The 72,089-nt window shown below is 42.1% G+C and overlaps 2 protein-coding genes and 1 long non-coding RNA gene across 3 annotated transcripts; 2 read left to right on the top strand and 1 right to left on the bottom strand.

The window, feature by feature from the left end:
* Positions 1 to 4,092: 4,092 nt before the first annotated feature.
* Positions 4,093 to 32,456, bottom strand: LOC120026394 (solute carrier family 41 member 1-like). The gene is made up of 10 exons (XM_038971252.1): positions 32,262 to 32,456; positions 22,514 to 22,621; positions 21,895 to 21,966; positions 21,298 to 21,442; positions 20,675 to 20,821; positions 17,232 to 17,376; positions 16,789 to 16,868; positions 14,524 to 14,658; positions 12,576 to 12,724; positions 4,093 to 4,275 (listed from the first exon to the last, which is right to left on the bottom strand). The coding sequence occupies exons 1-10, from the start codon at positions 32,454 to 32,456 to the stop codon at positions 4,093 to 4,095; spliced, it is 1,359 nt and encodes a 452-aa protein (XP_038827180.1).
* A 12,553-nt stretch (positions 32,457 to 45,009) lies between these two features.
* LOC120026401 (chorion transcription factor Cf2-like) lies at positions 45,010 to 48,261 on the top strand. Its single transcript, XM_038971264.1, has 2 exons — positions 45,010 to 45,284; positions 46,847 to 48,261. Exons 1-2 carry the CDS (start codon positions 45,092 to 45,094, stop codon positions 47,674 to 47,676), a joined length of 1,023 nt encoding a protein of 340 aa, XP_038827192.1. The 5' UTR covers positions 45,010 to 45,091; the 3' UTR covers positions 47,677 to 48,261.
* Positions 48,262 to 58,829: 10,568 nt separating this feature from the next.
* Positions 58,830 to 59,879, top strand: LOC120026411. The gene is made up of 3 exons (XR_005473086.1): positions 58,830 to 58,845; positions 58,936 to 59,019; positions 59,851 to 59,879. It is a non-coding gene; the product is annotated as an uncharacterized LOC120026411 (long non-coding RNA).
* Positions 59,880 to 72,089: the final 12,210 nt, after the last annotated feature.

Consider the following 72,089-nt stretch of genomic DNA (forward strand, 5'->3'; position numbering starts at 1 on the left):
TAGGGTCTTGACCTGACTGCAGTTCAACGTCGTAACTGACTTCAGTGTGCAAATGATCACCTTCGATGGCCACTGGCATGCTGGAGAAGTGTGCTCTTCACGGATGAATCCCGGTCGTCGTGTGGGCGAGCAGTTTGCTAATGTCAACGTTGTGAACATAGTGCCCCATGGTGGCGGTGGGGTTATGGTATGGGCAGGCATAAGCTACGGACAACGAACACAATTGCATTTGATCTATGGCAATTTGAATGCCCCAAAATACCGTGACGAGATCCTGAGGCCCACTGTCGTACCATTCAGCCGCCGCCATTACCTCATGTTTCAGCATGGTAATGCACGGCCCCATGTCACAAGAATCTACACACAATTCTTGGAAGCAGAAAATGTCCCAGTTCTTCCATGGCCTGCATACTCACCAGACATGTCACCCATTGAGCATGTTTGGGATGCTCTGGATTGACATGTACGACAGCGTGTTCCAGTTCCCGCCAATATCCAGCAACTTTGCACAGCCATTGAAGAGGAGTGGGACAACATTCCATAGGCCAGAATCAACAGCCTGATCAACTCTATGCGAAGGAGATGTGTCGCGCTGCCTGTGGCAAATGTTGGTCACACCAGATACTGACTGTTTTTCTGATCCACACCCCTACAAATGTATCTGTATTCCCAGTCATGTAAAATCCATAGATTAGGACCTAATGAATTTATTTCAAATGACTGATTTCTATTTATGTACCGAGCTAAAAACATGGAACCTAACATAAGCTATATAGCTGCTAGGAGGATGTCATGTAATCTAATTGGAGGAGTAGGTGAGTGACTGACCTTTTCCCCTCATGTCGTTTTTCGGTGGCTATATACAGCTAGGGATGCAGGTGTCATCTGGTTAGCTAGCAAGAAGTTGAATGACTGTTATCCAGTTTCTCATATGGGGACAGCTGAATAACTATTTTTTTTATAAGAGTGCTGTATGTGTATTCTTCTACAGTATGTGTACTATATGTGCTCCACACACAGCTGAGAGCCATGAACCTTGACCCCGACACGGTTCTATACCTACAGCATCAGCACAGGCATTGCTTTAGGAAATCTGCACAGTTGTAACTGGCATTTTACCGTATTGTGTGAAATAACTATTGGGATAACTGTGTTCAGCACAGGTATTTACAGTATATCCCCTGGGCACATTCTGGTCTGGAGGTGGAGACTGACGAGCTCCTCCCGTGTTGCGGAGGATGGGCCTGAGCAATGCTCTTTTTGCACCGATTTGCTCATCTACATCACTTAGGATGTAATTGTTTGGAACGCAAGGTGATTTGAAGATCAGTGATTCTGCACACCACTCAAACATGGAGATAGTTTAGTAGTTATTTCTCAACATGCAATGTGTGCCGAAGTGTTGAAATACAGGGCTGCCACAAAGACGCGCATTTGAGTGTTAGTGGTGAGGTCATGTTTTTTTTAATCTGTTTTGTAAAATCATTGTAAAATCACATGACGTATTGATTGTCCTGTAATATAAATGGGGTCATAAAATGAAAGACAGGCCTTGTATGTGAATGGTTTTATTCCAACAAAGGAACACATTGAAACAAAGTAATTGTGTTACTAAAATAACCTGCTCTAGGTATGATCTAGTCAGATGAGTCATTAGCATACATACTAAGTCAACATGGGTCCTGTACAATTTGAAGTACGATTCTATACAATTGATATCTTTTATGGAAGTCATATTGTCATGCTCAATGCAGAACAGCTAATATGATTTAAGCCTGTTTTTAAAAGTGCGTATTCATTTATTTAAAAGGGCCCATTTATTTGAAGAGAAATCATAACACTTATTTTATGCACAAAAAAATTATCATTGGGAAATGTGAGCAATGTCAAGCAGTGGTATGTCTTAGATACAAACATTAACTTTTAAACCAATTAAATGTGGCAGACTAACTGACGAATAAGCATCATTGCTGATGTCATAAAAAATGCATGACTCCTCTAGCTTGTACAGTAATGGGTTGAAGGCACAATTGAAAATAGCAGTGCTTGATCATTGAAATGGTGACACTGGATACAACCTATGTTATCTATTGATTAATATTGTGTACATCCAGAGAGTGCAGTTGTGACAATTTTTGAGCATGAATATAAATGTATAGACAGTCAACAAAACAAGTACAGACAACATTATTGCTTCAGTACAGTGCATTTGCCAGTTTACTATGAAGCATTTACAGACATCAGAGCACTTCTCAACAGTTAGCATCTATATGGTTATTGGGTGCTCAAAGCATATCGAGCTACAGTATACAGGTACTCCCTTAGCAGCATAAAAAAAAAATATCTTTTTTTACCCATTTTTCTCCCCAATTGGTAGTCTTTTCCCATCGCTGCAACTGCCGTACAGACTCGGGAGAGGTGAAGGTCGAGAGCTGTGCGTCCTCCGAAACACGACCCCGCCAAGCCGCACTGCTTCTTGACACAATGCTTGCTTAACCCAGAAGCCAAAACACACCAATGGGTCGGAAGAAACACCTGGAAACCGTGTCAGCATGCATTGCGCCAGAGCTAGAGCGCAATGGGACAAGGACACCTCGGCTGGCCAAACCCTCCCCTAACCCGGACGATGCTGGGCCAATTGTGCACTGCCTCATGGGTCTCCCGGTCGCGGCCGGCTGCGACACAGCCTGGGATCGAACCAGGATCTGTAGTGATGCAGTGCCTTAGATCGCTAGCCACTTGGGAGGCCCAGCAGCATTCATTCGTTATCGGAGACTAAAGACTATGTGAAGTCAAGCTTGGTGGTTGTCGGTAAGCTATGTTGTTGAATCTTTTCTCCCTCACTTCTTAAATCCAGCCACTTGCATACAGTAGTTTATACAACGGGTGGGTCTAATCCTGAATGCTGATTGGTTAAAACAGCATTCCAGCCGGTGTCTATTCCACAAGTTACCACCGGCTAAATCTATAAAGTTTACTCTGTACCTTCTGACTGCGCAATCCATTGTCTCATCAACCCAGCCAAGCAATTTATAAACTTGATCTCCACTATAAAAAGCATCTAGACATTATCTCACATTTCTTTTAGACTAACATTTTGTTTTCAACAGCGGAGATTTGTATAAACCTTGCTGTCTGTCTCTCCGACATTTTGCAATATTGTTTCAATATTCAAATTTGATCATCAGCTGTCCCATAGTAATGAACGAGACGAGACGGGCAGCGTTTCTTAGCCAGTCGAAATCATGAATCAGCTGGCATCATTTTTATGGTTATATACAAATAAATGTAAATTGAAACAAGGTCAAACGAAACCAAGTGCAGCTAGTTTTCAGGCTTTCCAGCTTCAGTTTGAAGTGATTGTGTTAGCTGTGTTGTTGGCTAGCTCCTCTGAACAACAGTGGCCTGACGAGTGAGCACATTTTCTATGCCAGGGGAAATCGTGCCTCATTAGCTCATTGTTATGGATGTATCCAAATAAATGTATTTTGAAAACAGCTTAAACAAATGCAAATGCAGCTACTTTGCTGTTGTTCTGGCAGCACTTTTTGACGTGACCGTAAGTTAGTACTAATTGGCTAGCTAGCAAGCAAGGGATAAGAACGTTGCCAGCCAGTATGGCAGTGGAACATTTAGAACAAACGACTGGGTCGCGTCTCTGGCAACTGAACCGATAGAACAGCTTGGGTAGCAACCCTAGATTTGTGTCGGGATTATATCTTGTGGAAGGATGAAATGGTATGAATAAATTCATAAAAATTACATTGTTAATGAATACATGTCAATCATTATATGAATATGTTGGTAACCTGTTGTATAAAAGTGATAATGTCCTCGAAGCCGGTGTTTGGAGGATGTAGTGGCATTTCGTCTCGAGCCTAACAACATCCCTGCCAATATATCCTCTGAACATTGGCTTCTCGGGCATTATCACTTAAATATGACTGGAACAGAGTTGCTTATGGATGAACAGAACAACATATAATATGTCAGCATAACTGACATATAACTACAATAGCTAAATGTCTCTATTTTAATGTTTTCAATAAGACCATGTTGGACAGAAATAGGCTGATGGATTAGCCCCTTCTCTCAAACCCCCTTCATCCCAGAGGAAATGCCCAATAGAACGGCTCTGAATGTCAGGGCCAGGAAGCCGGTCCCCAACAGGTCCCCCAGAGCCGTGAGGTACGGGATAGAGTAGTTGTCCGGGTCCAGCCCCCGCCGCCACATCCAGCGCACCATCAGGTCAGCCGTGTACAGCAGAATCACCACCTGTGAATAACAATAAACATATTACAGTGGCAAGAAAAAAGTATGTGAACTCTTTGGAAATACCTGGATTTCTGCATAAATCGGCCTTAAAATTTGATCTGAACTGCATCTAGGTCACAACAATAGACAAACACGGTCTGCTTAAACTGATAACACACAAACAATTATACGTTTTCATGTCTTTATTGAACACACCGTGTAAACATTCACAGTGCAGGGTGGAAAAATTATGTGAACCCTTGGATTTAATAACTAGTTGACCCTCCTTTGGCAGCAATAACCTCAACCAAACGTTTTCTGTAGTTGCGGATCAGACCTGCACAACGGGCAGGAGGAATTTTGGACCATTCCTCTTGACAAAACTGTTTCAGTTCAGCAATATTCTTGTGATGTCTGGTGTGAACTGCTCTCTTGAGGTCATGCCACAGCATCTCAAACGGGTTGAGGTCAGGACTGACTGGGCCACTCCAGAAGGCATATTATCTTCTGTTGAAGCCATTCTGTTGTTGATTTACTTCTGTGTTTTGGGTCATTGTCCTGTTGCATCACCCAACTTCTTGGCGGACAGATAGCCTAACATTCTCCTGCAAAATGTCTGGATAAACTTGGGAATTCATTTTTCCATCGATGACAGCAAGCTGTCCAGGCCCTGAGTAAGCAAAGCAGCCCCAAACCATGATGCTCCCTCCACCATACTTTACAGTTGGGATGAGCTTTTGATGTTGGTGTGCTGTGCCTTTTTTTTCTCCACACATATTCTTGTGTGTCCCTTCCAAACAACTCAACTGTAGTTTCATCTGTCCACAGAATATTTTGCCAGTAGCACTGTGGAACATCCAGGTGCACTTTTGAAAACTTTAGATGTGCAGCAATGTTTTTTTGGGACAGCAGTGGCTTCTTCCGTGGTGTCCTCCCATAAACACCATTCTTGTTTAGTGTTTTACATATTGTAGACTCGTCAACAGAGATGTTAGCATGTTCCAGAGATTTCTGTAAGTCTTTAGCTGACACTCTAGGATTCTTCTTAACTTCTACTTCATCACAATCCCGGATCCGGGAGCACCCCCATCAGTAAAAAAGCTGACTAGCATAGCGTCACAAGTAAATACTAGCATCTAAATATCATTAAATCACAAGTCCAAGACACCAGAGGAAAGATACACATCTTGTGAATCCAGCCATCATTTCTGATTTTTAAAATGTTTTACAGGGAAGACACAATATGTATTTCTATTAGCTAACCACGATAGCAAAAGACACAACTTTTTTTTCCCACCATTTTTTTCCTGCATAGGTAGCTATCACAATTTCGACCAAATAAAGATATAAATAGTCACTAACCAAGAAACAACTTCATCAGATGACAGTCTGATAACATATTTATTGTATAGCATATGTTTTGTTAGAAAAATGTGCATATTTCAGGTATAAATCATAGTTTTACATTGCAGCCACCATCACAACTCTCACCAAAGCAACTAGAATAACTACAGAGACCAACGTGAATTACCTAAATACTCATCATAAAACATTTATGAAAAATACACAGCGTACAGTAAATGAAAGACAAAGATCTTGTGAATCCAGCCAATATTTCAGATTTTTTAAGTGTTTTACAGCGAAAACACAATATAGCATTATATTAGCTTACTACAATAGCCAACCACACAACAGCATTGATTCAAGCCAACAATAGCGATAACGAATAAACCAGCAAAAGATATTAATTTTTTCACTAACCTTCTCAAACTTCTTCAGATGACAGTCCTATAACATCATATTACACAATACATATAGAGTTTGTTCGAAAATGTGCATATTTAGCGGCACAAATCGTGGTTATACAATGAGAATAGTAGCCAAACTGCAAACAAAATGTCGGGAGAAATCTTGGGAGAGGCACCTAATCTAATCAGTAACTAATCATAAACTTGACTAAAAAATACAGGTTGGACAGCAAATGAAAGATACATTAGTTCTTAATGCAACCGCTGTGTTAGATTTTTTAAATTAACGTTACTACGACATACAGCGTGCGTTAAAGCGAGACCGCACCGAAATTAATGGCGGAATAGTAGTTTGACATTTTTCAACAGAACAACAAATTAACATCATAAATACTTCTTACTTTTTGATGAGCTCCCATCAGAATCTTGGGCAAGTTGTCCTTTGTCCAGAGGAATTGTTGCTCGGTTGTAGATTGTCGCCTTCAACTTTGGAATTAGCAGTAAACATTAGCCATGTGGCGAAGACGTGCCCAACTCACTATAACGCAGCACAAAGAAATATCCGAAAATCGCAATATACTGATATAAACTGATATAACTCGGTTTAAAATAACAACATTATGATGTCTTTAACACCTATATCGAATAAAATCAGAGCCGGATATATCTAAGGCCTATAACGGGAGCTTTCCAGAACGCCATCCTGAGGTCTGTCTTGCGTCATGGCGAATGTTGAAAAGAGTGCACCCCACGTTCCCAGACCCTTTATATGGCCTCAGATCTGCCTAGCAACTCCATTCCAATTCTCACTATTTGCTGACATCTAGGGGAAGGCGTATGCAGTGCATCTCGACCAATAGAAGACATGCAAATTAATAAACTGACCCTAGAACAGCCTGCCTTATTTCAGATTTCTCACTTCCTCACAGGAAGTTTACTCCAACTCGAGTTCTGTTTTACTCACAGATATAATTCAAACGGTTTTAGAAACTAGAGAGTGTTTTCTATCCAATAGTAATAATAATATGCATATTGTACGAGCAAGAATTGAGTACGAGGCAGTTTAATTTGGGAACGAAATTTTTACAAAGTGAAAACAGCACCCCCTATTGAGAAAAGGTTAACCTCATTGAGCATTCTGCGCTGTGCTCTTGCAGTCATCTTTGCAGGACGGCCACTCCTAGGGAGAGTAGCAACAGTGCTGAACTTTCTCCATTTATAGACAATTTGTCTTATCGTGGACTGATGAACATCAAGGCTTTTAGAGATACTTTTGTAACACTTTTCCAGCTTTATGCAAGTCAACAATTCTTAATCTTAGGTCTTCTGAGATCTATTTTGTTAGAGGCATGGTTCACATCAGGCAATGCTTCTTGTGAATAGCAAACTCAAATTTTGTGAGTGTTTTTTATAGGGCAACCAACATCTCCAATTTTGTCTCATTGATTGGACTCCAGGTTAGCTGACTCCTGACTCCAATTATCTTTAGCCTAGGGGTTCACATACGTTTTCCAACCTACACTGTGAATGTTTAAATTATGTATTCAATATAGACAAAAAAAAATACAATAATTTGTGTGTTATTAGTTTAAGCGCACAAAATGCCTCAGGACTACCTGGCATGATGACTCCTTGCTGTCCCCAGTCCACCTGGCCATGGTGCTGCTCCAGTTTCAACTGTTCTGTCTGCGGCTATGGAACCCTGACCTGTTCACCGGACGTGCTACCTGTCCCAGACCTGCTGTTTTCAACTCTCTAGAGACAGCAGGAGCGGTAGAGATACTCTTAATGATCGGCTATGAAAAGCCAACTGACATTTACTCCTGAGGTGCTGACTTGTTGCACCCTCGACAACTACTGTGATTATTATTATTTGACCATGCTGGTCATTTATGAACATTTGAACATCTTGGCCATGTTCTGTTATAATCTCCACCCGGCACAGCCAGAAGAGGACTGGCCACCCCTCATAGCCTGGTTCCTCTCTAGATTTCTTCCTAGGTTTTGGCCTTTTTAGGGAGTTTTTCCTAGCCACCTGCATTGCTTGCTGTTAGGGGTTTTAGGCTGGGTTTATGTACAGCACTTTGAGATATCAGCTGATGTAAAAAGGGCTATATAAATACATTTGATTTGATTTGTCTATTGTTGTTATTTAGATGAAGATAAGATCAAATTTGACGACCAATTTATGCATAAATTCAGGAATTCCAAAGGGTTCACATACAAAAACATATGTATTCTTCACACTACTAGCATCAACTTATTTTTACTTGTGCAAGCATTCATCCCCATTTTCAAAGGGCACCTCTTGTCGGACATCTACAGTTGAAGTCGGAAGTTTACATACACTTAGGTTGGGGTCATTAAAACTTGTTTTTTCAACCACTCCACAAAGTTCTTGTTAACTTCTTATGCCTGCAGGGGCAGTATTGAGTAGCTTGGATGAAAGGTGCACAGAGGTGCCCATAGTAAACTGCCTGCTCCTCAGTCCCAGTTGCTAATATATGTATATTATTATTCATATTGGATAGAAAACACTCTGAAGTTTCTAAAACTGTTTGAATGATGTCTGTGAGTATAACAGAACTCATATGGCAGGCAAAAACCTGAGACAAAATCCAAACAGGAAGTGGGAATTCTGAGGTTGGTCGATTTTCAACCAAGACCCTATTGAATACACAGTGGGATATGGATGAGTTTGCACTTCCTACGGCTTCCACTAGATGTCAACAGTCTGTAGAACCTTGTCTGATGCCTCTACTGTGAAGTGGGGCTGAAGGAGACAGGAATGAGTCAGGTCTGCCATGACCTGACCATGCTCTGACCATGCGCGTTCACATGAGATGGAGCTCTGTTCCATCGCACATCTGAAGTCAATGTAATTCTCCGGTTGGAACGTTACTGAAGATTTATGTTAAACATTCTAAAGATTGATTCAATACATCGTTTGACATGTTTCTACTGACTGTTACGGAACCTTTTGACATTTCGTCAGCTTTTAGTGAACGCGCTTTCTGACTTTGGATTTATTTACCAAACACGCTAACAAAAATAGCTATTTGGACATAAATGATGGACATTACCGAACAAAACGAACATTTCTTGTGGGAGTCCTGGGAGTGCATTCCGACGAAGATCAGCAAAGTTAAGTGAAGATTTATAATGCTTTTTATGAATTTTGTTGACTGCACAATTTGGCGGGTAACTGTATGGCTTCCTTTTGTGGCTGAACGCTGTTCTCAGATTATTGAATATTGTGCTTTTGCCGTAAAGCTTTTTGAAATCTGACACAGCGGTTGCATAAGAACAAGGATATCTTTAATTCTATGTAAAACATGTATCTTTCATCAAAGTTTATGATGAGTATTTATGTTATTTGACGTGGCTCTCTGCAATTTCTCCGGATATTTTGGAGGCATTTCTGAACATGGAGCCAATGTAAACTGAGGTTTTTGGATATAAATATGAACTTTATCTAACAAAACATATATGTATTGTGTAACATGAAGTCCTATGAGTGTCATCTGATGAAGATCATCAAAGGTTAGTGATTAATTTTATCTCTTTCTGCTTTTTGTGACTCCTGTCTTTGGCTGGAAAAATGACTGTGTTTGTCTGTGATTTTGCGGTGACCTAACATAATCGTTTGTGGTGCTTTCGCTGTAAAGCCTATTTGAAATTAGACCCTTTGGTGGGATTAACAACAAGATTACCTTTAAAATGGTATAAGACACATGTATGTTTGAGGAATTTTAATTATGAGATTTCTGTTGTTTGAATTTGGCGCCCTGCACTTTCACTGGCTGTTGTCATATCATCCCATTAACGGGATTGCAGCCATAAGAAGTTTTAACAAAATATAGCTTTGGCAAGTCAGTTAGGACATCTAATTTGTGCATGACACAAGTAATTTTTCCAACAATTGTTTACAGACAGATTATTTCCCATATAATTCACTGTATCACAATTCCAATGGGTCAGAAGTTTACATACACTAAGTTGACTGTGCCCTTAAACAGCTTGGAAAATTATGTCATGGCTTTAGAAGCTTCTGATAGGCTAATTGACATCATTTGAGTCAATTGGAGGTGTATCTGTGGATGTATTTCAAGGCCTACCTTCAAACTCAGTGCCTCTTTGCTTGACATCATGGGGAAATCAGCCAAGACCTCAGAAAAGAATTGTAGACCTCCACAAGTCTGATTCATCCTTGGGAGCAATTTCCAAATGCCTGAAGGTACCACGTTCATCTGTACAAACAATAGTACGCAAGTATAAACACCATGGGACCACGCAGCTGTCATACCGCTCAGGAATGAGACACGTTCTGTCTCCTAGAGATGATTGTACTTTGGTGCGAAAAGTTCAAATCAATCCCAGAACAACAGCAAAGGACCTTGTGAAGATGCTGAAGGAAACAGGTACAAAAGTATCTATATCCACAGTAAAACGAGTCCTGTATCGACATAACCTGAAAGGCCGCTCAGCAAGGAAGAAGCCACTGCTTCAAAACTGCCATAAAAAAGCCAGACTACGGTTTGCAACTGCACATGGGGACAAAGACCGTACTTTTTGGAGAAATGTCCTCTGGTCTGATGAAACAAAAATAGAACTGTTTGGCCATAATGACCATCGTTATATTTGGAGGAAAAAGGGAGAGGCTTGCAAGCCGAAGAACACCATCCCAACCGTGAAGCACTGGGGTGGCAGCATCATGTTGTGGGGGTGCTTTGCTGCAGGAGGGACTGGTGCACCTCACAAAATAGATGGCATCATGAGGTAGGAAAATTATGTGGATATATTGAAGCAACATCTCAAGACATCAGTCAGGAAGTTAAAGCTTGGTCGCAAATGGATCTTCCAACTAGACGTTGACCCCAAGCATACTTCCAAAGTTGTGGCAAAATGGCTTAAGGACAACAAAGTAAAGGTAGTGGAGTGGCCATCACAAAGCCCTGACCTCAATCCTATAGAGAGTTTGTGGAAAGAACTGAAAGAGCATATGCAAGCAAGGAGGCCTACAAACCTGACTCAGTTACACCAGCTCTGTCAGGAGGAATGGGCCAAAATTCACCCAACTTATTGTGGAAAGCTTGTGGAAGGCTACCCAAAACGTTTGACCCAAGTTAAACTATTTAAAGGCAATACTACCAAATACTAATTGAGTGTATGTAAACTTCTGACCCACTGGGAATGTGATGAAAGAAATAAAAGCTGAAGTAAATCATTCTCTCTACTATTATTCTGACATTTCACATTCTTAAAATAAAGTGGTGATCCTAACTGACCTAAGACAGGGAATCTTTACTAGGATTAAATGTAATTAATTGTGAAAAACTGATTTTAAATGTATTTGGCTAAGGTGTATGTAAACTTCCGACTTCAACTGTATTACCAAACAAGCGCTCCTTTGTTCCATTTTATGCCGCTGTTATGTTCATACTGGTTTGAACTGAACGATTAAGCTTTGGTTATGTGCATGGAGCAATGCTGAGAAGAAGAACTGATACAGTAATTTGGCAACACTGGGCCTGACAACCCACTGTGTATGCTGGACTTTAGTCAAACCCAATCCTTGACTCTTTATTGAGCAGTAATCATTCCATTGCCTCTTGGTTTAGATCTTGTTTTTATACGGTCTAGGTTTAGATAGTTACTATTACACATATGCTCTTGTACAAGTCAGCACATTTATATCACATATGGTTTTTGTAAGCCACATCTGTCTGTTGCTGTATACTGTGTATAATTATATTTATACGTCCCCTACTGATAAGCGGCTATCAAGTTAACACTAAAAAGTTGCAAATGACAACACTGGTCATTTCAACTGTACTGAAAAAGACAGTTTGATGTGATAAACGGCAGGACTAAAACACTGTTGTGTTCTAAACAGACGTGTCAGTCTGTCGGTTGACCTGTTTCAGCAACATGTGGTTTGAATTGCAGCGCTGGAGTTTGGCCAAGCAAGAGGGCTGAAAAACTTTTTTTATGAAACATTTCTACTAAGGCCATTGTTTATCTTGACGTGATAAAGTCATCCAAATGATTTTCTTAGTGTACGCCTATGATTCCCTCGACTGAAACCCTCCTTAATGTGCGAGATCCAAACAAAAAAGAGGTGTAGAGAAAATAAGCACTCCTCCATGAAACTGACCTAACTTTTTCACAAAGTTCACAGGTTTATGGCATTAAAGGTGGCCTACTTTCTTTTTGCAGTGTGTCACTATGGAATAACTATGTTCAATGAAATGATATAGAATAAAATACTATAACTAACACAGGGGTGTGAAACTCATTTTGCCCCAAAGGCCGCACTGAAAAAGCACCATTATCATTTCTATACGATTCCTATTTGGTTTCTATCATTGAAGTTTAGTTATAGACCCAAAAACCAAAATAAATAATTGCACTCTAATGAATTATTATGTCCATATGTCAGCTATTCTTGTGATATTTGTTTATTTATACATTTTTCAATGTACAGTATGTCAGCTGTTACAGTAGGAGTTGTATACAGTCTATGGTTTAGCTAGTTTAATGTCTGTGGTACATATATATTTGACCTCTGACCTGTAGCAGGGCTGCACACAGGTAAAGGCAGACGAAGGCAGACGTGAGGGCACCATGGCCGCCCTTCAGTAAGTGGATGGTGTAGAGGAAGAGCAGGTGACCCGGAACCACCAGGAAGACCAGAACTCTGGCTGACTTGGAGTTGACCCCTGTGGATGTAAACAGGAAACTTAGAGGACTTAAAAACGTTTTGGATTAAATGACACATTAGGTAAATTAAAAAGAATCTAAAACTTTAAAAAGTTAACTATCTTTTTACTGTCTAGGTCGGAGGAAGTGTGCAAGACAACTGCTATGGGTAAGTAAGATTGTGTGTGGATGTGTGCAGTAGTCAAATTGGGATTTTGTACTGTAAGTGAATACATTTGTCCCATAACTGGTTGCCTTTCAATTCCAAAATCAATTCAACAAAAATGCTTTCACCTATCCTAAGGTGGTGGAGCACTGTTCCCTTGCCCCCCGGTGCTTGTTTGTGCTACTTTTGAAGTTTGTTTTGGCTGGTTAGCTGAGGAGCTGAAGGTCAGGCAAGGGTCAGGGCAGTGTTGTGTCACGTTGTGTGTTCGTGTGGGTATTTAACAATCTGTATTTACAGTTGAAGTCGGAAGTTTACATACACCTTAGCCAAATACATTTAAACTCAGTTTTTCACAATTCCTGACATTTAATCCTAGTAAGCATTACCGGTCTTAGGTCAGTTAGGATCACCACTTTATTTTAAGAATGTGAAATGTCAGAATAATAGTAGAGAGAATGATTTATTTCAGCTTTTATTTCTTTCATCACTTTCCCAGTGGGTCAGAAGTTTACATACACTCAATTAGTATTTGGTAGCATTGCCTTTAAATTGTTGAACTTGGGTCAAATGTTTTGGGTTGCCTTCCACAAGCTTCCCACAGTAAGTTGGGTGAATTTTGGCATATTCCTCCTGACAGATCTTGTGTAACTGAGTCAGGTTTGTAGGCCTCCTTGCTCGCACACGCTTTTTCAGTTCTGCCCACAAATTTTCCATAGGATTGAGGTCAGGGCTTTGCCTCCAAACATAATGATGGTCATTATGGCCAAACAGTTCTATTTTTGTTTCATCAGACCAGAGGACATTTCTCCAAAAAGTACGGTCTTTGTCCCCATGTGCCGTTGCAAACCGTAGTCTGGCTTTTTTATGGCGGTTTTGGAGCAGTGGCTTCTTCCTTGCTGAGCGGCCTTTCAGGTTATGTCAATATAGGACTCGTTTTACTGTGGATATAGATACTTTTGCACCAGTTTCCTCCAGCATCTTCACAAGGTCCTTTGCTGTTGTTCTGGGATTGATTTGCACTTTCGCACCAAAGTACATTCATCTCTAAGAGACAGAACGCGTCTCCTTCCTGAGCGGTATGACGACTGCGTGGTCCCATGGTGTTTATACTTGTGTACTATTGTTTGTACAGATGAGCGTGGTACCTTCAGGCGTTTGGAAATTGCTCCCAAGGATGAACCAGACTTGTGGAGGTCTTGGCTGATTTCTTTTGATTTTCCCATGATGTCAAGCAAAGAGCCACTGAGTTTGAAGGTAGGCCTTGAAATACATCCACAGATACACCTCCAATTGACTCAAATGATGTCAATTAGCCTATCAGAAGCTTCTAAAGCCATGCCATTGTTTTCTGGAATTTTTCAAGCTGTTTAGAGGCACAGTCAACTTAGTGTATGTAAACTTCTGACCCACTGGAATTGTGATACAGTGAGTTATAAGTGAAGTGATCAGTCTGTAAACAATTGTTGGAAAAATTACTTGTGTCATGCACAAAGTAGATGTCCTAACCGACTTGCCAAAACTGTAGTTTGTTTACAAGACATTTGTGGAGTGGTTGAAAAAATAAGTTTTAATGACTCCAACCTAAGTGTATGTAAACTTCCGACTTCAACTGTATGTGTGTGTTTGAAGTTGAAATGTGTTTTGACTGCTGACCTGAGGAGCAGAAGGTCAGGCAGGGGCCAGGCCAGTGTTGTGCCATCTTGGAGGGCAGGGTCCCAGGCATGCTCCAGTAGTGGAGGTAGGTGGAGATTCGGCTGGCCTGGATGGCCACCAAGTTACCTCCCACACCTGGGTGAAGGGATGGAACAGAACAATCATTGGAAATAGAGGTTAGTGTTTTTTTCTGGGATCATTTGTTGAAATTGTCTGTTACAGATTTAGGCTTTAGCTCTGGGTTTAATAAATTAGAGGTATTTTCAAGGTTATGAAGCATCTTTAAGGTAATTGTAGGTAGTTTTGGTTTTCTGCAACTTTTTATAGTTCATCAAGTAGGGCTTATTCGGCTGTAACTGTAATGGCATATCTTTAAAGTGAGTTTGTGCAAAGAGAGAGCATGATCTTGTATCCATGAGATTATACTGCTTCTCTTCAAATCAGAGAAGTATTAAAAGCGTGGTAGCAAGCACAACGCCACAGGTGTTGTTGAAGACTGCACGTCGGTGCAGACTTCAATAACAGTTCCTCTACTTAATCCTTTGTATCATCCAGTCGTGAGAAACTCAATATCGTCCTTATAATCCTAACAACATCCTCACTCAGAAACATGTGATGGGATGATGAATGCATATTTTAATGCCTTGAGCGCATCTCTCCGAGAGGAATACAAACATGCCTAATAGCCTTGAGCGTGTCTCGCTGTAGTTCCCTGCAATAGCTCTTAAAATTACATTCTCAACAGCCGTGCTTCCACAGCCTACAGCTAAGTCTTGCATATTATTGGATGGGGTTGAGAGGAACGGAGAGAGGTGGAGAGGGAGAGAGTGATTGGAGAGTCAGGAGAAAGAGAGGAAGAGAGATTGTGAGGGAGGCAGAGGGAGAGCGGTGAGAGAGACATAAACAGGGATGGAGGGAGAAAGAGAGTGAAAGAAACACTGAATGGCAATGCAAATGTACTTCCTGTCTTGAAATGCAGATAAAAGCGAAAACCTTTGGTATCGCTAGCTGAGGCTGGAAAATATGCAGTATAGAGGAAATCCGAAGCAGAGAGTGCATAGTTGTTATTCTAAACAGGCTTATGTAAACCCTATTGTTATTCCTCTCCAGCGATGGTGGCTTGCCATGGGTAACAAACATCGCCATACTAAGAGTCTTATTTACAGAAGATGTGGGAACAATACTTTCCTCCTTCCCCTCTGATGTTCTGACTAGACTGCTGAGTGGTTTAAATTGGTGTCCTTTTACTCCGTATAAGTAATGAACATCTCGGGAGGCCTCGTAGTCATGGCTTTCAAGACTCATAATGCATTTATAAGTGATATTCTTCACAATGAATGGGTATATATCACTAATTTAAATGATCAAAAATGGCTGTAAATATCACAGACTAGGCCTTTAGTGACATGGCACTCTGCAACTTGTGTGGAACCAACTTATGACTAATGAAATACATGTGGATGCCATTTAGATGCTTTGCATTAAGCCGTTGTGCTTTTGTAAACAATCACACAAATTATAGTAATTTACTGTCATACTTCAAAGACTGTTTAAATAGGACAAGATCCCACTCCCATCTATTTTGACATACGTCATATATCTCTCTACCAAGAAAACCAGATGTTGTCTTTGAGGGAAAAGAGTACCAGATTTTACATTTAAGCTTACATAATATGTTACAGTAGTGGACAGGCTAAGGATAACAGACATATAAGTAAAGTGATGCTCTGTTTATAACAATTTGAGACCAATTAAGCTATGGCTTCTTCACTCGAACCCATTTCCCAACATGGGCACAAATGAGATTTAATGGTGGTTTTACGAGAGACATATTTAGTAATGGTAAACAGCATTGCAAAAAGGTTAAACCTGTTTCTAGTTTTTCCCATACCTCACTGGGCACCGTGGGGTATGTAAGTTCAACTTCTAGTTTTGATTTACATTTGGTTGAGTTGTCAACAAACACGAATTCATCGTGAAATCAACAACAATGTCACCATATCATTGGATTTAGGTTCAAAGTTGGGTGAAAAAAAGAGTTTTCCATGTTGATTCAATGTCATCACATTGATTTTCTTGGTTGAAATGACGTGGAAACGACGTTGATTCAACCAGTATTTTCCCAGTGGGACAGCTCTTCATCGGGTGGTTTCTTGAGGATATTTGTTAGTTAGGAGGAAGTAGGAACTATTCAACATTCAACATTGAAATACACACAGGTCCCAGCCTTTCATTTGTTTGAGGAGTAAGGTTCGGTCCACTCACCGTTGATTACTGGGGTGAACACCGCCATGCCCTCAAAGTTCGGGTCGCTCACGGTCTTGTCCAGAATAAGGCCTCCGATACTGTGGTTTAAAAGGACACAATGGGACACAAACGTCACTTAACATGTCCAAAGCTGAAAGGTGTCATAATAAAGTTTTTTTTTTTAATTATCTGCACTGATCTGAAAGGAGAGGATAGATGAAAGCGATATGGTGCATGGAAGCCTACTGAGAAGTATATTTTACTTGTCCAGTTATATCAAATCAGTTGAGATAAAGGTGACGAAAGAGGAAGCGATTAAGTCCTTCAAGATGCACTTTAAGTGTGTATACTGCACAGTTGACTCCTTGAAGTCTTTTGTAGATCATTAATAGAACATTGATTGAATATTGATAGAATGTTGATTGAATAACATTAGATTGTTGGAAGCCCCAGGCCTTTACCTGCTGATGGACATGGCTACGATGACGGGCTGCCACCCAGACCTCAGGACCTCTCTAATTGGAGGAGAGCGCCGGGCAATGACCACCCACAGCGGGATGAGAACCAGGAAGAAGCCACACAACAGCACAGGCAGGTACCACATCTCTGGAAGACAGGACAGGTAGCGAGTGTGTGTGAGAAAGTGAGCACATTCAACATACACATTTTTTACACAGGTATAAAATAAGAAAATGTGTATCTGGAACACACCCAATGCACTGTGTTAGACATTTATCAAGCAGACCTTCAACAAACAGCAAACGTAATGTTATGACTATAACTACTGTTCCCTGAAGCAGGGAAACGAGGTACAACACAACTATGGGGAGTCGCACTTACGCCTGACAAGGGTAATGAAATCCGCGCCTGGCTGGAAGCCCAGCCTTCCACAGGTGATAAGCCGAGGCTCGGATTCGTTCCTTTAATTCATTTCCCCATAGTTGTGCTGTACCTCGTTTCTCTCCTTCAGGAAACAGTAGTTAGTCATAACTTTACATTCCTTTTCAGTCGGTACTCTTGGTACAACACAACTATGGGGAAAGGAAATCCCGCCCCAAGTGGGAGAAAGTGCAAAAAATATTTGGTGCAAAACTTCTTAATATTATTTTATTTTAGATTTTCCAGGGAGTGCTGCAGCACCCTCAGCACCCCTACTTCCGGCGGCTATGCCTCATAGGAACTAGTGAGCTACAGGCAGGAATCAGCAATGAATCCCAGAAATTAGCCACCTATGGGGAAGGGTGCCTCCTTGTGGACAGAGAGCAAACCTATTACTCTCACCCTGGGTACCTGGTAGCCTAGTGGTTAGAGCTTTGGGCCAGTAACCGAAAGGTTGCTAGATTAAATCCAGAGCTAACAAGATAAAAATCTGTCGTTCTGCCCCTGAACAAGGCAGTTAACCCACTGTTCCTAGGCCGTCATTGTGAATAAGAATTTGTTCTTAACTGACTTGCCTATTTAAAGAAAGGTAGAATAAAATAAATAAATAAATATGTTGTGCTTCCTTGAGTCTGTATAGCCTGCACAAAGCCCGGGCTCTGGCAATGGCTGATGTAGTACCCCGTTCTGGCCGTAACCAAATGTGGAGGTACTGTTGTCACAGTAATGTTTTTGTGGAGGGGCGCACTGGTCCCTCAGACCCGTGCTAAGGCCCCCTGCTCCGTGGGTTACCCAAGCCAAGTGCTCGGGGGCTTCTTCCTTATCGGAGGTGCACGCAAGCCCCGCTTCCTCCACTCCCTCCCACTCCAGGAATTGGAAATAGGAATGAGTTGCCATAATCCTGGGGGAAAGCTAGGAAGTTTCATTCACCAGAAGTTATGCATGCTAGCCGACTTTAGCCAGGAGATGTTTTAGTCTAAGCTAGGCTAGATAGCCTCTTTGACTGCAACAAGGTCTGTTTAGAATAACCAAGCGACGTAACGCTACATATATTAAACAAGAGAGCTACCCTAGCAACTCCACGTGGGGTGGCAGGAATAGCTTGGCGAGTTAGCTAACCTGGCTAGCACGCTATGCAGCACTTGTTTAGCTAGGCTGTTCTCGAAAGTCTGCATAGGACCGGATCACTGAGGTAGGACCGGACCCATTATTGACAAGTCTGGGAAGAGAGGCAAGCGGTGCTTGACCGAGGCAGACACAGGCAGCAAGGGGTACCCACCGAACCTTGCCACCCTCTCTCTTCGAGTAGCCTCCCGTAACCGGCAACAGCTACCGCATACACCACGCCCAGGCAGACAAGATATTTGCTCCAACCAGACCCAATCCATCTCTGCGTCCCGCAACTCAGACTCAGCCGAGGTACGGGCACCAGGGAGAGGAAGTCACTATCGGAAACACCAAGCCCCCTCAAGAATGCTACACGATTGTCAAGAGAACTTGCACCCTGGACTAAGGGAACAGTACCAGCCGCGGGCAAGCCACTGTTACTGACATCATCCCCTAGTCCTGCACCCAAACTGATTCAAGTGAGGGATGCCAGAGCATGCGTTGAGACATACAAGACAACAAATGTGAGTATCTTTATATTCATTTGGGCATGGTCGTGAACCCAAACCTGGCTTTGTTAGCCTTTGTCTTTTCGGTCGCGTTAGCCATCTTACTCTTTGCTACAGCCAGGCCAAGCAATCAGAAGAAAAACGAATTGGTTTGTGGTTAGGAAACTAGGAGAACAAATACAAAAACTCCAGCCCACAAAGCCCAGGGGGTGAGCACGCACTACCACAAAGTGTTCCAAAGGTGTTTGTTTTTAGTCGTGTGAATCGTTGCTGCTCACTTCGAAGTGAAGAGCAGAAGAATTAAAGGAATGAATCCGAGCCGAAGGCTTGTCACCTGTGGAAGGCGGGGCTTCCAGCGAGATGCAGATTTCATTGGCCTTGTCAGGCGTAAGATTTTTTTATTCACTGCAAAGGTCAACAATATTTTTTATTGCCTGGAAAGGAAATTAAATGTAAAATGAAATAACGATGAAGTAAAATATCTACTTTATGATCATAGTCTATTCCAGCTGGAAACAATGAGAGATCAGTTTTAAATCAACTATTTTCTACCAAGCACTTTTCTAGAAAATCTGAAAGAACTGGGCTTCTGTCTGATTCTTTACCCGTCTCCTCAAAGTGTGCAGTCATTAATTCCCCTTCATGGACTGGTGTAAAACATATTGTGGAAACTCCATCTAGTCTAGCCCATGCCCGTGGAAATGTGTTATGAGGTGGGGTGCTGTTGACCGAGGTGCAGTCGACAGGGGGGGTTGCTGAGGAGTATTTTTCTCCGCTCTGCTGACAAGTATTTTTCTCTTTTCATACAGGAGTAATAAAGGTAACAAAAGTACTAATTTAGTAGGGATATTTAAAAACAAAACATGAATTCATCAGGGGGTGCTGCAGTGCCCTCAGCACTCCTGCTTCCCTTGGAATGGTTTAGTCCATGCATACATTAATCCAATACTTTTAAATCCATGAGGGGGGGGGACAAGTGCCCATTTTGGGAAGAAGTGTAGGGAATCGGAACCTAGGCATATGAAAATAGCTCTACCCAGAGCCATATATTTAATATAATATTGGCTCTGGCTCTACCTAGGCTTAGCTTAATATTGCATCCAGTCCTGGAAATCTTCAAGATGTGTCTAGTCAGTGGTAGGTGTGAAGGTCCAGATAAAATGTGGGCTTATTTTTTTAAAAGGGAATCACAGATTCAAACGTCCTTTTGTACTTTAACAGGTTTTTCCCCCGACAGGACAGTATGAAGTGAGGGGGACAGACAATGAAGGAGGAATGACAGGTAGGAAGGGCACAGACAGCGGCCGAGCCGAGGCTGGAACATAAGCCTAAGTGGTCCGGCTGTTGAGAGAGTTACAGCTCGACCAGATTCCGGCACATTCCAGTTATTCTATGGCGATTGATCTGACCTTTGAACCTGAAGAGGAAGCTGCTGATCCCGGCCAGCAGAGAGAGGGTGATGAGGTCACCCAGGCTGGCGGCGATGGGTGTGGCCACATTGTCAGGGTTGATGCCCACCTTCCTGGAGCCAATGATCACTCCCACCATCACTAGTCCTACCGATACAGAGAGTGGACACACATACTATGGCCTACTGTCAATCTGAAATAGAATCATCCATATCAAAGTGCATATCTAGTTTCATTTATTCATTCAAACATTTCAGCAGGACAACTCTTAAGGTTTGTAGGGTTCCTGACTGTCATCTATTGCCAAAAGATAGAAAAGATCACTCTCAATTTCCGTTTTACCTACTAAATATACAGCTGCTAAACATCGAAACAATCGAAGTGATGACATGGTGTAGCAATCTTCACTAATGAGCCCTGTTACAATTCTCACAAAGTGGCTTAACCATGGGTGGTATATAGGATTACGCTGGCGCAATGGGTAAGGTGCTTGCCTTACACGCTAGCAACCTGGGTTCACTTTTCCGTTCACTACAATTCTACCTAGAATTACTGGTGTCAGTCAGAGCTTGTATATCAGCTAGTGGCAAGTATACTGTTGTGCTTTTGTTATGTTGACCTACCCAAGGACAGGGCAGCTACAAAGGCTGTCGTGACACTACTGCCACATAGGACAGCAGCCTGTAGAAAGTCTACACGACCCCTGGTCAACGCACCCAAACCCACTGCGGCTACCGCAGCTAGGAAACCCACCACTGTTGCCTGGATCTATGGAGGAAGAGAGAGAGAGAGAGACACAGACAGACAGACAGACAGACAGACAGACAGACAGACAGACAGACAGACAGACAGACAGACAGACAGACAGGCAGAGAGGCAGGGAGAGGGAAAGGGAAAGGGAGAGAGAGGGAACAGGTGAGTCAGCAAGGGAAGGGTATGGGAGGCAGGAAAGGAAGGAGGGAGATCGAGGGGGAAAGGTTAGAGTAAGGAAGGGAAGAGGAGAGAGCAAGAGAGAGAGAGAGAAAGAGAGAATGAAGCATGGTACCGAGGCATGTCATTGCCTTGATACAATGACACCCTCTTGTGCCCTCTGTTGGATTCACAGATAAACTCACTCAATAATAACTTGTGTGGTTGACTGTACATGCTAGCCAAAGTGACAGCACTGGTTTGTTAAAATGCCATTGGCTGTGTTTGCTGGACGGAGACGTCAGTGTCACCTGAATAAGAGCCAAGTTGCTACACACCATCCTCCACTGCTGCTTCGGGTCATCCATCTGCCCAGTGTTAGCCTGATAGGGAGGCGGAGTTAGAGAGGAAAAGGGGTGAGATATAACATTTAAATTAAATTAAATACTATTTTATTGGTCGCATACACATATTTAGCAGATGTTATTGTGGGTGTAGCGAAATGCTTGTGTTCCTAGCTCCAACAGTGCAGTAGTATCTAAAAACGATTCACAACGATACACACATCTAAAACTAAAAGAATGGAATTAAGAAATATATAAATATTAGATTGAGCAATGTCGGCATACAGTAGATTACAGTAGAATAGAATACAGTATATATGAGAGGAGTAAAGCAGCACGTAAACATGATTTAAATATTATTAAAGGTCCTAGTGTTCCATTATTAAAGTGGCCAGGGATTCCAAGTCTATGTATATATGGCAGCAGCCTCTAAATGGTTGTGTGTGTGTGTGTGTGTGTAAAATCACATGTTTTAGTTTGAGCTTTAAACATGTCGTGCCAGCATTGAGTGTGTGTGCGTCAGTGTCTGTGTGTGTGCATGCGTGCCTACGAGTGTGTGTGTGTGTGTCATTGTGTGTCCACTCACTGCTGTAGACAGTCTGGATGCCAGTGTCATCTCTAGGTTGCCTTTCAGTCCCACCAGGGCTGGCACCAAGATAAACACCTCTGTGATCTCCTTAAACACCTCCCAGTGCTGAATAATACACAATTAAACACTAGCTAGTACTGAAACATACTACTCTGAATAATATCCATAAAAACTTGCCAGTGCTGAAACATTCACAATGATCTCCTTAAACACCTCTCAATGATGAAACATCCCATTCCCTCCCAACATATTTTCTGCTAGACTGATTGCCAAATATGTAGTACTTGTGCTTTAGCCAACTGTTTGGTCGTTGTCACGCCAAAACAGAAAGGAGTTGGGTCAAGCACAAACAGATCTGGCAAGCAGAATAAATCACTGTAACAGGACATGATTAATACCGGTATTATATCATTTATTTTTTCAGATTAAAAGCATGCTCTGTTGCTGTTGTCATGACTCTCCTGGTCAAGGATCCAAGGCCTCAGAGGTGGGTGGCTGGGCCAGTTTTATGACACCTTCACACCCTGTCGTAAATGGCTTTTCGTGTTCCTGGCACATTAACTAAGCCATGCCCCTAATGAGGTCAGAATAGTGTGTCAGTGTGATGGAACCGCCTTTCCGACCAGAGTGCTTAAATGGACTCGTCAAGAATTAACATACCATGCCAGAAGATGTGAGACCATGGTTCACACATTGAAATGTTTGGAAACTCTGAAAACCAACACGAGATGAGAAGATAACCTCCACGACGAGACCAAAAACATCCACAGTCTGCAGCTGTGCATGTAAAAGTGGTCCTAGAACTGACTAAAGACACAAGGTGGAAAGGAAGAAATCCCATCTCAGACAATCACTGTTGCATCTGAGCAGCGGTTCTATTTGAACACCACTACCAGAGAAGCTCTACAACTAAGAAGGACATTGTGACCTCTGGTGGACAAGCCGAGCCTTACACCGACGCCGAGACTAACACCGAAGTGTGAACAACAGCTACCCAGTCCCCATAAAAGGGTTGATTGGTTCAACAGAGATAGACGGCGAACAAAGGCATCTATGCGTAAATATATACATTGCATTTCTTATCCGAATGGGCAGTGGTTCATGAGCAAAGTATTATTATTACTTTGAGGAGAGTTATAGAAGGTATCCACAATAAATGTCTCTTTCTCCATCTCCCTCTTCCCCCACCCCATCTCCATATGTGTAACAAGCCGTCATATCTTGTCAGTCCACTAGGGACTTTTGTCTCATGATAGAGTGTATGTGTATTCTGTGTTATTATTTAGTTAGTTAGTAAATAAATAATACAATTAATTTGTGTAGTACTGAATAATCAGAAAATACTGTTATTCTTGCAAATTCAAGAAGTCTGCAACGTTCAGAATGAGACTGATATGAGGTTATGATTAATAAGTGACTGTTATCGATACATATATATATATTTATATATCTTTAGAGTTTAATTCGGGAGATGGTAACTCATAAACAAATTATTCCGTGTTGCCCCAAATTCCTAATGAGTTAATTGTTACATTAATAATTTAATTGGGTAATAATTAAACATAGTTATTTGATAAGATAAATACAGTCATCAGATTAATGCAAGTCACGTCATGACACTGTTATCATCTCATAATAATCGAATAACTATAATCTGAAGATTGAGGTTATAGTGAAACTAAAATCACTCAGTATGTTTTGCTGTTTTGCCTTGATATAAAGTAACTATTATGAGTTACAGGTGAATGTTTGAATGAATCCAACCAGTGTTCATGGTTGATGTATTTGCCCCAAATTTCTTGTTAACAAACTATTGTTTTGGCAAGTCGGTTAGGACATCTACTTTGTGCATGACACAAGTAATTTTTCCAACTATTGTTTACAGACAGATTATTTCACTTATAATTCACTGTATCACAATTCCAGTGGGTCAGAAGTTTACATACAATAAATTGGCTGTGCCTTTAAACAGCTTGGAAAATTCCAGAAAATGATGTCATGGCTTTAGAAGCTTCTGATTGGTTAATTGACATCAAATCCAAGTTTATTTGTCACGTGCGCTGAATACAACAGGTGTAGACCTAACAGTGAAATGCTTACTTACAGGCTCTAACTAATAGTGCAAAAAAGGTATTAGGTGAACAATAGTTAGGTAAAGAAATAAAACAACAATAAAAAGACAGGCTATATACAGTAGCAAGGCTATAAAAGTAGTGAGGCTACATACAGACACCGGTTAGTCAGGCTGATTGAGGTAGTATGTAGATGTGGTTAAAGTGACTATGCATATATGATGAACAGAGAGTAGCAGTAGCGTAAAAGAGGGGTTGGCGGGACACAATGCAGATAGCCCGGTTAGCCACTGTGCGGGAGCACTGGTTGGTTGGGCCAATTGAGGTAGTATGTACATGAATGTATAGTTAAAGTAACTATGCATATATGATAAACAGAGAGTAGCAGCAGCGTAAAAAAAGGGGTTGGGGTTGGGGTCACACAATGCAAATAGTCCGGGTAGCCATTTGATTACTTGTTCAGGAGTCTTATGGCTTGGGGGTAAAAACTGTTGAGAAGCCTTTTTGTCCTAGACTTGGCACTCCGATACCGCTTGCCATGTGGTAGTAGAGAGAACAGTCTATGACTGGGGTGGCTGGGGTCTTTGACAATTTCTAGGCCCTTCCTCTGACACCGCCTGGTGTAGAGGTCCTGGATGGCAGGCAGCTTAGCCCCAGTGATGTACTGGGCCGTACGCACTACCCTCTGTAGTGCCTTGCGGTCAGAGGCCGAGCAGTTGCCGTACTAGGCAGTGATGCAACCAGTCAGGATGATCTCGATGTTGCAGCTGTAGAACCTTTTGAGGATCTCAGGACCCATGCCAAATCTTTTTAGTTTCCTGAGGGGGAATAGGCTTTGTCGTGCCCTCTTCACGACTGTCTTGGTGTGTTTGGACCATTCTAGTTTGTTGTTGATGTGGACACCAAGGAACTTGAAGCTCTCAACCTGCTCCACTACAGCCTCGTCGATGAGAATGGTGGCGTGCTCGGTCCTCTTTATCCTGTAGTCCACAATAATCTCCTTTGTCTTGATCACATTGAGGGAGAGGTTGTTGTCCTGGCACCACATGGCCAGGTCTCTGACCTCCTCCCTATAGGCTGTCTCATTGTTGTCGGTGATCAGGCCTACCACTGTTGTGTCATCGGCAAATTTAATAATGGTGTTGAAGTCGTGCCTGGCCGTGCAGTCATGAGTGAAAAGGGAGTACAGAAGGGGGCTGAGCACGCGCCCCTGAGGAGCACCTGTGTTGAGGATCAGCATGGCGGATGTGTTGTTCCCTACCCTTACCACCTGGGGGCGGCCCGTCAGGAAGTCCAGGATCCAGTTGCAGAGGGAGGTGTTTAGTCCAAGGGTCCTTAGCTTATTGATGAGCTTTGAGGGCACTATGGTGTTGAACGCTGAGCTGTAGTCAATGAATAGCATTCTCACATAGGTGTTCCTTTTGTCCAGGTGGGAAAGGGCAGTGTGGAGTGCAATAGAGACTGCATCATCTGTGGATCTGTTGGGGCGGTATGCAAATTGGAATGGCTCTAGGGTTTCTGGGATTATGGTGTTGATGTGAGCCATGACCAGCCTTTCAAAGCACTTCATGGCTACAGACGTGAGTGCTACGGGTCGGTAGTCATTTAGGCAGGTTACCTTAGTGTTCTTGGGCACGGGCACTATGGTGGTCTGCTTAAAACATGTTGGTATTACAGACTCGGACAGGGAGAGGTTGAAAATGTCAGTGAAGACACTTGCTAGTTGGTCAGTGCATGCTCGCGCTACTCGTCCTGGTAATCCGTCTGGCCCTGCGGCCTTGTGAATGTTGACCTGTCTAAAGGTCTTACTCACATCGGCAGCGGAGAGCGTGATCACACAGTCTTCCAGTACAGCTGGTGCTCTCATGCATGTTTCAGTGTTATTTGCCTCAAAGGGAGCATAGAAGTAGTTTAGCTCTTCCGGTAGGCGCGTGTCACTGGGCAGCTCTCGGCCGTGCTTCCCTTTGTAGTCTGTAATGGTTTGCAGGCCCTGCCATATACGACGAGCATCAGAGCCGGTTTAGTACGACTCGATCTTAGTCCTGTATTGACGGTTTGCCTGTTTGATGGTTCGTCGGAAGGCATAGCGGGATTTCTTATAAGGGTTAGAGTCCCGCTCCTTGAAAGCGGCAGCTCTAGCCTTTAGCTCAGTGAGGATGCTGCCTGTAATCCATTGTTTCTGGTTGGGGTATGTAAGTACGGTCACTGTGGGGACGACATCATCGATGTACTTATTGATGAAGCCAATGACAGATGTGGTGTACTCCTCAATGCCATTGGAGGAATCCCGGAACATATTCCAGTCTGTGCTAGCAAAACAGTCCTGTTGCTTAGCATCTGCTTCATCTGACCACCAATCTGCTGGGGCAGTTTCAAATGGATCAACAATGTCAATTATATTATTTTTATCATGGGCCTTCAGAAAGGGGAACAGGCTGGAGAGGTGCGACATGCGTCTTTGTCAGACAAATGACAAAACTAAAAAACTACAGAGTTGACATGTTGATATTGTAGTTTGTAGGGATGTGTCCATTCCATGCCACCAGTAGTGCTCACAGAGTTGTTGTTTTTATTCGGAAGACTCCCTGGTGGCTTTCATGAGCTAGTGAAACCATTCTGTGATGCAGTGTAATGGGCACTAGCAGGCGGTTTGGTACACGGTACACTAAACAGTCTTGTACAGAGTTCCTCTCGAAAGGGAAAGGAAGGTAACAGGTCTGGGAAGAAAATAAAATCTTGTTTTTGAGCCCAAATTTTTCAATCTGGCTGTGTAAAGCAGTTCGGGGCATGTAGCACATTCGAAGGCGAACTCAGCCACTGACAGTGCGTTAAGCTCAGTGGATAGCAGGGCCACTAACTCAGGTTCAGACAAGGGGACAGCATTTTTGTCTGAAGGGAGTGGTAGACGTGACAGGCAACCAGCGTTTACTGATCCAGGCCTGTACAGATTGTCATATGAGATGCACAGTAAGCCAGCAGACCATCTCACAATGCGCATTCCGGCACCTTTTGATGCAAATAGTAAGGGTATGATGATCAGTTCATAGTGTAAAACGTGTACCCTGCAGGAGCATTCACCACCGCTCAACCGACCACACACAGGCGAGCGCTTCCTTTTCTGCTATGGAGTATTTGCGCTTGGCTGAGGAGAGAGAACGGGATGTAAACGTCATTGTGCGCTGTTCCATCTGGATATATTTGCGTAAGTACACCACCCAAGCCATAATCTGATGCATGTGTGGACACCAGGATAGGAAGAGCAGGGTCGAGTATAGCCAGGGCAGATCTATTGACAATCAGCTGCTTGACTTTCTTGAAGATCTCCTGCGCAGCATCCATCCCCGTCAGCATTAGTCCTGAGGCAGGCAAGCATATGCTCGACCTCTGTAGAGTAGTTGTGGACGAATTTGGAGTACCACCCAGTTAAGCCAAGGAAAGAGTGCAGGGTGGTACCATCGGAAGGAGCAGGGGCCTTGAGAATGGCACTGACATGTCCATCATCAGGTAGTAGTCATTGTGCAGTGATGGTATGACCAAGGAAGGTCAAGCTCATTTTGTTGAAGTGACATTTGTCTTTGTTTAGCAGCAGACTAGCGTTCTCCAAGGTGCTGAGAATGGCTTGCAAGTTCGGGTCACGTTCCTCTTTTTTTTGACACCACAGTGTGAAATTAGCCTGCAATAAAAGGGAGCAGAGGTCTTTTCAACAAGTTGATCTCTCAGCATCTCATCTATCACCAAAGTCACAGTTCACAAGTAACTCTTAGGGCAGCAAAGTAATCTGCTATGTACTCATCAGGTCTCTGTGCTCTTTGTCGGAATTTGTGGTCCTTGACCACGACATTGATAGCCGGGAATTAAATGCCCCTGGAGAGCTGTGACAGCTGTTGCAAATGTAATACCTGTAATTGGTAACAGGCTGACTACACGCTCGCATGCGCGAGTGTTGCAAAATAAATGTAGAAATCTATATTATTCAATTATTGCACCAACACTGCTTGCGCGAGCCAACGAGCATCTGCGTTGCCAAGGGCTAAAATAGAAGTCAGTTTTATTTGTGACGCAGATCGCACTGCAAGTCCTGCCTCTCCCATCTCCTCATTGGTTTATAGAAGGAGGTATGCACGTCCCATCTCCTCATTGGTTATACCCACGTGGGTGACTGAAAGACAAACAAGGTCAGTGGCGGTAATGCATCTAATTTATGAAAGTTGCCAATCGCAATCTAAAGTCAAAAGAAGAAAAAGTATGGAAGAGATGACTAGAAAAGGCCTGGAGAGATGACTAGAAACGATTCGGTTGACCATTTTATGTGTGAATTAATTGGCGGAGTAGAGGGCCTTGTGCATTTCAGGTAAAATAACAACTCAATGTTTATATCCCAGGACAAATTAGCTAGCAACAGCAAGCTAGCTAAATAGGACACATTATCAAGCAAGTGCAAGCTAGCTAGCTGAATTGCCATAAATGTTTAATGCTTTTATGACCTGTCCCCAAATTAATATAGTTGGTTCAGAGTTTTTAAAAATATTTTAACCTGCGAGTCGTGATCGCGTTTGGTGTGGGGGGACAAAATACATTTTTGCACGATTGCGCACGATGGCGCACTCGAGCAGCCGGTTTGGGTTCCGTGTTAGGTGTAAAAGATCCTTTGACCTTCAGTACCAAGGAAATGTAGTAGCACTGCACGCTTCCTAGCATCTGGACAGTCATCTCCTGTAGCATTGATAGCCACCAAGTAGTTGTTGAAGATTTTCACCCACAACGGCATCGTAGATTGACCAGGGAAGGGCAGGAACAGAGTAGGTGATGATGCTAATGCTGCTGCCTTCCTCATCGCCAATTTTGTTGTGTAGTAGGCTCAGTAACATGAGAACACGATGGGTATAATTAAGGGTAAGTTTACTCAACAAGCTTAGCACTCCATCACAGCATACATCATCAGCACATTCATCCTCTTCTTCTCCCTATCTGAAATCCTGTTCTTATTGTACTTCTGTGCTCTGTCAGAATACATAGAATAAAATACCTTATGTCTCTAGTGGTAAACGTGGGTAGTGCATCAGAACACAACACAGAGAGCACGATTCGCATACCGCCCCAACAGATCCACAGATGACGCAATCTCAATCGCACTCCACACTGCCCTTTCCCACCTGGACAAAAGGAACACCTATGTGAGAATGCTGTTCATTGACTACAGCTCAGCGTTCAACACCATAGTACCCACAAAGCTCATCACTAAGCTAAGGACCCTGGAACTAAACACCTCCCTCTGCAACTGGATCCTGGTCTTCCTGACATGCTGCCCCCAAGTGGTAAGGGTAGGCAACAACACATCTGTCATGCTGATCCGCAACACAGGGGCCCCTCAGGGGTGTGTACTTAGTCCCCTCCTGTACTCCCTGTTCACCCACTACTGCGTAGCCAAACACGACTCCAACACCATCATTAAGTTTGCTGACGACACAATAGTGTCGGTGGCCTGACCACTGACGATGAGAAAGCCTATAGGGAGGAGGTCAGAGAACTGGCAGTGTGGTGCCAGGACAACAACCTCTCCCTCAACGTGAGCAAGACAATGGAGCTGATTTGTGACCTACAGGAAAAGGCGGGCCAAACAGGCCCCCATTAACATCAACGGGGCTATAGTGGTGTGGGTCAAGAGTTTCAAGTTCCTTGGTGTCCACATCACCAACGATCTATCATGGTCCAAACACACCAAGACAGTCGTGAGGCGGGCACGACAAAACCTTTTCCCCCTCAGCAGACTGAAAAGATTTGGCATTGGTACCCAGATCCTCAAAAAGTTCTACAGCTGCACCATCGAGAGCATCCTGACCGGTTGTATCACCGCCTGGTATGGCAACTGCTCAGCATCTGAACGTAAGGCGCTACAGAGGGTAGTGCGTACGGCCCAGTACATCACTGGGGCCAAGCTTCCTGCAATCCAACACCTGTATAATAGGCGGTGTCAGAGGAAAGCACATAAAATTGTCAGACTCCAGTCACCCAAGTCGTAGACTGTTTCCTCTGCTACCACACGGCAAGCGGTACCGGAGCGCCAAGTCTAGGACCTAAAGGCTCCTTAACAGCTTCTACCCCCAAGCCATAAGACTGCTGAACAATTAATCAAATGGCCACCGGACTATTACATTGACTCCCCCCCCCCCCCATTTGTTTTGTACACTGCTGCTACTCACTGTTTTTTTTATCTATGCAGAGTCACTTCACCCCTACCTACATGAACAAATTACCTCAACTAACCTGTACCCCCGCACACTGACCCGGTACCGGTACCCCCTGTATATAGCCTCGCTATTGTTATGTTTGTGTTACTTTTTATTTATTTTTTTACTTTAGTTTATATGGTAAATCTTTGTTTTACTCTTCTTGAACTGCACTGTTGGTTAAGGGCTTGTAAGTATGTATTTCACGGTAAGGTCTACACTTGTTGTATTCGGTGCATGTGACAAATAAAGTTTGATTTGATTTGAACCTCCACGTAGGGAACCGATATGAGTGACAAGTAAAAGGAAAAAATAGGTCACTTTTTCAGGTCTAATGCACCCCCTTTTCATCAGAATTGTTCTAACTAAAACAATAAACTGCATAATATATTTTTTCTAGAGGAAGTCTTTACATATTTTACGTCTAGGTAAGGAGTTTCGTGCTTGAAGAAGTTTTTTTGTTGTAAGGTTTGATAATGTGCACTAGCTTATTAGTTAGCTAGCTCGCTAACTGAGCAATGCAGTCACACACACTTCATATTAAACAAATTGGGTGTTAAATGAAGAACAATGCACACAACACTTAATGCTTTACCAAGCTAGCTATCTGGCCACTGTTGCTAGCAACATTATAATTAAATCACAATGGATTAGTTTCGATGTAGCAGCTGCTTGTAGCTGGCTGCCAAGAGTCAATGCAGTATCTTTACTTTACCTAGCTAGCACAACAGCTAGTTAGCGAATCATGCTAACATTAGCCAGATAGCTAAACATTTATCTTAGGCCTGTATGTGATTATGGAGAGTGAATTCAATTGTTTATTTGTGATCTTGCCATCTGGCTATTATCAACAAGGGCACAATTAGTGCAGCTAGCTAGGTTGCTAGCTAACATTGACTAGACCATATAGCAACACACATAGACATGCATTGCCAAACAACACTACTGCCGCCTTCTGGTTTGGAGTATCCTAACAAGGCTGGGTGGCTGACGACTTCAAGGTCTTTGCTGTGTAAACATAAGAGATTGACTGCCGACACTGTTCAGAAGTGCTAAGTACTGTGGCAGACAAACCGGTGTGTCTGAGACTTAAAGAGATCAGTGTGCTATTTGGGATGTAGCCAGTGTGCCCTTTTCTAACCCCACCAGTCCCATCCCTGGTGGGTTATCACTGATACAAAGCAATGTAACAATGTAGATGCCCAAACATCTGTTGAGCTGCACCTCTCTCACCTGTTTTTTGCTTAAATGCAAGGGGATTTACAACACATTACATCATGCCCTGATACACACAAATATACTGTTTCAAAGCCTAACAATAGGTCAAGAAAAGACATACATACATGGATATTGTTCACAGATATTACACACACACACACACACACACACACACACACACACATGTATTTTACAAGACACACACACAAACACAAAGTTAGCCCATACTTGCACCACGTCCATGACTATGCCCGCCGCCACCATGCCCAGGCCGGCCACCAGGAAGGGCAGTAGGATCTGGGCTGCGATGAGCCAGGCACTCTCAGGCAAGTAGCCATAGGGGGAGCGGGTCAGCTTACAGGTGAAGCCTCTCAGCTTCTTCCCTTGGTAGCACAGCTCCAGCTCCAGATGGGTGACCACCATGGTCTCAGCAGGTCTCAGTTACCCCATCTCTTCCTGTGAAGACGACTGGGGGTTTAGGGAGCGACACCTGCCCCTTGTCACACTAACCTCCAACAATCTCCACCACTAATATCTCGTCTATGGTAACTTTATAGTTTCGTTTCGCGAGTGGAAGTTTCTTCCGGGGAGGGAGGCCTGGCTTTGACGACAACAAGAGGAGGGCAGGAAGTTCTTCCAGTCGACAGCAGCGCGACGCCTTTTGAGTCACAGTTTGTTGCCTCAATGTTCTGAACGTGAAGTAAAACTAATGACAGTCTGTTGTCGTAATGTTCTAAAAGTAACAGTGCAGCTGCTGCCTAACGATTTTCCCTAAGGTAAAGAATCCGGAGGGAGCCCAGAAAAGAAGAAGAGGGCATTCGACGAACCTCCCTCCCTCCTCTTGTCCTTCACCTGTCGCTCTCTCTTGTGCTTCTGTCTTTAACCAACGTTACTAATATAACAAATAAAAAATGTTTTTGCTAATGGTGGATGAAGCTGAAGAATGGCACGGACTGCCTTTGGCCTCTCGCACTCCTCACGCCTCGCTCTTCAGCAGGCGAGCTGCCGAGGGGCTCCGCTGGAAGCAGCCGGTGCGTTCGCCACTGCGGGGCCTGAAAAATGTCCACGTCCTCTGGGACAAGGACAACCAGAACGCTACTAACTTTTTCTCTGCCCTCCCCAGCTGCTGCTGCTCGTGATGCCTCTCCTCTTTCCTCTCCTTTTCTTCCCACTGCCCTGTGTGAGCAGCCTGGCTTCCCTGGAGCCCCTTCCTCATGTTGGGTCGGAGAGACGTGACGGTGGTCGTTTGTCGGTGTGTCGCAGAAGAGAAATTAGGTAATAAGGTGATGGTCCGCGGTTCTAAGGCTCCGAAGAAGAAGGACTGCAGTGAGACATTGAGTGAGAACGATAAGGTGTGAGTTGCGAGGCAAAGCGTTAGAGTACCTGTACCATCGCCACCAGGGGTTTCCTGTACTCTGGTATGCAGACAGAGTGGTGCTTCTGTGAGAGAGGGAGGGAGGGAGGGGGAGGGAGGGGGTGCTGCTGGCGTCTGTACGAGCAAGGCTATCAGACTGAAACGGGGTCTCTTTCTTTCTTTCTCTCTCTGTAGTTTTATTGCTCTTCTTCACTCTGTCTCTATTTCTAAATCTCCTTTGCTCTCTTTTTATTTTCTATCTATCTCTGCCTCCCGACGACTCTCTTTTTCTCAACTCCGTTTTCTTTATTCTCTCTCTTCTCTTCTCCCTCCCTGTCCCCACTCAGTGACGCATCCTCTGTGCCAGCAGGTGTTTCACCTCTCACAAACACGCGGCACTAGCCCGGTCTCCTCTAAAGGACATCTCCTCTCCTTTTTGATTGGTGGGTTGACTGTCTCCCCTCCTTTGGCGTGGCATCTAATGGGGTTTTGGCTCTTTCTGCGTCAATCTTTATTAGCAAGTCTGCCCCCCCCCCTTCCCTTTATCCCCCTCTCCTTCTCACTTAAATTCAGATTTAAAAAACGACATTATCGACCGGAAAGCCGTTTAGTAAATATTAGCAAAACACTGGAAGTGAAGTAAAAGTCAATAACTTTTTAATCATCCATGACCATGACAGAGATTTGAGTCCTGCATGCTGTTAAAGAGGGAGAGAGGAAACTGAGCCCAGCTCTTTATCTCTCCCTTTTAAGTGATTACGCACGCACGCACACAGAAATCACCCACACACACACAGAGTGACTCAGCTGAAAGGTGTCCCTGAGACGTGATGTGTCCAGTCTGCTCTCTCCTTCCTGCTCCCCCCATGGACAGTGTGTTGTAATACGGACTGTAAACTCAGGGCTTAGAGGACTCTGGGACACAGTTATAATTGAGAGATTATGTGTTGCTTGTGCCCACAAGATAATTCCCATAGAAATATAACTACTTAATTAGTCATTCTATTTATATGATAATGCCTGCTCTGATTAGCCTGGAATAAAAATTAAAAAAAAAAGTGATCTAATTGTTGAGGGACACAAACAGAGATAGTCTCCCGGAAATGTCATGCAACTTCTTGTACTTCAGTCTCACAACATAAGCTTCTGAAGGATTAGTTGTTGTACAGTAAATCCAGTTCTTGAGATTCCACAAGGACACATTTAGGAGAAGGGTAGCAGGAGCTTACAGGCAAGTGCCAGGAGCTTATTGTAAGTCCCGGTAGGGGTTTCATGTATGACCAGAAAACAACTACCAAAAAACAGCCAGAAAACAACTGCCAGAAAAAAAGTCAGCGGAAAACACAAAATCTTAACCTGAAATGTCAAAATACCAATCACTTTAGCTTCTATGGTCCCGTACACACATAGGTTGTACAACTAATCTGTCTCACTTCACCGTAAAAGAAACCCACTATGTCTGGAGATGACTAACATATAACAAAAAGTCAACGCTGTCACGGTTGTGTTGAGGGAACATATGTATGGGACTCCGTTCACTGGGTGAATGGCTCCAATCCGGTGTGACTCTATTTGTTTTTTATATGAAAGACTCCACCAAGGTTAACATTATACCGCAAGAGACCCGGTATGACCCACTGGGTGGTATCTGTAACATATTACGATTAACGAAAGAGTATGTGCTGGCGTATGTGTAATGTTATTAAGCATGGAATGTTTGACCTAAGTGTATGAACGTGTGAATTCCGATTTTAAATGTTTTGTGTGGACCCTAGTAAGAGTAGTGGCTGTGTTAGCAGCAGCTAATGGGGATCTTAATCAAATTCTAAAATACTCAACTCATTTGACACAATGGTTGTGGTACAACTGCTATTATTGTGATACAACATAAATGTACAGTAAACACAAACATTGTGCAGTCTCCACAATGCTTGTATAATAATTTTCTGAAGAAAAACTTTGCTGTATCAAAACCATTGTGCCAAATGTGCTGTACATCAGTTGTACAACTTGAGTATGTACGTGGCCTTTTTAGACCATATAATCCTCAGTGTGTGCAGTGTGCAGTGAAAACAAAGTTCAGGGCTCTATTGAATCTGCATCGTGGAAGTTCAGCTTTACAGCATGATTGAAATGAAACGGCAATGTTCCCACTTTAGTGGAGACTGCATTCATGGTAAACGCTGCATATGTCGGTTCAATCGGAAATTACCTTTACATTTATATTGCGGAATCTGTAACGCTTCAGCTTTACAGATTGAATAGAGCCCTTAGTCAAACGTACAAGTACACACTGGATTATTTATAGCCATGGCCTTTCGGGGTTTGTTGTTAAATGACAAAGTGACAGGTCTATGGGACCGTATATCACAGCTTAGAGACCGCATTACAAACACATTGACTGGGTTCCAGGAATTGCATAATAAAATCCAAGGGAATACTGTCTGGCACTTGCTATGCAGAACTTGCCTCTGGTCTGAGGTTGTACTTGGTGACATTTATTTAATAGGGCCCGTAGAGACAGAGACGGATGCATTGCATTTTTGTATGCTTATACATCCTACTTTGTCTGACTGTGGTCCATGAAAAGTTGAACTCTTCGAAACTTTTAGACGTATGCAAACGCCGCATGAAGTTTAAGCTGCGTAAAAACTGTACACAAAGTAACGGACCTCGGTCATCCCGTTGTGCCAAGACTGATGTGTTAGTGACGGCGTGCCAGCGAGGTCACCTTATCAGGTTCATTAGATCACAGCGACCTAACCCCCCGAGCTCCCCTCTTCCACTGTTCAGCCACCTCACAACAACACAAACAGAATCCGGAAGATAAGCATCTACGGTCTACACAGACTATGTGAGAGAAGGAGTGAGAGGCTAAATAGAAAGACACTTGTCAAATGTGCAAACTGGGAACACCGGAGAGTCACAGATGATTCACTCTCCTAGTATTACTGTGACTTAGAAATGTGTAATGTGTTACTACCCATTCTGATTTTATGTTTTATGATTCATTTAAAAGTAAGAAGTAAATGAGTGTTGGTAGGAAAGTTTTTTTATGTTGTACCTTTTCTTAGCATCTATCGCAATTATCTTTCATTAAGCCAGATAAATATACTGTACATCAACTTAATATATAAAGTATGATGACATTACAACAGGCAGCCTACATACTGTCTATCAACTCAAACTGTTTCCCTCCAGACCTAGAATCCCTTCACCCACCTGCACAGCATCCTATTATAAGTCCAGGTCAGGATACCGCCACTGAGGATCATCCTCGGTATGTGAGAAACTGCCGAACACACAAAAGTATGCAGAAACAAATACACACAAACACACCTGCTGCCTACCAGGGGTACTCCCTGATTGTTGTCTGTTGACCTCGCAGTGTAAACAGCCTGGCCTCTCTCTTTGGTACAGTCCACACATCAGAGATAAAAAGCTCAAAGCAGACTAAACAAGAAGGACATCTCTCTTACATGTACTAGGAATGACTTCAAAATAATGTGACATCAACCCAGGATTTGTGAGGTGAAATTAAATGTGTTCAATATAAGGGGGAATACTCAGACGTTAGATATGATTCTATGTGAGAAAATATGTCACCCTCCCTAGGAGAGGGGGTGACCTTGATAATTTACTGTTAAAACGAGAGGCTGCTTGGATTTTTAACTTAAAGACACTTGCTCCCTTCGGTCTCAACGTAGACTTTGATCTGAAGCCATTCTTGTGATTATTGTGACTTTGCCATTGTAATTATTTGTAAGCTTGTGTAGTCTAAAATGAATCTATGATCGTATGCTATCCATTTGTTTTTTGTATGTTGTTCTTTGTATGCCATTTTAATATTTGAGAATTAACCAATGATATTAGGCCACTCTTGGCCATGACTACAGACACCTGTGTGTCTTTTGACACTATATAAACGAGTCATCTCGCCGTGTTTGTGATTATACCCTGATGAAGACAGCTTGGCTGTCGAAACGTTGGATATTATATTTTTTGCATCTGAGGTCCTAGAGTGTGCGGCTCTCCTTTATTTTCAAGTCCCATCAGCGGGATACCTGTCGACAACATCCGGTGAAATTGGAGGGCGAGCAATTCAAATAAATAATCGTAATATTAAACATTTATGAACATACAAGTATCTTATATTGGTTAAAAGCTTAAATTCTTGTTAATCTAGCTGCATTGTCTGATTTACAATAGGCTTTACAGCGAAAGCATACCATGCGATTGTTTGAGGATGGGGCCCCACATCAACATACTTCATGATGTGTTTGCCTATCTCAGTGGAGCCGGTGAAGCCCAGCTTCCGGACGTCCGGGTGGTCGGACAGACGCTGACTCACCAGAGCACCTGACAGACAGCAGAAGATGTACCAGCAAACGGTCAGCATCACAACACAGCCTTGTATAAAGTCAACCTGTCAGGCATCCAGGAATTATTTTTGCACTTTCCCAGATTCTCTATTGAAGGGGGTTAGAGGAGAACTGAGATGCAGTTGAAAATCGAAGGTGTGTAAAGAAAAACATGGGCGCAACTCTCTCTTGATATGAACATTTTTGTCAAATGTACCTGATCCAGGGAGAATGTTGATCACTCCCTTGGGGAATCCTGCCCTCGCTGCTAATTCATCAAACTGCACTGCTGTCAATGGAGTCACCTCGGGAAAATAGGAACATTTTGGAATAACCAAAATTATTCAACATGCTGGCTATGTGTTATTTCCAAACATATTTCATATACCTTGACAAATGTTTTCATTTCCATTGCAAAACGTTTCGCTACTGTGTGGCCTAATGATAATGACCTAGAGGAAAGGTAGTCTGATGGTTGGAGGTATTGGGGGTGCTCCTCAAATGATCAGGTTTGAGGACCACAGTGTTGCCAGCAGCCAGACAAGCAGACGTTTTCTATGCCAGCATCATCAGAGCATAGTTCCAGGGAATAACAATGGCGCACACTCTGAGAGGTCAAAGGTCAAACAATATGTTTATTCTCAAATTCTGGTGGTGTATTTCACCCAATTAGTTATTTCTTGGTGAAGGAGAAGTTACGATTGGGCTGGGCCTGGTTGATGGGAATGGTGCAGCCCTGTCGAAAGAAAAATGTGATCCCCTTTACACCTGTGCACATCAAGAGTGTTATATTGCTTTATAAACATATTTATAGCACCTTATAGATGCAGTCATAGAGCATTATGAAACTGTAGCCTTTAATAAATGTAACAAGGAATGACCGCCCCTCTGTCTGTGATATTCACAGTAGAAGTAGTATTATGATGATGAAGGTAAGGATAATATTCACTTTCCTCGAAGCACCTTCTTATAAGTTGCTATCACACAGCATACATTTGTTATGCTAAATAAAGTTGTTCCTATTCTGTTGCACAAAATGAAAAATACTGGACAATGGACATTGTGTCCATGTTCCTCTCTCTCTCACCTGGAGCGTGGCACACCAGCCAGTGAAGTAGCAGAAGGTCTGGATGGACATGCCTACATGAGTCTATGGTGGCCAACTATTCCTGGTGCTCCTCCATCAAGTCAGCCAGCCTGAAGGGGTCGGTGAGGGGTCACATAGAACACTTACTACTGTAAATTAAATACACAGCACCATTCCTAGGTACAAATGTAAACCTTGATGGAAAAAGTCACACAAATCAAAACTCAAACTCTATTTGAGTTTCTGTACCTCCAGATCATATGGAATCACCAGTTCATGATTGTGTCAGACAGACCACTAGCCACCTTAATATTATACTGGTATGAGTATCTGTGTCTAATATACTGACCTGTATATGAGTCTGCCTCTGTCACCGGGGTTCATCTTGCCCCACTCTCCCTCCTCACAGCTCGGTCCAGGTCACTGACTTGAGCCAGAGACACATTACAGACGGCCTAGAGCAGTGGTTCACCAACCTTTTTCGGTGACTATACCACCAACTGAATTTTGCTCTGCCCGGATTACCCCTGAAGTACATTTACATTTACATTTAAGTCATTTAGCAGACGCTCTTATCCAGAGCGACTTACAAGTACATACATTCATACTTTTTTTGTACTGGCCCCCCGTGGGAATCGAACCCACAACCCTGGCGTTGCAAGCGCCATGCTCTACCAACTGAGCCACACGGGGCCCTCCAACCAAGTACTCGCGCATGTGCATTTTACCAATAAGCCTATTGTCTCATGAGTCTTCTCAAGTACCCCCTGTGGAAAAGCCAAGTTCCCTGGTTGAGAACCACTGGCCTAGAGAGTGAGAGAGAGAGGAAGAGAGAGACGGGAAACACACTCAATACACTGTCAAAGTGATGTTGTAGCTTTAGAACTACCAGGTTGTCCCACTGTGGTCAAAGTACCTCTTATATATATATATATATCTATTTTGTTACCCACTTTTTCTCCCCAATTTCGTAATTTCGATGTCTCATCGGTGTAACTTCCCAACGGGTTCGGGAGAGGCGAAGGTCAAGTCATGCATCCCCCGAAACATGACCCGCCAAGCTGCGCTTCTTAACACCCACTCACAAAAACCCAGAAGTAAGCTGCACCAATGTGTCGGAGGAAACACTGTTCAACTGACGACTGGAGTCAGCCTGCAGGCGCCTTGCCTGCCACATGGAGTTGCCCCCCTAGCCAAATGCTCCCCTACCCAGACGACGCTGGGCCAATTGTGCGCCGCCATATGGGACTCTGGTCACGGCCGGGATCGAACCCCAGGCTGTAGTGACGCCGCAACTCTGCGATGCAGTGCCTTAGACCTCTGCGTCACTTGGGAGGCTGCAAAGTGCCTCTTTTTCAAAGAGGACCTGGGTGGATTCATTTGTCCCTGTCAAGGAGCAGATCAAGTAATGGAGGAAAGAGGGACAAATTCCTAAAGTATTCAAACTGGCTCTCCTATATCTTCTCTCCCTACCTTTCCGTCTGTGGGGTTGAACGTCTTGTAGGTCTTCCCACCCTCTGCGTCCACAAACTCCCCGTTGATGAAGAGCTGGTAGGACATCCGGATGTTGTTGATGTTCTTCTCCACCTGGTTACAGGACACATACATTTGTTATGCTAAATAAAGTTGCTCCTATCCTGTGCTACCTAATCCAAAGGCTAAGTGTGCTAGCTACAGTTTTAGCATTTAGAAGAACGTTCCAAACCTCTGTGTCAATAACAGCAGAGATGTTCACACGTCTTTGAGTTAGAGTCCAAGCAAGTCAAGTCTTTTAGGGCCAAGTCTAAGTCAAGTCTCAAGTCCCTTTTGGCAATGGCTTTCTGCCTGCTGTGGGTTAGGCCTATAAACCTTGTAAATTATTTGAAGAGACTCCCTTGTTCATTAGTCCATACTTGAATGAAAGCACATCAGGCACTATTTAAATTAAAATAAATGTCCTTTTAAAATGTAAACAGTTTACATTAATAAAAGTAATTGTACCGGATATGAAAAAAAGCAAACATAACATTTTAAAGTGCATGGTATTTTGTGGCAGACCTTGTCTATATTTCACTTAATTCTGTCACACAAACAGAAAATCTGTAGGTGAGGGAAGATAAATGACAAGCATGAATGTAAACCAAAACAACTGACAACTGTTCAATAACTGCACTACTAAAGTGTCCTAACGTAATGACATTTATCCCTAAAATATACTTACTGACCCTGACACTTAACAGAAACACTATGTATGTTGTAGACAGGTTACGTTTCAGAAAGATCAAGTTTGTCAGCGTTCCTGCACTGAGCCTGGCACGATGAGGGCGCATGATGAGACCTCCATGACTAAACACTCTCTCCACTGGGGCACTGGTGGCAGGCATAGCCAACACTGTCTTTGCTACCTGCTTGAGCCTTGGAAAGTCTTTTGCATGGATTCTCCAAAAATCCAAGCAATCAACTTAATTTTCATCAGAGGATACTTCAATATAGCGAATAATCTCTGCTCTGACAGATGACTTTATGTCTCCTTTCTTCTTGCTGATCTTGTTGCGGAGGCCAGAGAACAGTCTAGAGGTTTTGGCAGGTGGTTGTTCTTTTTCTTCTCTACTACTGCTCTCCGTAATGGTGACTTTCCGTGCTTCAGCCAAAACAAGGTCTGAAAAAATGTCATTAAATTATGTATATAATCAAGAATAACACTATACAGTATATGAAGAAAAAAAATACATTATTATTTGATTGCAAGTGACATAGAAAACGCTGCATGTTGCAATGCATTGTACCTACCAATCAGACTCCTTCAATTCAGCTTTATCTTCATGTGGTATGAGGACATTATAATCAAGCCAGAACAGGCAGAAAGATGGGCCCAGCAGTGCAGCCATTATGTATACATTGTCACCAAATGGAAGTTTTGTTGCCTGTTCATCCGAGTGCTCCATTCTGACATTCACAAACACCCCCTGGAATCGGCGTTTGAGTCACTGCTGCAGTGCTTTTACAAGACTTACTAGGTGACGACTTGTGCTCAGTATACTTTGCAGATGATAGTTGAGTGACAGTACACAAGGAAGGGCAGCACTGAGAGTCACCACAGGGTCCAAAATGTCCACTAGCTCCAATAGCTGGCTCCATTCCCTTGGCGATAAGCAGAGTTCCTTGTGTCCTTGGGAGGATGGAATTCCATCTGGTAGACACAGCAGCAGGGGTACAACGATTGGCTCCGAACTCAGCTTCAAATGCTTCTTTCAGACCACAGGTAGTATGTAGTAAGCTGCGAAGTTTAGTTACCTTAGCCATCAGACTGTTTATGATTTTTTGCCTTTAGTCCATCTCTAATCACTAGTTGTAATGAATGGGCAAAGCACTGTAAGCGCTGTTGCCTGCAGTTGGTTTGGATAGCTTCTACATCCGCATTGTACTCTTCATCAAATTCTTCCCATAGGCTGGGGTTATCCACATCATCATCATTGCTTGCTTTGGGGAAACAAACTGTGAAGGCCGTTTTCATATTTGCAGCGTGATCACATATGACAATCAAATTTTTGTTTCATGCCAAAACTATCACATATTACTTCAAATGTATCACTGATTCTTTCCCCAGTGTGTGACCCTGTGAATCTATCACAGCTCAACAGAACTGACTCCAGTCTGGGAGTTTTTTTCTCTCTGCCGTAGCCATGTAATGGGCCGTTACTCCCATGAAGCCCCTCATGATCATGTCAGTCCATATATCTACAGTGACGGACACGGATTCTGTCTTCTCTAGGGCACTTTTGATTGTAGCCTCTTTGTTCAGTGTTAAGTCATGCAGGCACCTGGTCAACGTGAGCCTACTTACTGGTCTATATTTGTCATCTACCACTGACAGGTAATGCCTAAAGTGAGGGTTGTCCACTAAGGACATAGGCAGTTTGCAGGAAATGATCAGGTCTTGCAGTATAGCCTCTGTTATGGCCTTCTGCCTGGGGTGGCCCTGGCTGTACACATGGACACCTGTGGTGGTCAAGAATGAGTCAATGCTGCTCTGTCCTTCTGTCCCTGCGCTGGCCACCTTTGCAGAATTCAGTGAACCTGCAGATGAACAAAATGATGGATAGTTGTTGCTGGCTTGAGATGGAAGAACAAGGACACAAACAAATATATACAGTTGAAGTCGGAAGTTTACATACTCCAACCTAAGTGTCATTAAAACTCGTTTTTCAACCACTCCACAAATTTATTTTTAAGAAACTATAGTTTCGGTTAGGACATCTACTTTATGCATGACACAAATAATTCTTCCAACAATTGTTCACAGACAGATTATTTCACTTACAATTCACTGTATCACAATTCCAGTGGGTCAGATGTTTACATACACTAAGTTGACTGTGTCTTTAAACAGCTTGGAAAATTCCAGAAAATGATGTCATGGCTTTAGAAGCTTCTGATAGGCTAATTGACATAATTTGAGTCAATTGGAGGTGTACCTGTGGATGTATTTCAAGGCCTACCTTCAAACTCAGTGGCTCTTTGCTTGACATCATGGGAAAATCAAAAGAAATAAGCCAAGACCTCAGAAAACAATTGTAGACCTCAACAAGTCTGGTTCATCCTGTCTGGTTCACGCCTGAAGGTACCACGTTCATCTGTTACAAACAATAGTACGCAGGTATAAACGCCATGGGACCACGCAGCCGTCATTCCGCTCAGGAAGGAGACGTGTTCTGTCTCCTAGAGATGAACGTACTTTGGTGCGAAAAGTGCAAATCAATCCCAGAACAACAGCAAAGAATCTTGTGAAGATGCTGGAGGAAACGGGTACAAAAGTATCTATATCCACAGTAAAACAAGTCCTATATCGACATAACCTGAAAGGCTGCTCAGCCAGGAAGAAGTCGCTGCTCCAAATCAGCCATAAAAAAGCCAGACTACAGTTAGCAACTGCACATGGGGACAAAGATTGTACTATTTGGAGAAATATCCGCTGGTCAGATGAAACAAAAATAGAACTGTTTGGCCATAATGACCATCGTTATGTTTGGAGGAAAAAGGGGGAAGCTTGCAAGCCAAAGAACACCATCCCAACCGTGAAGCACAGGGGTGGCAGCATCATGTTGTGGGGGTGCTTTGCTGCAGAAGGAACTGGTGCACTTCACAAAATAGATGGCATCATGAGGCAGGAAAATTATGTGGATATATTGAAGCAACATCTCAAGACATCAGTCAGGAAGTTAAAGTTTGGTCGCAAATTCCAAATGGACAATGACCCCAAGCACACTTCCAAAGTTGTGGCAAAATGGCTTAAGGACAACAAAGTCAAGGTATTGGAGTGGACATCACAAAGCCCTGACCTCAATCATATAGAAAATTTGTGGGCAGAACTGAAAAAGCGTGTGTGAGCAAGGAGGCCTACAAACCTGACTCAGTTACACCAGCTCTGTCAGGAGGAATGGGCCAAAATTCACCCAACTTATTGTGGGAAGCTTGTGGAAGGCTACCCAAAACAGTTGACCCAAGTTAAACAATTTAAAGGCAACGCTACCAAATACTAATTGAGTGTATGTAAACTTCTGACCCACTGGGAATGTGATGAAATAAATAAAAGCTGAAATAAATCACTCTACTCATATTCTGACACTTCACATTCTTGAAATAAAGGGGTGATCCTAACTGACCTAAGACAGGGTATTTTTACTAGGATTAAATGTCAGGAATTGTGAAAAACTGAGTTTAAATGTATTTGACTAAGGTGTATGTAAACTTCCAACTTCAACTGTAAACAGTGCACTCATATTCATTCGAAAAGAAGCATGCAGTTCAACATGTCTGCATGCACTGCAGTTTATTATGTTTATTCCGAACAGTCCAAAGTCATGCCATTATAATACCCTGAATCAGGACTGAACTGTATTCATAAACGGTGTACAATACTAGGACAGAGGCCAGGAAGGTTATTGACTATATGGAACTACCAAAATCTTAACCAATAGCCAGCGTGCAGCCCAAGTTCCAGTCTGGAAAGTGTTTTTGGAAGAAACAGCCATTTGAGAGTTATGTCTGTCTCTTCTCACATGTGAACCAAAAATATAGGTTGAAAAACGTCAGCATATTGTCAACCTTTGTTTCCACTCCGGACAACAGGCGGCGGTAGTGCGGTATTGTGTTGCCGCGCACGCACTGTAAAAAAAAGTATAGCGAGCAGTGTTTACTTCCTGGCAGGCACATTTAACAAGGGTTTCCAAAAAGCTTTAAATTTATACTAAAATACTAGCGACAGTGCATTCCCAACATGTCAAAAATACAATTGCTCAATGTGTTTCTGCGTGAGCGATTGATAGCGGCTGCTGTAGAGATATTTGGAGTAGTTGAAAATACGATAGTAGAGTATCAAGAAGAAATCTCCCGTTCGAAGGAGGAGAGCAAACGGTTACAGAAGCTGTTAGATTTGGTCGTTAAACCACAAATCAAGTTACATAGAGCAGGTTTGTAACGACGACTACTTCAACTTACTGTTTGACTGGCTTGTAGCCTACTCTCTTTCACTGCCCTCGCTTGACGTTCCGCGCACTGCAAGCCCACAGTGTGTGTCACTTCTCTTGTCACCTGTTAATCAACTTGCTAGAACCCAATATCTGTGGACAGTTTTGTGTTCGAGACCACCTAAAGCGAGAACGATTCAAGACCGGAGCGAATCTAGTCCATACCGAGACTGGGTGGGGACGAGAGGTCCGAGTCAAGACCGAGACCAGAAAAATGCGAGTCCAATTAAAGACCATGACTAATTTTGTAAAATCGTCACCATAATAAGAGTTCAAAATGTTTAGTATTTATATTAATATTTCAGAAGAACATATGGGTTCTTTAGACACTAAGAATGGTCAAACAAATGCATGCTGAGGGCAAATAGAGCCACTCTACAAATGTTTACTAACCCAAACACAGTGGGGAACAATGAGGGCCTGCTATGCTTTCAGAGAAAGGCTAAGGAATTATAAAATAATAATAATTATTATCAATTATGTTTTTTGAATCTTTTCAGTTTTTGTTAGAAAGGAAAGGGTTAACCGACGAGAAAAGTTTGAATCAGGATTTTTCTTTGGTGGTCTCTGGGGAGATACATTTAGCTAACTAAGTCAGCCATTGGCTAGGCCAATGTAGCCGACTTGCCTAGTTATGGATGCCACCTTTCCAACATGTCAGATCGTCAAATTTCTGCCCTGCTAGAGCTGCCCCGGTCAACTGTGCTCTCATTGTGAACTGGAAACGTCTAGGAGCAACAACATCTCAGCCGCGAAGTGGTAGGTCACACAAGCTCACAGAATGGGACCGCTGAAGTGCGAAGCACATAAACATCGTCTGTCCTCGGTTGCAACACTCACCACCAAGTTCCAAACTGCCTCTGGAAGCAACGTCAGCACAAGAACTGTTCGTCGGGAGCTTCATGAAGTGGGTTACCATGCCATGGCCGAAAAGCCGAACACAAGCCTAAGATCAGTGGTGTTCAACTCGCCGCCATTGGACTCTCTGGAGTGATGAATCGCGCTTCACCATCTGGCAGATGCCAGGGAAATGCTACCTGCCCCAATGCATAGTGCCAACTGTAAAGTTTGGTGGAGGAGGAATAATGGTCTGGGGCTGTTTTTCATGGTTTGGGCTAGGCCTTTTAGTTCCAGTGAAGGCAAATCTTAATGCTACAGCATGCAATGACATTCTAGACGATTCTGTGCCTCCAACGATTCTGACAACAATTTCCCCCACTCTACCAGCAAGTCAAGGGAATTCGAACAAAGTTTGAGTGATATTTTTCAATGAAAGTAAAGGATAGTAATGTTACCAGTAAACTATGAATCCCACTTTTCAATAGGGGAAAATATATAAATGTTTCAAGAAAGGAGTGTGTGATACTGTATTTGGCCTGACAAAGTGCTTTTATGCGCCAACTGAATTGAAGCTGATAATGATTTTTTTACTCCGCTAGTCTCAGTAAGATATATTAATATGGCTCTCTGTTGACTAACATTTATTTCCCTTTCCTTCCCTCCAGAACCTAGGCAGCATGTCTCAGAAGAAGAGGAGATGAGGGGCCTCAGTCTGCGGCAAGAAAGTTCAGAGCCCGCACAAAGTACAGTGGAACAGGACTTCAGGACGAGACTGGTAGAAGAGCAATTGCAAGGGCCTGAGTCTCATAGTCATAACATAGAGTTTGTGTTCACTCCTCCTTGTGTGAAAAGTGGGTTTGACCAGGACCCTTGGCCCTCGCACCTTTTTAAAACCCAGATTGTGGAGGACAATGAGATTAATAATCTGTCGAGTACCCTAGTGGAACATATGAAAACAGAACCTGATGGAGAGGGCTACGGAGTACCAACGAGTGACCCACAGTTCCTGGTTGCAGTAAACGCACACTGTTCTGCAGCTCCGAGTGAAAACATGACCCCTCTGCCACGGAAAACAAAGAGAGGGCGACCGTTTAGGCATATAGGAACACTGTCTGAATTTATGAAGAGACGCGCCTCATACGAACGATTTCGATGCCATGTCTGTGGAAAGGGGTTCCCAGCAAGGAAGGGTCTGGGAGACCACATGACGACTCATACAGGGGAGAGACCACACAGCTGTCACCTTTGTGGGAAAGGTTTCAAAGTGAAGAGTCATCTGAACGAGCATATCCGAGTTCACACAGGAGAGAAACCGTTTGTCTGCCCAGTCTGCGGGAAAGCGTTCAGGCAGGACGCTCATATGAAAGGACATTTGAGGAGGACTCACAAGGAGAACCCGTACCGATGCCATGACTGTGGCGAAAGCTTCAGTCAGATGGGAGAGCTGCAAGTGCATAGGACAGTGGCCTGTGGTCCGATTGTCCTGGGCCTTTGACGTTACTGTCCTTTCCCTGATGCCTTTGGTGACACAGACGTTTTAGTCTGGCAGTCATGATAAGGACAATTGAATTGTGTTATTGAAGGAAAAAAGGAAGCATAATCTGTCCACAGAGTAAGAAAAGTTTGAGGGCGAAGCTCCTATCTTTGCCAAAATTCATAAATGGGAGGGTATTTCTAGAAAGCATGTAGCCTATGTGGTTGGTTGTCTGTACAGTGTTGTGAAAAAGTATTTGCCCCATTTCCAATTTTCTCTACTTATACATATTTTGGATACTGAATGTTATCAGATCTTCAACCAAAATCTGATATTAGATGACAGGAACCTGATTGAACAATTTTATATATACAAAAGTATGTGAGTGAATTCGGCTATTTCAGCCACACCTGTTGCTGACAGGTTAATAAAAATCCCGTACTGAAGAGCCCAGTGACTTTCAACGTGGCACCGTCATAGCTGCCCTGTAAGTGCTGTTCTTGTGAAGTGGGAACGGAGCAACAATGGCTCAGCCGCGAAGTGGTAGGCCACACAAGCTCACAGAACGGGCCCGCCGAGTGCTGAAGTGTGTAAAAATCGTCTGTCCTTGGTTGCAACACTCACTACTGAGTTCCAAACTGCTTCTGGAAAAAAACGTCAGCACAAGAACCGTTCGTCGGGAGCTTCATGAAATGGGTTTCCATGGCCAAACAGCCGCACACAAGCCTAAGATCACCATGCGCAATGCCAATCGTCGTCTGGAGTGGTGTAAAGCTCGCCGCCATTGGACTCTGGAGCAGTGGAAACGCGTTCTTTGGAGTGATAAATCACCCTTCACCATCTGGCAGTCCAATGGACAAATCTTGGTTTGGCAGATGCCAGGAGAACGCTACCTGCCCCAATGCATAGTACCAGCTGTGAAGTTTGGTGTAGGAGGAATAGTGGTCTGGAGCTGTTTTTCATGGTTCGGACTAGGCCTCTTAGTTCCAGTGAAGGGAAATCTTAACGCTACAGCATACAATTACATTCTATATGATTCTGTGCCTCCAACTTTGCGGCAACAGTTTGGGGAAGGCCCTTTCCTGTTTCAGCATGACACTGCCCCCGTGCGCAAAGCAAGGTCCATACAGAAATGGTTTGTCGACATGGTGTGGAAGAACTTGACTGGCCTGCACAGAGCCCTAAGCTCAACCCCATCGAACACCTTTGGGATGAATTGGAACACCGACTGCGAGCCAGGCCTAATCGCCAAACATCAGTGCCTGACCTCACTAATGCTCTTGTGGCTAAATGGAAGCAAGTCCCTACAGCAATGTTCCAACATCTAGTGGAAAACCTTCTCAGAAGAGTGGAGGCTGTTATAGCAGCAAATGTCCATGATTTTGGAATGAGATGTTCGACGTGCAGGTGTCCACATACATTTGTGCCATGTAGTGTATTTCATAAAGTTATGTAACACCCAATGCTCCTGTGTGAGAAAGTAATTGCTCCCTTACACTCAATAACTCACCTTTAACTGCAATGACTCCAACCAAACGCTTCCTGTTAGTTGATCAGTCTCTCACGTCGCTGTGGAGGAATTCTGGCCCACTCTTCCATGCAGAACTGCTTTAACTCAGTGACATTTGTGGATTTTCAAACATGAACTGCTCGTTCAAGTCCTGCCACAACCTCTCAATTGGGATTAGGTCTGGATTTAACTTTAAATGTGTTGCTTTTTAGCCATTTTCATGCAGACTTGATTGTGTGTTTTAGATCATTGTCTTGCTGCATGACCCAGCTGCGTTTCAGCTTCAGCTCACAGACGGATGGCCTGACATTCTCCTGTAGAATTCTCTGATACAGAGCTGAATTTAATCCAAAACACACAAGTCTATAACAACCAGTTATTGAGTGTAAGGGGACAATTACTTTTTCACACAGGGGAATTGGGTGTTGCATACCTTTATTAATAACACAACAAATATATACTTATTTGTAAATTCTGGTTCCCTTTATCTAATATTATGTTTTGGCTGAAGATCTGATAACATTCAGTCCCCCCCCCAAAAATCAGAAAGGGGTCAAATACTTTTTCACGGCACTGTATGTGGTTCTCCATCCAATCTTTTTAAGCGAGTAAAGTCCGTCGGGGAAAAAATGTCACGACAGCCCTGATGGAAGCAGCTAATTTGTCGGTACAGTTAACTTTCCAAATGTCAACACATGCTATACAGAGTGGGATCTTTTTGTGTCGGTAAAATAAATTATGCAACAAATGGAGCTGGAAACGCCTTTATGCTCAAATATCGAAGTAAAAGTCACAAGATGATATGTTGTGTGGTCCTCCCACTGCGACTGGTGAAAGTGCACGGTGATGAGCTTGATCAGTTCCAAGAAATATAGACCGTCTTAAACTCTTATTCTGGTCACATGATGATCGATGCTTGGCTGTTTGACAAATCAAGGTAATCTCGCTCTTTTGTCCATACTAATCTCATCATGTAGGAAAGCCTACCTGCACTGTATCTGCAAGCTGTTGGCTAGAGTACACGTGCCAAGACCAGAGTGGGCACATAAGCTATATAACACAATTTTATTTTTGACAAAACCATCAGTAGAGTTGAAAACAAATTAGCATTTCTTATTGAACAAGACTAGGTAGTCCCTCCTTTTTAGTACATTTTCTTCAGTTTTGTGCCTAATGAACACGACTAGATTCTCCTCGTTTTTACAATGAGTCACGTGAAGTTTGTATACGGGAAGGAGGTCCCCGTAATTTGTAGGTTCCCGAGTAGCGCAGCGGTCTAAGGCATTGCATCTCAGTGCTTGAGGCATCACTACAGACCCTGGTTTGATTCCAGGGTGTATCACAACTGCCCGTGATTGGGAGTCCCATAGGGCGGTGCACAATTAGGGTTTGGACGGGGTAGGCCGTCATTGTAAATAAGAATTTGTTCTTAACTGACTTACCTAGTTAAATAAAGATAAAATAATCATTGAATTTAGCTCCACTTGTACTACAGTTATATGACCAGTAGAGGCCAGAAAAGCCCATCTTTCAAAGAGTGGTAGAGAAGAATAGTGTATTTCCCCTATCTAGACCGAGACCATGTGTAGTAGACTTGGGTCAAAACTCCTCTTAGACCAGATTGGGCAAATAAACCCCTTTGTTGCAGCACTCATTCTGGGCTTGGATACATCACATATGCATATAAACCCTGTGTGGTTTGCAGCTCAATAGCATATCTCAAAAATACAGCTAGTCTTAATACTCATGTTGGGCAATTCAGGCGGATGTGTGTGTTTCATATGATTGTGTTTTGCTTTTTGTGTTTTAGTTTGCTTTTCATGCATTGTGTAATTGAGGTGTATACAAGATATGTATAGTATAATTGTGGTTTATTGATGTGTTCATGCATCTGCGAAATAAATGTGGTCTCAGTGCTTAAATAAAGGTAAAAAATAAAACAAAATAAAAAATGAATATGCACAAGTGTATTTCTCTCAAATTTTGTGCACAAATTTGTTTACTCCCTGTTAGTGAGCATTTCTCCTTTGCCAAGATAATCCATCCACCTGACAGGTGCAGCATATCAAGAAGCTGATTAAACAACATGATCATTACACGGGTGCACCTTGTGCTGGGGACAATAAAATGGCACTCTAAAATGTGCAGATTTGTTACTAAACACAATGCCACGCTACCATAAGCCGCCTCCAACGTCATTTTAGAGAATTTGGTAGTACGTCCAACTGACCTCACAACTGCAGACTACGCCAGCCAAGGACCTAATCCGGCTTCTTCACCTGCGGGATGTTCTGAGACGAGCCACCCGGACAGCTAATGAAACTGTGGGTTTGTACAACCAGTTTCTGCACAAACTGTCGGAAACTGTCTCAGGGGAGCTCATCTGCGTGCTTGTCATCCTCACCAGGGTCTTGACCTGACTGCAGTTCGGCGTTGTAATCGACTTCAGTGGGCAAATGCTCACCTTCAATGGCCACTGGCACGCTGGAGAAGTGTGCTTTTCACAGATGAATCCCGGTTTCAACTGTACTGGGAAGATAGCGGACAGTGTATGGCGTTGTGTGGGCGAGCGGTTTTCTGATGTCAACATTGTGAACAGAGTGCCCCATGGTGGCGGGGGGTTATGGTATGGGCAGGCATAAGCTACGGACAACGAACAGTATTGCATTTTATCGATGGCAATTTGAATACACATAGATACTGTGATGAGATCCTGAGGCCCATTGTCGTGCCATTCATCCGCCGCCATCACCTCATGTTTCAGCATGATAATGCATGGCTCCATGTCGCAAGGATCTGTACACAATTCCTGGAAGCTGTAAATATTCCAGTTCTTCCATGGCCTTCATACTCACCAGACATGTCACCCATTGAGTATGCTTGGGATGCTCTGAGCCAACGAGTACGACATCGTGTTCCAGTTCCCGCCAATATCCAGCAACTTCGCACAGCCGTTGAAGAAAAGTGGGACAACAATCAACAGCCTGATCAACTCTATGCGAAGGAGATGTCTTGCTACATGAGGCAAATGGTGGTCACACCAGACACTGACTGGTTTTCTGATCCACGCCCCTAACTTTTTTTTTTTAAGGCATTTGTGACCAGATGCATATCTGTATTCCCAGTCATGTGAAATCCATAGATTAGGGCTTAATTAATTTCAATTGACTGATTTCCTTATATGAACTGTAACTCAGTAAAATCGTTGAAATTGTTGCATGTTGCGTTAATATTTTTGTTCAGTGTAGTATGACATGCATATTTCTCTCCCTGTGCGGTACTCGCAATTTGATATGCTGAACAATTGAATGTGTAAACTATTCTACTATGGGGTTGTCTGATTTTGCTGTTGCTTCTTGTGTTGTTGGCTGTTGAAAAATAAAATGTGGACAACAATCTTTCCTTAGATAATTCAAATAACCAAAGGTGCCGGGTCTTGGACCCGGCGGGACCCGGCCCAATTTCCCTGCTTCCACACACACACACACACACACACACACACACACACACACACACACACACACACACACACACACACACACACACACACACACACACACACACACACACACACACACACACACACACACACAGAGCCTAATCTCCAAGCCTTTGTGATGCGGCCCTCTGTCCCCAAAATTCTCTTTCAACACATTTCCCATAAACTGATGCAACACTAACAAACTCTCACTCACTGGCCCCAATCTTTCTTAACTTCCTTGACTCAATCTCTGAAACATTCCCTCTATCCCCTGACTCTTTCTCTCAGTTGCTCCTACTGAATACATAACACCTCACAGAGAGCTTTTCAGCGCAGGCCTAACGTTCGACTGGAAAACATCCAAAGTTATTTCTCCTGCCAATGAGGGGGAACGGCCAGAATCGGTGCGGGAACCAGTCCCCGAGAGATTGCAGGGAATGAACACCACTGAAACTATGCCATGATAGTCCTGACCTCAAGGCCAGGTAGTACAGCATGTCTACATGCAGGGATGTTACATAGGCCTATGTTTAAATCCAAAAAGTTAGAAACAAATGCCTTCAGAAAGATTTTGAAGTTAATTTTGTATTTGCAAAAATAAACAGGGTTTCTTCTTCCAAAGCATAGGGCCAAAGAAAAATGTTGAAAGGCTTAAAAAAAAGATTCTGTGGTAGAAACCCTGGTAATAAAATGTATGTCTAAATAACATTTGTATAACGTTAGGCGACTTACCGTCCTGCCGTCGTGTCCAAACTGCACCAGGCCTGCCTTAGTGACCAGACCGGGTCGACTGACACCAGGGATCTCCAGGGGTTGTCCGTTAGCAGCCATTGTCAACCAGAGTGGAGCCGTAGAACGTCACTTTCTAGAAGGGAGACAGTAGGAGACACCACAGTGGAATCAGCCTTTTGAGTGCATCTCAATTTGTGTTTGTATTTATTATGGATCCACATTAGATGCTACCAAGGCTAAATGAAGGCAGTTTATACAATTAAAACATTACAATACATTCAGACTGTGTGCCATCAGGCCCCTACTCCACCACTACCGCATATATACAGTTCAAAATCCATGTGTACGTGTGTGTATAGTGCGTATGTTATCGTGTGTGTGTATACATGTGTCTGTGCCTATGTTTGTGTTGCTTCACAGTCCCCGCTGTTCCATAAGGTTTTTTTAAATCAAATTTTACGGCTTGCATGAGTTACTTGATGTGGAATAGAGTTCCATGTAGTCATGGCTCTATGTAGTACTGTGTGCCTTCCATAGTCTGTTCTGGACTTGGGGACTGTGTGGCATGTCTTGTGGGGTATGCATGGGTGTCCGAGCTGTGCGCCAGTAGTTCAAACAGACAGCTCGGTGCATTCAACATGTCAATACCTCTCATGAATACAAGCAGTGATGAAGTCAATCTCTCCTCCACTTTGAGCCAGGAGAGATTGACGTTGATATTATTAATATTAGCTCTCTGTGTACATCCAAGGGCCAGCCGTGTTGCCCTGTTCTGAACCAATTGCACTTTTCCTATGTCCTTTTTTGTGCCACCTGACCACACGACTGAACAGTAGTCCAGGTGCGAGCAAACTAGGGCCTGTAGGACCTGCCTTGTTGACAGTGCTGTCAAGCAGGTAGAGCAGCCCCTTATCATGGACATACTTCTCCCCATCTTAGCTACTGTTATATCAATATGTTTTGACCATGACAGTTTACAATCCAGGGTAACTCTGTTTAGTTTCCTCAACCCGCTAATTTTTTACATTTATTACAAGATTTAGTTGAGGTTTAGATAGTGGCCTCCTTTCCTTTTCTTCTTTACCTCATCTGCACTGTTGTCACTGAACTGGACAGGTGAGACCGTGGCAATATTCTTACCTGTCCATCAACCTCCACTCGGGCGCCAGGCACTTTCCTCTGATCCAGTTGTGTAGGGCCGGCGTAGACTGGTTCCAGTCAATCTACAGGCTAACATCGACCACAAGTCTTTTTAGCATTATTTATTAGCTGCAATCAACTTAGACACAAATATTATCTGAATCAAATTATGGGAAATATGTGGTCCCGAACATGTCATCTCAAACATAGTATTACAGGAGTACTTTAGTGGTTCACTGTTCTTGTGAGTTGAAGATAATGTTAGATGGCAGGAGCAGAGCATCAGTCCTTGGTCAGGGTCAGGCCTACCTTGGTGTTGTCTTTCTTCTGAATCCTCTGATGGAAAATGCTATCTTGTGAAGTGACAGTCTTGCAAATGTTAATCTTGTTTTAGTGTCATAAATAATCCTTGGTTCCTGCCCGTGCTTGGTAAAGATATGGGAGGGGGGGCACATAACCAGAATATGTTCTATAAGTTAAGATGGAAAACGGTGCCAGACACATGCCGGAACCAACTCTATGAACTATACCTATGCAACATGTCTGTAAGCAGTATGTAAGGGATCTAGATCTATAACGTTTAGATCTATAACCTTATCTAGGGGTTCTGTCCACCACTGCCTGTTGATCTACAGGTAGTGAGCACTGACAGGAGAAGCCATTGAAAAGTTTGAGAGGGTAACAGCTGAGATGGATAAGGGCTGTAACAATGTTCATTGATGCCAACTCTTCGTGAAAACTATATGTGTACCTCTCGGGATGCTGCGCTGTGATCGTTGCTGGTGGGGTGGATGTGAATACCTGAGATTTATAACGTTATATAGGGATTCTGTATGGAGAGATGAAAGAAGAGAGAACTATTTCCGAATATGCTGTTAAATGGAACACTAGTGAATATTTAAACCTCTAAATGAATAGAACTATGGTGTAGAGGAGGAATTTGTGATGTAACACACATGTATAATGGGTTATTAGAGATGAAGTAACATAATATTGAGTATAATGGGTTACTAGAGATCTGATGAAGTAACAATAGAAAATAAAAAATATATATATATACACAACTTGTACACCAACACGTAGATGTACGTAAGTGGTGTAAAATGTATTAAGAGAAATTAATAGTATAATGGGTTACAAAATTTGATAAAGTAAAAATGTATGAAAGTATAATGGGTTACTGGAGTTTAACTTGCTAGGTAGACTTAGTATGGACAGAGCTCTCCATCTATAGGGGACTGATAGACAGTGTAAGCCCAGTTATTGTGAAAGTTGATCCCATAAAGAGACTCTAGTCTCGAGAGCTACCTTAAAAAAGGAAGCTCCCTCCAAAGTTTCTCTTCCCTTCTGAATTGGCTGATGTATTTTATAAATTCAGCACATTACATGTTAATCTTAAAATAATAGACATTTAACCTTTTCATACATGAGTTCCGAATATCTCTAACGGTCGCCCCAGCTTGAGTTTTTTTATGCACGTGATGTCAGAATGCACTCACTGTTCCAAAACGTGATCGTTACGCAACAGAACAGTTAACAAACGCTGCCTGTTAATTGTCTATAGTCTAAGTTGTATTTTTTAACAACAGTTTCAACTGAGGTGTGTTAGCTCTGTATTAAGTGATTGTGAGAAGGAGAGATGTTGTAGGGGGAATAGGCTTTTTTCACTCGATCTGTCCAACTTATCACCTTATCGCCTCTAAAATGTAAATAAAACACTATAAAGAGTTTATATAATGTGTCATTACATTCCTATTTGAAGGTGTGTGTCGAATTTGAATCGGCTTTTGAGAGTCATGATAGCTTGCAGTGATGACGCAAAAAATGACTAGGTATTCCCCCCTTACCCTGTCCCTGTCCCTTTCTTGTTTTTAAACGGTGAGAGAAGTGCTACACCTGGTGGAGAGAGGCTGTAAGACAGAATTAGTTGCTTTATGTGTGCTGTACATTACGCCATGACACGTCACGATGTAATGTACATCGTCGGAGGGGTCAGTTTTTTCAACTTTTCTCCAATACTATAGAGCCATTACCATGTCAATCAACACTTGAATAGAAACGCAGTTCACACCCCAGATTTTGATGTCAACACAGTCGCTACAGTCCCATTAGTTTTCTTTGCAGCCTCGTTTGAATGTCGCGGTTGCGCACATTTGTACGGAATGGGGTTAGCGTCCGTTAATCATCTGTAAAGTTGTTTTACATGCAATCACACAAGCTAGATAGATATATATTTTGTTAAAAAGCCTGTTGTCATTCATTGGTTGTTTCTTTGGAGCTAGCTAAGCTATCACTAGCTAGCTAGGTGGATAATAATGTGATGTACAGTAGGCTACAGTAACATTACAGTATTACTGAATGACAACGATATAGCGTTGTCACTACTTGTTGGCAAGTTGGTTGATATGGGTGCAGTAGGCTAGCATTGTTGTCCCTTGACAAAATTATGTTATTTTTGACTTGGTAAAATAAGCTAATGGGTTGTGTGCACTCTCACTAGATAGAATTGTGTGGTTTGGTGGCAGATTTTCAAAAGAAAATAGACGTATACAGTATATCATCAGAAATTCTCAATCAGATGAGATACACAGCTAACCCATATTGAATTTAAATAATTCATAAATGTGGACACTATTGTTAATATTCCAATTCTCTAGGCCCTCCATTCCCAAACTTGAAGCCCCCTGGTTCCAGCCGGAAAGACCAGCAAAAAGTGTTGGCTTAATGTACAACTTCCTATCAAGAAAATGTAAGACAACTCAATGTCATATTTAGAGTTACTGACATGAGTAGAAGCATATAAACTCAGCAAAAAAAGAAATGTCCTCTCACTGTGAACTGCGTTTATTTTCAGCAAACTTCAAATGTGTAAATATTTGTATGAACATAACCAGATTCAACAACTGAGACATAAACTGAACAAGTTCCACAGACATGTGACTAACAGAAATGGAATAATGTGTCCCTGAACAAAGGGGGGGTCAAAATCAAAAGTAACATTCAGTATCTGGTGTGGCCACCAGCTGCATTAACTTCTCTGGGATATGTGGGACGCTAACATCCCACTTGGCCAAAAGCCACTAAAAATGCAGAGCGCCAAAGTCAAATAAATTACTAATAAAATCAAACTTTCATGATATCACACATGAAAGACACCAAATTAAAGCTACACTTGTTGTGAATCCAGCCAACATGTCTGATTTCAAAAAGGATTTACGGCGAAAGCACACCAAACTATTATGTTAGGTCAGTACATAGCCACAGAAAAACACAGCCATTTTTCCAGACAAAGAGAGGAGTAACAAAAAGCAGACATAGAGATAAAATGAATCACTAACCTTTGATGATCTTCATCAGATGACACTCATAGGACTTCATGTTACACAATACATGTATGTTTTCTTCGGTAAAGTTCATATTTATATCCAAAAATCTGAGTTTAGGCGGGACGCTACTGTCTCACTTGGCCAAAAGCCAGAGAAAATGCAGAGCGCCATATTCAAATAAATTACTATAAAAATCTAACTTTCATTAAATCACACATGAAAGATACCAAATTAAAGCTACACTGGTTGTGAATCCAGCCAACATGTCAGAATTCAAATAGGCATTTCGGCGAAAGCAAACGATGCTATTATCTGAGGATAGCCCCATAGTAAACAGAGAGAGAAGCATATTTCAACCCTGCAGGTGCGACACAAAACACAGTAATAAAAATATAATTTGAAATCATAATAGAAATTATGTCTGCTGCGTGGGTTGCCACGTACACACACACACACACACAAACTTAATTAATTTGTTGTATTGTATTTATTATGGATCCCCATTAGCAGTTACTCTTCTTCGGGTCCTGCAAAATTAAGGCAGTTATAAAATTTTGAAAACATTACCATACTTTCACGACACATTAAGGCCACTACTCTACTACCACATATCTACGACACAAAATCCGTGTGTACAGTGTACAGTGTATGTTATTGTGTGTATGCATGTGTCTCTTCACAGTCCCCGCTGTTCCATAAGGTGTATTTTTATCTGTTTTTTAAATCTAATTTTACTGCTTGCGCGAGTTACTTGATGTGGAATAGAGTTCCATGTAGTCATGGCTCTATGTACTACTGTGCGCCTCCCATAGTCTGTTCTGTTTAGGTTAGTGTGAAGTCAAGGTGTTGTCATTAAAATTATATTGTGCCCATTTTTCAGATCTGCCAACCTGCTCGGTGGGTGACAGGTAACTGTCTTTGCACCAAGCTGTTCCAGGCCTGGAGTGGCACGTTGGAACTTTCAGAGGCTTGTCGACCTGAAGCAGTGTGATGTGGTCCAGGTAATTATCAAACACATGTATACACACTCCCTCACTCTGTTTTGTTGTAGAATTATTTTAACTTAAGAAAATTGTTCCTCTCTCTTTTAGATCTGACACCCCTATTAGCTCAACCACAGTCTTCACAGCTGCAGTCGTCTGCATCTGATACACCGGCCACGACAGGTGATACAGGTAATTATCACATGCATGTATACACACATGCACTCTCCCTCAGTTGGGGCTCTATTCAATCACGTCCGCTTTAGCCGACATCCACATAGCGGTTGTTTTGGCGGTGTCTGAGGTGGAACTGTGTTAGAGCCGTCAAATTCACAAGTGACTCCTGGCATTATACCTAAAGCGGACATTGCCATTGGCTGCACGGAGTCGCATTAACAGAAATCTCATGCAGCCCTGTTTACAAGTTAGAACACTGCAATTGGAGATGTAATCTACACCTCGATTAGGCTGATAGAAATCCTCATAATTTAGTTGAATGGTTTTGAATTTGAGCTGCATTATGTCTATATAACCTACACTTTCTCGTTCTGAACTTGTAACGAGAGAAGGACGGGTGTAGTTTTATGACAATGATCAAGAGCTGCTGCTTACTGATTTGACAGATCCAAAGCAGTTAAACCTCAGACACCGCCAAAACATCAGCTATGCGGGTGTCGGCTATCGCCGGTTAACGCTTGATCTGATTGAATCTAGGCCTTACACTCATTCAGTCTATTTAGTTGTATGATTATTGTCACTTAAGACAATTGTGCCTCTCTCTTTTAGATCTGCCACCCCCAGCAGTTCAGCTGCAGTCACAGCAGTCCTCTGATGTGGTATTTATTTTACCGGCTGCACCAGTTCCTACTACACTGGCCGTGAAGGGAGAAACTTTTGAGGATACCCAGATGGATACTGGTAATTCAGAATTATATTGCATATGCTCACTCACACCAACAGATGTACACACAGACATGTTGTTGAGCTGTATACTTACTGTCTCTTTGTGCATCTCTCTTTCAGATCTGCCATGCACTCCACCACTGCCTGACAGCCTCACCCAGAAGTGTATACACTGGGCCTATCGAGACTGACAAAGAGATGGGTGATGGGTGGCTGACAAGGAAAAATAAAACAAAATGCACTGACACATTTTCCAGAATGTAAATACGTTGTGATTACTTGTTTATTTAAAGTTTGCTCCATTTTATTTTAGGATTGGAAATATCTACTCCTTCATATCCATTCTCAATATCTACATAATTACTCTAAATATCTATCAAATCAAAGTGTAATTGATAATATTGTAAAAGACTATGGCTTAATGTGTACAGTTTGAGGAAAATCTGTGTGCTTTTTTCTAAGTTGAAAAACATGTCTCTGTAATGGTCCTGTGTGTAGCTGGTGTAGAGAGTCAGGCACAGGACAGCAGATATGAGTAATCAACGTACTTTACTAAAAATATACAAAATACAAAGCAATATAGCGAGCCCACAATAACGGACCGATGTACAACGAACAATCACTCACAAACAAACATGGGGAACAGAGGGTTAAATAATAAACAAGTAATTGGGTGAGTGAAACCAGGTGTGTAAGACAAAGACAAAACAAATGGAAAATGAAAAGTGGATCGGCGGTGGCTAGAAGGCCGGTGACGCCGAACGCCGCCCGAACAAGGAGAGCGACCGACTACGGCGGAAGTCGTGACAGTCTCCCTCTCACACACACACTAGACCCAATGTAAATAAATTGCAATAAAATGTTTATTTTATGTATGCTCCATTTTATTTGAGGAATATATCTGCAGTAAAGTACATTCACAGTTAAAGCAATGTCTTTGGTTTATTGGATATTTCTCTGAATACAATGTGTGACCAGAAGGAAGTTGGCAGACCTGCAACCCTTAGACTGTGTGTAGGTTTTGTCATCTGAAGCTGAAAAATAGAGAGATAGGGAGGTTTATCATTAATAACAGACACAATACTATAATGAATACATATTAGAATAATAAAACATAATAGAGTGACCAATAGTTACTGTATTGTGATTGTTTAGTGTTTTATTTGCTCAATCAAGTAGTGCCCCAAGGAGGGATCGAACCGTGTCTCAAAAGCAGCAGAAAAGGTCAAATAAGGTCACCAAAATGTCCGTTACGCTATACACGACTGGCCTGCCCGCACTACACAGGGATTCTTTAACTAAATAGCCCAGTACTGTACTCCCGACCGGCACATTGTACAGCGCCATATTTTCCATTCCATCCTAAAAGGAAACCCAGAGGGTTTTTCGTTTTTCTTTGAATAGAAACACCATAATCAAATTAATTAAGCAAGTACCAGTCAAAAGTTTGGACACACCTACTCATTCCAGGGTTTTTCTTTATTTTTACTATGTTCTACATTGTAGAATAATAGTGAAGACATCACAACTATGAAATAACACACATGGAATCAGTTAAGAACTAATTCTTATTTACAAGGACAGCCTGCTCCTTCCTCCCCGTCTGGGAATTGAACCCCGGTCTCCCGCATGCTTGCATTCTCTAGTACAGCCACTATTGAAGGCTATCAAATGCTTCTCAAAGATGCCCTCTGGTGGTCAAACTATCTCTAACTAGCATTAATGGTACCAGTGGTTCACACTTAAATAACGTTCCATAGAATTCTGTGGCACCATGCAAGCTGTGCCGCAGTACGCTGCAACTTTTAAAGGACGAACCACTGTATTGGGGTTTGTGGAGGGACACAGTCTATTGATTCTTGATCAACAATGTCCAATGACGTTAAGATCAGACTCAAGTTAATTACCTCAACTAACCTGTACCCCTGCACACTGACTCGGTACCGGTACCCCCTGTATATAGCCTCGTTAATGTTATTCTTCTTGTGTTACTTTTTATTATTATTTTTTACTTTAGTCTATTTGGTAAATATTTTCTTAACTCTTCTTGAACTGCATTGTTGGTTAAGGGCTTGTAAGTAAGCATTTCACGGTAAGGTCTACACTTGTTGTATTTGGCGCATGTGACAAATAAAGTTTGATTTGATTTGACTAGTTAGTCAAACTACCTGTAAAATTAGAGGAATAGGGCCCATATAAATTATTCCACAATTATTCAGTTTATTATTTTTGAAGTTTAAATGAACCAGATGAAATGAAATGTAGATGATTCAATTTGTGTGAGAGAACACCTCAACAGGTCAGTTTCCACCGTACAACAAACAGATATAACACCCACGACACAGTCGTGATGCTGTTACCGTATGAAACACTTTGTATAGAAAGAAGGAATCAAAGTGGCACATTCTAATTGTGCTCCCAAATATTTAATGGGAGCATAATTCTAACATTTAATGGGTATACTGTAGCAACTATGGTTGCTATACCCATTACATATTTGGGAGCAAAATTAGAGAGTGCGACTTTCTTTCTTTCTTTCTTTTTAGTTTCATTTTTGGGTGTGCGTCAGCTTATGCCTTTTACTGAAACGTTTTGTACTGTATATCACAACAAAGTTATGCCAGGTGCCACAGCTGTGGTGTCAATTGCATTGATCTATGCTGCCTTATTTCTTTGCAATGCCACCGAAACTTGTCCAATGAGAAACACTATCTTTTGTTTTCTTTTGCAAAACTGTGTGGCCTAATGAATACAGTGAATACAATATGTTATACAACCCAGTTACTTCAATCTCACAGGCTGGGTGTTATATCTATTTCAGCCCACAGAGGGGCAACACTGCATCAGGAAATAACTCTATCTTCTGATGCAGGTTCTAATCATTAATACCTTAAACATGTTTAGCACTCCTCGACAGTAGGTTGACGTAGCCTAACCCCAGGAATTCAACCTCACATCTCTGTTGTTTGAGGATTGTTTTGCTTGGGGTTATAGATTGATTAAGGTTATGGATTGTTTTGCTTGGGGTTATAGATTGATTAAGGTTATGGATTGTTTTGCTTAGGGTTATAGAGGAATCGCTGACATCCAACCCCAGGCATTGAAGACTGTCCACACTTCTGTTCTGTCTATTTCTCCAGTAAAGCAGTACCTTAGTGTGTGTGTGTGTGTGTGTGTGTGTGTGTGTGTGTGTGTGTGTGTGTGTGTGTGTGTGTGTGTGTGTGTGTGTGTGTGTGTGTGTGTGTGTGTGTGTGTGTGTGTGTGTGTGTGTGTGCATGTTAATGTATTGAACTCATCATGGTTACAGCAGAGTGAGGTAGTATGGGTCTTCAACACTTCATTGGCAACTTTTGTCATGAGTATGTGTTAAATGTATCTAAATAGCCCCATTGCATAATGTACATATAAACCTAATATATGTGTCATATGATTTATCATTGATGCCTCCATAAAAAAAAAAAAAGTGAAACTAATCACAGGCACAACATTTGGTACAGTAACATTATGTCTAACATTAGGCCTAATAACATACCAACTTCAACAACAACTACTTGGATCGTACATTCGTTTTGACTCCAAAACAGATACACAGTTGACCTACATTTTTGGACTGGCACAGACAAGGTCATGAAAAAAGACAACAGGTCATGAAAAAGACAACAGCCTTTACTGCGTTACTGAAATCTATGGTCCAGTCAAAAGCCAGCATATGTACAGTATTACAGTATTTGCAGTGCTGTATATACAGTATATACAAATGAAACATTCTCCATCTTGTGTGTTTGTTCTGTATAAAATGGACTCTGAGAGGATGCTCTGTGCCGCGTTGTTTGGCTTGCGACCCCACATATCCATCATACACTGTAATTATAATTTCTATCCCCGGCCACAACTCAATGCTTACCACCCATTGGCTTAGATCTGGCCACTGGGGTCGCTGTTGTGTTTCTAAGTTTCTGACTCTGAGAGGACTTTCATAGGTGCAGATTCATTTTCTATAAATAAATGCTATGCATACAGTGTCCGCTATATTTCTTCCTGGAATAACCTAAAACACCTGTCCAGTCCTACTGTATGTACACAGAACAACTTCAGGTCTGACTTTGGTACTTTCGGTTTTAACATTACACACAACTTTAAATGGAACTTTAAGTACTCTGAAAGAGCCCAGTCTATCCAGGAATGTGGAGTCTTAAGCATAGTAATAATCTGAGAGCAAGTGTGTTGATACGACAGTGTGTGTGTGTGTCGTATATATGTCAATATGACTAGGCAATATGACGATTTTAAATTGTAATACGCTACCCAGTTAACATTCACTTAGATTAGTACCTCTTTATTACCCGTCAAGGAGCAACTGAGTGTGCCTTTAATTCATACCTAGCACCTTGTTAATTTGGATATGTGAATCTCACAGGTAAGTAAGATAATAATCCAAACCCATTGAGTTGGGAGCTAAAATGTGAAGGTCAACGCACCGAGTGGGATCAGAGCAGCTTGTTTAGGGCAAGAACCTGTTTAAGTCACCCTGTCCTGTCCTCTGCTCCTGTTGATAAATCAGCCCAATACAGTAAAGCCGTCAGCATGGGATCAGGCCATGTGGTTTGGAAGGGAACGGAGAGGGGGGGGGGGGCATGTGTCTGCGTGTGAGTGAGTCATTGAGAGTATGTGTGTGTGTGTATTTGCACGCCTGTCTCTTTACGTGTCAGGAGTTTGTGTACCGTGCATGTGTGTGCGTACATTAACACCATGCTACTTGCAATGCCATTTACCCCTCAGTTGGTCCCTGTATAAACCTCTGCCCAAGTAGGGCCTCAATTTGGCACTGAGCAGTGGGATGGCTGGCGGGCTGGCTGGCATGGCCGTGGAGTATAAAAATAATATATCTCTTAATAGGACTCTCAACCCACTGCCAGAGATCGGGACCAGCTTGACTTATGTAATGTTGGCATCATATTACAGCTACCATTGAACAACATGGAGACAGATCAAAACAAAGCCCTTTGAGAGGCAGTGAGGGAGCATGCAAACAAAGCTTCCTCCACATTTTCTAGGGACGAAATGAGAGTGAAGCAGTTGTAAGCAGTTGGTCACTTATGAAAGTTAACTTGTAGAGGTTGAGTGAAATGTGGAGAAAATGGGTGTCCACCAAGATCATGAATCATGCCATTGAATAGGTACCAACATGATCAATTCTCTTCTACTAACCACACTGACAGTTACTGAATGTATCTGTTATGTCAGTTTTGTCCTAGTCCTTCCAATCACATGTAAGGTTAGGTGTTGTGTACTTAAAGACCATGTTGCAGGTAAATTATTTAGCTTTTGATGTTTGTTCAGGTGAAGGTCACGCAGACAACTCTGGCTAGCTAACAGATCGTACTACAGCCTTTTAAATCCAACTTAATCGCTTGGTAAATTAATCTGTTTTTGCAGTAGCTCGAACACCAGTCGTACCATAGGATACACCTTTTCCTAGCAAGAATAGTCCACATTTCCGAGCCTGGCTGAGGTTTGTGCAGTTCAGGTGTCATTGGCATTGGCCAATTGGCATGGCCATTGGCATTGGCTACTTCTATCGTTACCTCATAGAGAACAGTTATTTGGGAAAGTAGAGTGTAGATTTTATTGAGGGGAGGGGGAAAGGGTATTTGTTCTCTACTAAGAGCAGGGGGCTCTCCTCCAACTGTGGATGTTTCTGGGAAGGTTTCTTGTAGCTTGATTAGGGCGAACCATTTTCGTAAAAGGGGTGGTGTACCTAATAAACTGGTCATTGAGTTTATATTTGACAAAGAAGAAAATCACAGAATAAATACCTTATAGATTACCATTGTCTTATATAATACCTTATGACATCCTAACTACATATTTCAAATTGGTTCATGTCATTTGTTCCCCCCTGTCCACATAGCTAAGTGTTTAAATATTAGGCTACATATAATTAAATTGAAGAAAAGGGAGAGAGCGAGACTGCCAGTTCCTTAATTAATGTTTTGCAATGGCTACATTAAGGAACTGGCAGTCTCTCTCTCTCCCTCTCTCTGTTTTCTTATATTGAACTCAATATAAAACCTTCGGTGTTTGTCATAGAATGATGCCCGGAGTAGTTATGCGGATGAGGATAGATTTCCAGCTTTGTACTTAGTTTGACAGTGCCATGCGCGTATGTGTATCTTTCTGCCAAGAAGTGACGCCTTTTAGAGATTGAAATTGGCTGAAGATAGGCTGACTTTCCAGCTTCCAGTGGCGGTGGTTATGTAATGTAATCCGACACCAGAGTCACTCGTTACTACAGCTCATAAACCCACTTGCTGGGCTGAAGAGACTGAGATATAGAAGCAAATAAACATTGATAAAACAATGAAAATACACAGACAGTCCTCAAATTTACCTTTATTGTAATACATGATGATTTGTGTATAACAGAAAAACACTGTATAAATGTCTAGTAGATGGCTATTGACTTAACTACAGATGTAGGATCTTAATTTGATCACTCTTTTGTTGTTGAGAATTTTCCTGTAGTGTATTGAGGTTTAAAAAGGCATCTAGAGCTTATAATTTCCGCTTTAAAATGTCTGACTTGATTTGCCTTGACAAAAACAGTATCAACCCCTAAAAAAATTCCATTAATTATAATCCACATAATAATTCACATTTCTTGTTGCTGCAGGATTTTTTTTCTATGCTGTAGCAAACTGGCTTAAGATCCTACATCTACAGTTGAAGTTTACATACACTTAGGTTGGAGTCATTAAAACTCGTTTTTCAACCACTCCACAAATTTCTAGTTAACAAACTATAGTTTTGGCAAGTCGGTTAGGACATCTACTTTGTGCATGACACAAGTTGTTTTTCCAACAATTGTTTACAGACAGATTATTTCACTTATAATTCACTGTATCACAATTCCAGTGGGTCAGAAGTTTACATACACTAAGTTGACTGTGCCTTTAAACAGCTTGGAAAATTCCATAAAATGATGTTATGGCTTTAGAAGCTTCTGATAGGCTAATTGACATCATTTGAGTCAATTGGAGGTGTACCTGTGGACGTATTTCAAGGCCTACCTTCAAACTCAGTGCCTCTTTGCTTGACATCATGGGAAAATCAAAAGAAATCAGCCAAGATCTCCAAATGTAGACCTCCACAAGTCTGGTTCATCCTTGGGAGCAATTTCCAAATGCCTGAAGGTACCACGTTCATCTGTACAAACAATAGTACGCAAGTTGAAACACCATGGGACCACGCAGACGTCATACCGCTCAGGAAGGAGACGCGTTCTGCCTCCTAGAGATGAACCTACTTGGTGCGAAAAGTGCAAATCAATCCCAGAACAACAGCAAAGGACCTTGTGAAGATGCTGGAGGAAACAGGTACAAAAGTATCTATTTCCACAGTAAAACGAGTCCTATATCGACATAACCTGAAAGGCCACTCAGCAAGGAAGAAGCCACTGCTCCTAAACCGCCATAAAAAAGCCAGACTACGGTTTGCAACTGCACATGGGGACAAAGATCGTACTTTTTGGATAAATATCCTCTGGTCTGATGAAACAAAAATAGAACTGTTTGGCCATAATGACAATCGTTATGTTTGGAGGAAAAAGGGGGAGGCTTGCAAGCCGAAGAACACCATCCCAACCGTGAAGAGTTGGGGTGGCAGGATCATGTTGTGGGGGTGCTTTGCTGCAGGAGGGACTGGGGCACTTCACAAATAGATTGCATCATGAGGGAGGAAAATTATGTGGATATATTGAACCAACATCTCAAGACATCAGTCAGGAAGTTAAAGCTTGATCACAAATGGGTATTCCAAATGGACAATGACCCCAAGTATACTTCCAAAGTTGTGGCAAAATGGCATAAGGGCAACAAAGTCAAGGTATTGGAGTGGCCATCACAAAGCCCTGACCTCAATCCCATAGAAAATTTGTGGGCAGAACTGAGAAAGCGTGTGCGAGCAAGAAGGCCGACAAACCTGACTCAGTTACACCAGCTCTCTCTATTGTGGGAAGCTTGTGGAAGGCTACCCAAAACATGTGATCCAAGTTAAACAATTTAAAGGCAATGCTACCAAATACTAATTGAGTGTATGTAAACTTCTAACCCACTGGGAATGTGATGAAAGAAATAAAAGCTGAAATATATCATTCTCTCTACTATTATTCTCACATTTCACATTCTTAAAATAAAGTGGTGATCTTAACTGACCTAAAACAGGGAATTTTTACTGGGATTAAATGTCAGTAATTGTGAAAAATTTAGTTTAAATATATTTGGTTACGGTGTATGTAAACTTCCGACTTCAACTATATGTACACTACCGTTCAAAAGTTTGGGGTCACTTAGAAATGTCCTTGTTTTTGAAAGAAAAGCTATTTTTTTGTTCATTAAAATAACATAAAATTGATTATAAGTACAATGTAGATATTGTTAATGTTGTAAATGACTATTTTAGCTGGAAATGGCTGATTTTGAATGGAATATCTACATAGGCGTACAGAGGCCCATTATCAGCAACCATCACTCCTGTGTTCCAAAGGCAGGTTGTGTTAGCTAATCCAAGTTTATCATTTTAAAAGGCTAATTGATCATTAGAAAACCCTTTTGCAATTATGTTAGCACAGATGAAAACTGTTTTTCTGATTAAAGAAGCAATAGTCTAGTCTTTCTTTAGACTAGTTGAGTATCTGGAGCATCGGCGTTTGTGGGTTCGATTACAGGCTCAAAATGGCCAGAAACAAAGATCTTTCTTCTGAAACTCGTCAGTCTATTCTTGTTTTGAGACGCCTATGTAGATATTCCATAAAAATTCTGCCTTTTTCAGCTACAATAGTTATTTACAACATTAACAATGTCTACACTGTATTTCTGATCAATTTGATGTTATTTTAGTGGACAAACAATGTGCTTTTCTTTCCAAAACAAAGACATTTCTAAGTGACCCCAAACTTTTGAACGGTAGTGTATATATAAAAAAAACTGCTTCCCTGCCCAGCCTGGCAAGAGTGGCTAAAAGGGTGTTTAGCACCCCCAGTGGCTCTGCAAGTGCTCTGCTGGCCTGCTCTCCAGGCACCATCTCATGAGGCTGAAGCCAGACTCTGGCCAAAATCATGTTTCTAAAAATGAATTTAAATGCACTAGACTGAGCCTAATGCAACATTTTTCTTTGAATTTGTAATTAATTCCAAGTAAGTCACATTTATAGACTATAATGATTTAATACAATGAAATGTTGTTTAAAACTTGAACGCTTAATGTCCCTGACTCCAGCTGGCAAATGCTTCACACTGTGTTTCTTTGTAGGCTATAGCCTTGACATAATTGAATTAATATAGCCTAAATAATTAATTTAGGCTCCCTTTCTGGCTCCTGACCTATTTAGAGCCTATTTGAAAGTATGAACGCTTCTTACATTCACCGTTTCATGTTTATTAAAATACTTTTCATTCAAATCATATGGTTTGGTTTCAATACTTCAAAACCAAATGGTTGGTCCAGGTATTCACAAAAATAGATGGGTGTTGGTTAAATTCTGATTTGAATGAATAGAGCGAATTTGGAGCAGCATTTTTTTTCTGTTGGTGCTGAGCAGTTTTTAGCAGAGTGGTTGGAAAGGATGTGGAGCATCTGAGCAGTGCTCAAGCATGGATTTCCACTGCTCATCTCCATTGCCCACTGGTCAGCCAAATGCTCAATATATATTATTATGACAACAGAGAAATTGTGCAAAAGTCTTTAAAAACACATCCTATGGGCCGCTGGCCATATCATGTATATTTTTTTGACCAGCCCACCTCAATAGAAGATGGTCTTGCCCTTCTAGCATTTGCCAGAATTGCCAGATGGCAAATTCACCCATGATTCAGTCCTCCTATAATGCCATATCAACAGAGAATTTATTTTAGAATCGGCCTCGCACATAGGCTATGATACAATTGACAGGAGCCTAGTATTTTGTACGGACGTGCAAATGTTATGCGTAAAGACATTTTGGCATACGTGTGCACACAGTGCCATGGAACGAGAGAAGTGATTTATGATATCATGGTTTTGACCTGATCCTATTAAAAAATATATATAATAATGTTTAATTTGATTAAAAACCAAATTTATTGGAAAGATTCACTGTGGGCTTATGGAGAGAAAGTACATGACTCGTCTGCTATTTCTGGAGAAGTGCCAATATGATCTGGAAAATGGTTCCACGATGATTATAAAACATAACATTTGCGTGCAGTATGACATAAGTGGATATTCCCCCTTTCTCTTCATATTGGATCTTTATGCAGATCCTGTGAAAAGTTTGGGCGTACGTAAAATCCTCCATAGTTTTAATTGCCTTGTCTGTAATATACGCCCACTGGGAGCAATGATGCTGCCTGTAACTGTATTTAGACATTAGCCTATTTAAAGCAAGTTGTTGATTAGAATGACACACTGTCTTTATAGGACTTATCAATAGCCTTGTGAATTTAATCTTGCCTTGTTGACTATGATTGGTATGTCCATGTTCAGACTGCAGTTTACAGTAGGCCTAGCCCCTATATCAGTGTGAATGCTAAAGCCTATGTTTAAACCTCTACGGGATCAGTGTCCCTCCATCGGGACAGTTGAGCTAACGTGCGCTAATGTGATTAGCATGAGTAAATAACAAGAACATTTCCCAGTACATAGACATGTCTTATATGGGCAGAAAGCTTAAATTCTTGTTAATCTAACTGCACTGTCCAATTTATAGTAGCTATTACAGTGAAAAAATACCATGCTATTGTTTGAGTAGAGTGCACAACAACAAAAAACTTTTATCACAGCAACTGGTTTGATACATTCACCTCTGAAGGTAAATAATGTACTTACATTCAGTAATCTTGTTCTGATTTGTAATTCTGAGGGTCCCAGAGATAAAATGTAGTATAGTTTTGTTTGATCAAATCAATTTTTATATTCAAATGTAGGAACTGGGTTCTAATTTTTGAACTCCTGCTGTTTCTGTTTAACGCTTATCAATCTAATACACTCCTTCAAAGTGAACAATAGAATGTTTCAATTTCTACATTTTCTGATACACTCTTTCAAATTGAATAATAGAAAATGTGTTTAAATTGTTCAGTTTCAAAAAAAAAAAAATAATGTAAAATTTTGATTTTGATCTATTTTTTCATATTTTCTAATTCACCTTTTGTTGTTTAATAAGGATCGGACCATTTTTTTCGCCTAAAATGAGATACCCAAATCTAACTGCCTGTAGCTCAGGACCTGAAGCAAGGATATGCATATTCTTGATACCATTTGAAAGGAACATTTTGAAGTTTGTGGAAATGTGAAATTAATGTAGGAGAATATAACACATTAGATCTGGTAAAAGATAACGTATATTTTTTTCATCTTTGAAACGCAAGAGAAATGCCATAATGTACTATTCCAGGTTAGGTGCAATTTAGATTGTGGCCAATAGATGGCAGCAGTGTATGTGCAAAGTTTTAGACTGATTCAATTAACCATTACATTTCTGTTCAAAATGTTGTATCAAGACTGCCCAAATGTGCCTAACTGGTTTATTAATACATTTTAAAGTTCATAACTGTGCACTCTCCTCAAACATAAGCATGGTATTCTTTCACTGTAATAGCTACTGTAAATTGGACAATGCAGTTAGATTAACAAGAATTTAAGCTTTCTGCCCATATCAGATATGTCTATGTCCTGGGAAATATTCTTGTTACTTACAACCTCATGCTAATCACATTAGCCTACGTTAGCTCAACCGTCCCACGGGGGGGACACCGATCCTGTTTTTTAAAAAAAAGCTTAAATATTGGTTTGGCTTGAAGTGATTTCTAAAGTCTGGGTGATTTCTAGTGTGTAGTTCAAGTTGATGCTCTCACAACATTGTGGGGGAGATACGCCTAACAAGCCTGTACTGGGCGGACTGGGATTCAGCCCTGGTATTTTATCCACACTGCGTGCGCCGCCAACTCACACCAAGTTGTGGGTGTGTCGAGGCCCTCATAGAATGTGCTCCATGGCTAAATATGTGGTTGCTTCAAGTTGTGTATTTACGGTCTTGCATGTAGTGTATTGCGTTGTCATCAACTCCAATTGGAATGTTAGTTAGTTATAGACTAGTTCGTTAAATAGCCTGTCCCATATTTGCTAAATATGTTGAACATATTTGCAGTCCACCTTGTTCTAATTACATCGCTTCAATTTGGAAATACATAGTTAATGATTCATTCTCACCATTCCTTCTTTTTAGGGGCAGGGTGAAAAAAGTAAACTACATGTATTTGAGTGTTTACCAGCATTTGGAACTTGAGTCTGATAATTATCTGTACAAAACATTTAATCTGATAA

This window comes from Salvelinus namaycush, chromosome 2, assembly GCF_016432855.1.
Source record: "Salvelinus namaycush isolate Seneca chromosome 2, SaNama_1.0, whole genome shotgun sequence".
In the NCBI taxonomy this organism is placed as follows: Eukaryota; Metazoa; Chordata; class Actinopteri; order Salmoniformes; family Salmonidae; genus Salvelinus; species Salvelinus namaycush.

What these genes read in the sequence shown, in the direction of transcription:
- LOC120026401 (XM_038971264.1), top strand. Translation starts at nt 45,092, where the DNA reads ATGTCAAAAATACAATTGCTCAATGTGTTTCTGCGTGAGCGATTGATA. An exon ending in AATCAAGTTACATAGAGCAG is followed by an intron (nt 45,285 to 46,846) that starts GTTTGTAACGAC and finishes CCTTCCCTCCAG; the next exon opens with AACCTAGGCAGCATGTCTCA.
- LOC120026394 (XM_038971252.1), bottom strand. Translation starts at nt 32,456, where the DNA reads ATGGTGGTCACCCATCTGGAGCTGGAGCTGTGCTACCAAGGGAAGAAG. An exon ending in TAGTCATGGACGTGGTGCAA is followed by an intron (nt 22,622 to 32,261) that starts GTATGGGCTAAC and finishes TGTATTATTCAG; the next exon opens with CACTGGGAGGTGTTTAAGGA. An exon ending in CCTGACCTTCTGCTCCTCAG is followed by an intron (nt 12,725 to 14,523) that starts GTCAGCAGTCAA and finishes TTACATCCACAG; the next exon opens with GGGTCAACTCCAAGTCAGCC.